We start from the raw sequence: 61,220 nt of genomic DNA, 5'->3' as shown, positions 1-61,220 counted from the left end.
CAAATTTTCAGCATGTGTGACCATTTCTACCAATAATATCCCCATGTAGCTAATAAATTTCAATTCAGAACTGTAACAAATTTTGTTGGTGAGTAACTACTCACCTTGCTTGTAATTTCACATAGAACGAATAACTTCAAGAAGCATTTTAATGATGCAAATAAGTTCAAATTATAATAACCACATAACCAATTATTTGTACGTAAATAACTTTTCACTAGATTCAATGAGCATTTTAATGATGCAATTGAAATCAGCTATTTCAAATAAAATGTGCTTAGAATTTGACTCCGTTTATGGGCACGAGATACGAGGGCCTAATGTCCCCAGCATGCTATTACGAAGCTCATGTGGTCGGATCATCCATACCCTAAATCCAGAGACGCACACTAATAGATTTGTTTTGGCTACCTCAAAAGTGCAGCACATAGCCATTGATTAAGATATACGCAAGCAAAGTCTGGAAATGATGTACTTCTTAATAATTCAGGAACTTATTTCCCGACCAGGGTACAGAGCAGCATTTTACAGATAAAAACGAATGGCGGCGCTCGGAGAATCATTGGGCATAGCATGAACCAGGGCCATTTGGCTGACTCCGTGCTAACCAGATTGTGACGGAATCAGCTTGGACTCCCAGGAGGCATCTGAAGTAATGTAGGCGCGGTAATGCTGTGTTATTTACATTTCCAGTGGATGTGGCATCTCTCTTACTCCACAGTCGCTCTGCAAAATAGAAACAATCGAATAAATAGGGATCTATGTAAAAGATTACAATTACACTATAATTATCGATTTTCTAGTATGCATAAAGAAGGAATATGCAGCTTTTAGTACACCTGGGCTCATTTTGTTGGTTCAATTTCTTATTAGCGTCAAGCAGTCTGTCTATAACATTGCATATTAAATCTGTAACTAGTACTAAGCATTCAAGCGCTCCTGGCCACGGCAAGAAGAGAAAGCTAAGACAAGAAAATAATACCATTGCGGGGCTACTATGAATTTTGGGGAGGATTTGCACGTGTGATCCATCAATGGAAAAGGAGGATGATGGTTTTAATTGGTGATGGGCTTAAGGCCCGTCCGCCCATGCTGGGCCCAAAAGGCCCGGCCCACGGGAATATGGCCCGTGGATGGGGGAAGGTATAAAAGGGAGGAGAGAGAGAGAGATGACACCGGTTGGAAAAACGTACGTCTTCTTCTCTCCCGCGCGCTCTCTCTCTCCAAAAAAAAGAAAAAGAAGAAACAGTAAGGCATATGGCATTTTCTTCTTCCCTTCAAGGCTTCATCGGATCAAACAGGGCCATATTTTCTTCCTCTATCGGCGTCGGTGTCTAATCTGTGGCTAATAAGGTACGCTCGAATCCGTGGTGTGCTTTACGATCGGTGATACATGTTTTTCCCGGGCTTCGTCTTCCGCATTAATTTAGGGTTCGATTTAGTGTCGAATCCGGTTTTCGGGGATCCGTTATTCCCAATATTGGTATAAGAGCCCTAGTTCGCGTTTTCCCGACCCTTTTCATGTTTTTTTTTTGAATTTTCGCGAAGAAAATCGGCCGGCACGGATCGGGGCAAGAAATCCCGACACCCGAGCACTGTTCATCGATTTTTTCGAGTTTCCGTAAGTCAAAATCGAATTATAATGGCATAGGAAGAAAGGCGATGTCAAGGCGAGTTCGGCGACATGTCGTGTGTCGCCGGGAGACGCCACACGCGCCCGAAGCGCCGGCATCGGCAGTGCGTGCGTCCCACGCGCCGGTTGCCGAACCGGCACGTGCGCGACGCCCGGCGGCGACCGCACGCGCCGGCCGGGCAGACCGGCGCGTGCTGAACGTCGCATGACGTCATCCAACGGTCGGTAACCGTTGGGATGACGTCATCGCCGACGCCGCGACGACGTTGGTCGGGCGGTCACCGGCCGGGACCCGACCGCGACCCGACCCGACCCGAACCGCGACGCCCGGCATGCGCGCGGCACGCCAGCTGACGCCGCGTGACGCCAGCCAGCGCACGCGCGCAGACGTGCCGTCGATTCGCCCGAACCGGCCAACTGGTCCGACGACCCGACCATTAACCCGTTGACCGACGACCGTTGACCGTTGACTTTGAACGTTGACCCGAAAAAAGAAGAAGAAGAAGAAGAAGAAGAAGAAGAAGAAGAAGAGGAATTTGTTTCTTTTTCAGTTATGTCTGTGTGGGTTAGAGGTAATCCATTTATTATTCTGCATTTGTTGCATGAATCATGGAAAATTATGTATTTTCCATTTTGTTTATTGTGGATTAAAAGTGATCCATTTTAGTTCGTATTTGTTGCGGGAACTATGATGCGTTATGCACGGATACTCCTGCAATCCCGAGAACGGACGAAGGAAGAGCTAGACTGAAAAGGCTGATGAAAGAGTTAGGCGATTATTATCGGTGGCTTGATGGTGATTTAGTATCACACATGGTCAAGGTCAATCGATGATACAGAAATCATCCGGAATGGTTATCTTATGCCGGGACTTTGAGAACGTGCCGGCTTTGATGAACACTCTTCCACCCGAATGGCAAGCGGTGTTAGATCGGCTATGGGAGGTCAACGTGGTCCCGGATTATAGGAGGCTAGTGGAAGCTTTTGTAAGAGAGTACTATAGGATTGAGTTGGCCAAAACTTCAACCCTTAGATTGAGCGCCACATGGCGTAGAGTAAATGCGCCTTGGTGGCGACATGAGAGCTCTCCAAAAGTTTTTCCATAGTTGGCAAATGTGCCTTCAGTTTTCTCAGATGTTTTGACTGATAGATTAGAATGGACATTCCCTATTTATTTCTTAGATTAGTTTGAGATGTTATTGAGTGTGAATATCTTTTTCTATGTTGATATTTTCTTCTGTGTATATTACTTAGTGTAATGGATTGTTGTATTATGTGAAAGCATAGTTATTCTATTGGATATTAAATTATCTGTTGCTTTATGTTATTGCTGGTTGCTCAGGGTAATTAGTCAGGGTAGTTTAGAAGTTTTTGTAGCTTCATAGAATTGATTTTGCATATGACAATCATATTAATAATAATTTTGAGTTAGGATTTTGGAGGATGATTGGAAACATAGTGACCTTTTGATTCTAAAACCTTACTTGAAATTGTTCATTAATATGATGGGTCTGGCAAAGTGGATGCATAAATGATAGGCATTAATTATTCGTGCATATATGTCCGATGTGTTCGGATTGATGGATTCAGCAACTAAGAACGTAATTGCTGATGTGAACGGCAACAATTGTGAAATATTGAATATGAAGATTCAATATGTGCTGGAAAAGCAAGAAGCACTAGAAGCTCTTGACCATGTTATGGAAGATCTTGAGGATGTTGTGCGCCACCTTGAGCTAGTAGAGGACCGCTTAACGGCATGTGAGCTGAAAATAGAAATTTGCAATGCTGGTTCTAGCTCAGAAAGGGCTTTGAGCTCTAAGCGCAAGCGTATTGATTCGTTCAATATGTGGGAATGCAAAGGATCAAGTCCTTATTGCAAGAGATCAAGAGTTAACCAACACAAGAGAGGAAAACGTCCTCAAGTGAAAAAAAATGTCAAGGGTGATGTGTTACAATTGTGACAAGAAAGGTCACTATGCTCGCGACTGTCGTGAGCCAAAGAAGGTAAACACCTCTTGTACATTTGAGAACTTTGCTTATGTGTCAAGTTCTGTATTATTGGCTGAATCCAATCCTTTGTGGACTGTAGATTAAGGGGTAACAGATCATGTAGCGAAGGATAGAGAATCCTTCGTGGAATTCCGACGATATCGACTGGAACTAAGTGGATCTATGTAGGATATAACTCCAGAAATGAAGTTAAAGGGATTGGCACCTGCCAATTGAACATGCGTGGTGGACGCATCTTGTTCCTACATGACGTTCCATATGCTCTAGAGATTCGTCGAAATTTAACATCTGTTTTAGTGTTGGTTAAACTTGTTTTTTATATGAACTTCCATAATAGAGGTGTAGATTTGTATTTGGATACAAACTACTATGGTTGTGGTCACTTTCTGGATGGTTTCATTGTACTATATGTTGACTGTGGTGATGTCAATATTTGTTATTCCCTTGTTTCATGTCTGCTAATTCATATGATAATGATGTGATTATGTGGCATGCTAGACTTGGTCATATTGGCCAACAACGTATGAATAGACTAGCAAAAAATGGCTTGTTGGGCAACATTGAAAAAGTCGATTTGCCCAAATGTGAGCATTGCCTAGTAGGGAAAACGACAAGGAAACCATTTGGAAAAGATAAAGAGCTGAATTTCCTCTGCATTTAATCCATTATGATGTCTGTGGTTTAATAAATGTGAGAAGAAGGCATGTGGCTGTTTATTTCATCACTTTTATAGATGATTATACTCGATTCGGATATGTCTATTTGATTTCTCATAAATCTGAAGCATTATATTGTTTCAAAAGGTTTATGAACTTGGTTGAAAATCAATTAGACAAGAAAATAAAAGCATTGAGATCTGATTGAGGTCGAGAATATTTATCTGATGAGTTTAGAAATTTATGTGATGAAAAGGGAATAGAAAGACAGTTGTCTATTCCATATACTCCTCAACAAAATGGTGTTGCGGAGAGAAGAAACAGAACTCTACTGGAAATGGTTAGGTCCATGATGGCGCATGCTAACTTACATATCACTTTTTGGAGTGATGCGTTGTTTACTGCTGCCTATATACTTAACTGGGTGCCTTCCAAATCAGTTAGTTCCACTCCATATGAGTTATGGACAGGTAGAAAACCGAACTTAAGTTTTCTTAAGCCATGGGGTTGTACTGTCTATACTCATGAGTCCTCTCACAAGTTTGGGAAATTGAGTCCTAAAGGAAAGAAGAGTATTTTAATGAGATACTTCGAACACTCGAAATGGTATGTGTTCGTAGGTGAGCAGGAAAGTGGGAGTATAACTGAATTTGAATCACGGATGTCACATTCTTAGTGGATGAATTTCCTAAGAAGGGCGAAATAGGGGAAGATTACCCCTATTTGAAACCTTGGATCAAGATAATGATATTAATGGAGTTCATCCAAGTGGGAGTAATACGAGAAGTGATGAATTGAATTCAACTCATTCTCAATTACAACCACATGATGAGATGATATCGTCATTATCTAATCCGAGTGGGAGCATAATGGGGAATGATGTGCTAAGTGTACAATCTCCCATATAGCGAACAAATCGCCAAAGTATTCCCCCGTCGACGTTTTGACATTGAAGGGAAACTTTTATAATTGCTCCACGAGATAAGGATGAGCCAAGAAATATTAATGAGGCTCTAAAATGCCCTAGTAAGGAAAAATGGATTTATGCAATGAAAGAGGAGATGGAGTCAATGAAGTCAAACCAAGTCTGGGAACTGGTTGATCTTCCAAAAGGACACAAAGCTATTGGGAACAAGTGGGTTCTCAAAATAAAGCGAAAGGCTGATGGCTTGATAGAAAGGCATAAGGCTCGCCTTGTGGCGGATGGGTATAATCAATAGGAAGATATTGATTATGAAGATATATTTTCTCCTGTAGTGAGATTTAACTTGATTCGCATAATTCTGGCAATAGTGTTTAGTATGGATCTTGAGTTACATCAAATGGATGTAAAGACTGCTCCCCTCAATGGAGAATTAAAGGAATGAACATATATGGAACAACCTGCTGGTTTCATAGTGAAAGGCCAAGAAGAAAAGGTATGTCGACTTTTGAGGTCGATATATGGCCTTAAGCAGTCGTCAAGACAATGGTATATATGATTTCATAATGCCATAATGTCATATGATTTTACAATGATAGATGAGGATCATTGTATATATATCAAAAGATCCAAAGGTCTATTTGTGATCATATCATTATATGTTGATGATATACTAATTGCCGGAAGCAATATGGAGCTTGTTAATACTGTCAAAAGTTGGTTGTCTTCCAAAATTTTGAATTGAAGGATATGGGATTTTAAACCCATAGACACTCCTATTGCAAAAGGTGAAAGATTGAGCCATAGACCGTGTCCAAGGACTCCACAAGAGAAGGAACAAACGAAATATGTTCCTCATGCTAGTGCTGTTGGGAGCTTGATGTATGCTATGATGTGTACAAGACCCGACATATGTTATGCAGTTGGAATGGTGAGCGATACCAATCCAATCCAGTCAAGCACGTTGGAAAGCCGTTAAAATAATACTAAGGTATCTAAAGGGGACTGCTGATTATACGTTGAGTTATTAAGGAAAGGATCTCACTCTAAGGCTATTCTGATGTTGATTGGGGAGGAGATTTAAATGAAAGAAAATCTACCTGGATTTGTTTTCTTACCGAATAATGGCACCATATGTTGGAGCAAGTAAGAAACAAAAGTGTATAGCCTTGTCCACGATGAAAACTGAGTTCGTGGCATTATCAAAAGCAATAAAAGAAGATGTTTGGCTTAAGAGATTATTGGATCATTTAGGTGTTATTTGAAGTGTTGCAGATTCATTGTTAGTTAACTGTAATAATCAAGCAGCAAAAGTGTACACCAAAGATCCAAAATATCATGGCAAGACCAAACATATAGATACCAAGTATAATTTTGTCAAAAATATGATTGCATGAAAAGATGTGAACTTACAGTACATGTTACGCATATAATGGTAGCAGATCCTATGACAAAGCCAAAACCTAGAAATGTGTTTTGTGGCCATGTAAAATCTCTAGGATTGCGTAGAGTCTAATGTACTGGATTGTAATTTCCCTGAAACGTTCACATTTGATTAATTTATATTTTTCATCATTAATGCCTATGAATCTTTGTTTGATCTTTATGCATCTTAATGCTCAGTGCATTACTTTAAGTTGAGAAAGTATGTCGGACAGATATAAGATTAGCCCACTCACACGGGTAATCGCCTCTATTTACTGTGTGATAAATAGAGATGAGATTGTTTTTAAGCTTATTATCTAGGTGATAATCGAGAGCTCAAGCTTAAAATACGTATGTCACCTTAACTGGGTGTTAAGATGAGGACATAATACTTACTATGTCCGAAAGTAAAATACCCCACATATTTTACTTTAATCTGTCTATGATGCCAGATGTGAGTTCTGATAAATTTTGTAAATGAGTAGATACGTGAACTCAAGTTAGACATTGGGTATGTCTGAACTATCATCTGTACGGTATTGAAAGGTGTAGACATACGCTCCATGGGAAATGAGTTATTACCGTAATACGTATTTCATACTACGTATGCATGAGACGACCAATAAGAGTGGCAAAAGTTTGATCTCAACTTTTGATGTCGTGTGAGACTCTTGAGGAAAAGAGTTCCTCAATTCATTTGTCCCCTCATGACTCTTACTTATTCTCAAGATTTCTATTTAGTGTTTGCTATCTTAGGGTGTTGCCAATGGTCATGAGTTGATTCGATCTAATGGGACATTTCTAAAAAGCAAGCTGAACTGAAATTGAGAGTTTGAAGGAAAGAGGAAGATCGATTTTGGAGAATCACATTGTAGTTTTGTATTCACGGTTAACCAATTATGACTGTCTTTAGGATAATCATAATTGTGAATACAATATATATATATATATATATATATATATATATATCATTGTTTAAAAGAGATCAAGAGAGATATAAATGTGATCGATCGATCTAGGTACTGCATACTAAATCTACTCGGAGTGTGATGCCCATTATGAGCCGCTATATATTCCTAACGAGATGTATGGCAACGAGCTCTCAAAGTATGCTGGTCGCACGAATTATTCACCAGTATGAATGTTGAAGAGAGGTTAAGAGAATCTTGTTCGGCCCACCATGTGCGAGTGGGAGATGATGGTTTTAATTGGTGATGGGCTTAAGGCTCGTCCGCCCATGCTGGGCCCAAAGGCCCGGCCCACGGAATAGGGCCCGTGGATGGGGAAGGTATAAAGGGAGGAGAGAGAGAGAGATGACACCGGTTGGAAAACGTGACGTCTTCTTCTCTCCCGCGCGCTCTCTCTCTCCAAAAAAAAGAAAAAGAAGAAACAGTAAGGCATACGGCATTTTCTTCTTCCCTTCAAAGCTTCATCGGATCGAACAGGGCCATATTTTCTTCCTCTATCGGCGTCGGTGTCTAATCTGTGGCTAATAAGATACGCTCGAATTTGTGGTGTGCTTTACGATCGGTGATACGTGTTTTTCCCGGGCTTTGTCTTTCGCATTGATTTAGGGGTTCGATTTAGTGTCGAATCCGGTTTTCGGGGATCCGTTATTCCCAATAGAGGAGATAAGGCATGACCTGGCAAATTAAGGTTTGGGGAGTTGGGGAAAAACAATCAAAGCCCATGAGCAGTTCCTTACCCTAGAAAGCCATCTCCCATGCCAAAAGTTGTTTTTATGTTCCATCTCCATTTCGATCACTTAAAAGACTGATTTCCAACAATATAGTTCGTTCACCGAAAAAGAAAGGACTATACGCCATTCATTACCTCAGCACAAAAAATAGTATCAAAAAGGCTTTAAGGATAAATGGCAAAACCCCAGCTACCCCGTATGTCTTCAAAATCCATGCAACCCCACCCTCACCATTAGGTGATATCCAACTTGGCCCCTTTTGTGATTTTTTTTTTTTTTTTAAATAGTGGAGAAACTGCTTTACAGATTATAAGACGATGATAATAAGTAATTGGCCATGACCCCAAAAAAAAGAGATCACCAGCGGGACCAGTCATGCGTTAAAGGATGTAGATATAACTTCACTGTCACAAAAAAATTCCTTGCGATTAAAAAAAAAAAAAGAATCTCTAAATGGATAAAGAAGGATGAGAGCCGAGAAGAAAAAGACTCAATGCCCCAGCACAGAACGATGCCCAAAGACTCGCTGACCTGCAGCAGCAGCAGCTCTAGGCCATATCGTTTGCTGGACATTAGAGGTATCGGCTGTCTCCCCCCACATGCAAATTTCACCACCAATCACAAGTTTTTGTTTGGAAGCATCACTTATTCCTTCGAGGGGCTCTGCAGTGTAGACTTGATCCCATGGCACATCTAAATGCTCTAGATACCAAACACCTTGATTGCTGAAAATGCATTTAAAGGCCTTTGCGAAAGCCTTTGGACATACACCTGGTCCCAGCCTACATTGATAAAAATTAATTAGCTTGCAATCGACATATCTTGAATACTGATCAAAACTAATCAGTTATGTACTATTGTCCTTGGATTAGGCTATAGGGAAATGCATTAAATGTTTCCTCCCTGAAGCAATTGAAAATCAACGTCACACTCTACATACAAATGTTATGAAAAAAAGAAGATGGAACAACAATTAGGATGGCTGAATACTGATTGCAACAAACATCAGTGCTATTAGCACACGGTTTCATTTTCTGACTACCAAGGAATCTTTCATACGTGCTATTTTCTGCCGTTATATTCTAAAAACCTCCTCTACCTCTAGAACCATCTGAGATAACCACTTAAAATCTAGAAAATTAAAGCAGGTAGAAGTTAGTCAAGTGAGTCTCCAGGCCACAACCCATTTATAACTTTAATCCAGTTCAAACGTCATTTTAGCAGTGAATCTACCTAAAATCTTTCAAAATGATGGGCCCAAATATAAGGACATGATAACAAAGTGCTCTCTTATAAGCAAAAACAATGATATTAATGACATAATTACTAGTTTGAGTATTATCTTCATTTTTCTATAGACATGCTACAGAAGGCACTCTTGCATGCAAAAGTGATATTCATTCAACAATATATCATCTCACAAAGACGACAATTCCATTTAAATATCCTTCTCAAAATGATGCAGAAACCAGTGCTGAGATGTGCTTCTTCAACAAATGTTCTGTCATATTGGTGCGGAGACTTGATATAAACTAAGAAAATTGGCAAACAGAAGGAGAATAACATATTCAATTATTGCTCAATCAAAAACAATCCGCAGAACCAACGGTCTCCAGCAGGTGTTAGTAACATGTACATACCAAATTGACAGTGGTCCAATTTTTTGAAATGGCAATTTCTTGAGCTTTGAGTACAAAATACTTGGATGTGTCTTTACCAGTCATGTTATGATTTTGGAGCCTGCATTTAAAATAATTCTCATGTTCAGCATCTGACATGAGTTGCCAGATGCAAGTATTGGAGACTGCATTAAGAGAAGGGGGGGCATACAGGGAAAGGTATTGCCACAGAGAAACAAGCTGGTGCTAAATCCATACGATTTCAAACAAAAACAATTATAGAAAAATTGCATTTTTGAGAATAGATAGTTTGATTGAATACCAAACGGAAAGAACAATGAAAATTGCTTCCAGACTGTAGAAGTGATCTCAAGAGATCTAATTAAAAATGTCAGGTTACAGCGCCACCATCCTCCTCTATTCTTGAGGATCGTAATAATCAAAAGACTTATTAACTCCATCCAAATTTTCTAGAATCTAATTTCTAAAGTACATTTATTGCTTTGATAAAGTTTTCTAGGTTAACAACGAAAGATATTTTGGTCATGGTAGTACCCAGTCTCAAAGTACAATGTTTCAAGATGGAATGGGTTGCATGCTCATTCACACCAATAAAAAACCGAAAGGCATTCCTGTAATTGTAACTTAATAAAATAAACAAGTCTGCTGCAACAGCTTTGGTATAAGATCTAAGACCATACAACAATAATGAGTTAATGAAGAGACGGCTTAGTTTATGATAAAATAGAAAATAATTGCAATTTCCCAGGCAAGTAGAATAAATCTCAAGTAAAGTAGTCGATTAATATACCAACAATCTGCAAAAGAAATATCAGATAACAATAACCACTTATATAGTTTGTAATCATAAAACTTAAATCCAGAGAAACGTCTCAAATTCCATAATGCTGTCATTTCACAAGTAGATGTACTAGCCCATTGGATATCATTTGACATTACAAGTGTTCACTTGCTGCTCGTGATCTCACTACAAAATTAGGTGGTATTTTGCAATATTATTAATAAATTCTTTATGTTAGGTAATCCCATGCCCATCATATATATGCAACTCCAATAATGTCTACATGATCCTTTAACAGCATACAGAGGATGACCAGTTGGTGAAATTCATTATGGGATCAAGCATATTTTGAGTAGCAGATATTTTCGGTTTTAAAGCCTTCCATTTTGTTCATTTTGTTCCTCTTGCGCCAACACCAATGACATAGGATGGATATGAGGATATTTCCCACGGCATCAACAGAATCAGTTGGCACTCTAAAGAAACTGAAGGAAAACCCATATGCACGGAGAAGAGACAGTTACAGAAACAAGAGCCCCTGTTACAATCCTAAGTGAAATTTTGCAAAGTACTTCTAAAGTTGTGAGGTAGAAAAGGTCTACCAATCATTTAGTAGCTAAACAACAAATGACTGCCAAAGAAAAAGAAAATGCCAAGGTCACCTGCACTAACCTGTGTTAACCTCATCACCCCCAAAGTGAAATAGCTCAAAGGGAAAAAAATTTCCCATATCTGCAATGATAGGATTTGCATTAGATCTAACCCGAAATGATTGAGAAGAATGAAGTTTCGCAGATACCCTAACTAATCAGGCGTTTACTAAGTGACAACACCACCTTTCAAGTAGGGCCTAGCCCATGCAGAGAATTTTTAAGAGCAAAGCTTTATACTACAAAAGTTTCACACATGTTATTACTCAACATGGCTTTCTTCCTTCAGGATCTCATGAAACACGAATATCTATGTCACAGTAGATGTATAGATAATTCATACATAGGCAAAATGGAAGATTTAGCACGATAGATAAAGATACTGGATGCCTAACCTGATACTAGGCCAGAAATGAAGTCAAATCAAGTGGCAGGATTTAGAAGGCCATAATTCAGGATACCCTTTTCCCCTGCATTAAAGAAGACCAAAAATTTATGGTGACTTATTTAAGATATACAACCTAAAAACGCCACGATGTCTCATCAAAAGCTGCAAGATCTCCAAAAAGAAGTGGCTTACCATGATTCTGCATGACCAGGGATATCTACTTCGGGCATCACATGGATTCCTAAAATCAGTTAAGAAAGATGCTCAGCAAATACTACAATTGTACTAGCAGTGATAATAATAGTAACTCGGTCATAATTATAAAATACACTCATATAGTAAAGCAGCAGTTCTAAGGCCTACTAGATTTATACAAGTTCTTTGTAGCAGTTGACACAAGCAAGCAAGTTCAATAGACTTATATTGAAATTATAAAACTACAATTGCAATGAAATATGTGAGAATGCACTTATCAAAACCTCAACAAAGAAATGAATGTGAGAACATACCTCTACTTTTGGCAAAGCTTCATATGGTGAAAGCCAGCATGAACAACAGGACAGAGTTAGTACATCGCCGGGTGCTCGATCCAGGAAGTCAAAATATGTGACGACATGAACCATAATATTAATTAAGTGGTAGCATGGAGGGGAAAACACGTTATTTGTTGATCTGTTAGGCAGTCTAGAATTGCATATGCCCTCCTTGTCAGATTAGCTCTAGCAATTAATTCACTTTACATAGATTCTGACTAGTAGAAGCACTGCTATAGTTTGACTATATACAAAGAATTCTCCATCCGTAAGACTTTCTAAACCACTCTCTCAGTCAATTTCAGGAATGCCTTATCTAGAGAACAAAAAAAGGGCCCTGAAGAGAAAGTTACCATACTGAAAGGAAAATGAATAGTTATAGAAGAAAATCAACTTATGACATCCAGGAGATGATTTCACGTATTCATGTTAATATCTCATATTGACCAATATAAACCCAACGAAGACATCCAGAGCATTCTCAAGTAGAGAATACAAACAATTATACAATTAAATGGCAAAAAGGAGAAGAATTTGCTTATCATGGAACAAGCAATGGATATCTTACTTCACTATTTCATATGCATCCTCAACTGTATATCGCTGGTAGGCACTTCCAGAGGAAATGATTGTTTGTCTATTATGTGCCAATGAAGGACATTCTACTGAATGTAATTCCCATGGGAGGAACACATTCATGAGGATTAAACAAGCAAAACATAGAATAGTGATCAGTAGAGTGTTACGGGAAAAGTGCACTCAGAATAAGAGCAAGAAGGAATTGCAAGTTGTCATATCTTACTAGTTTAGCATATGACATGGAATCCAGTATATGCTTAATCATGTTGACGGGATAGTAGTGCCTCGATGTATCTGTTATTGAAGATGCCATGCCACCAATGAAAAAACATCACATAATGGTAATAGATGTTCGCCATTCAATGTGTTCAATTAAAAGGCTTATTGCTTTTATCAAGTAGTAGTCCACGATATGCAAACCTTGGTTCATCTCGGATATACCATGGAGCCTTGTGTACAAGTACCAACTTTGTCCTATAATCAAAGGTACATAATTGGCTGAATGTCTGAAACAATGTAAAAGAATGTTTGAGAAAAAAGCCTCACATTTCCAAGAAACTGCAGACCAAGGATCAACCTAATACTGAGATTACACCTTGGAAATATGACCAAAATACTACTGGACGATAAATACAAAGAAGTTATCTTCTTAAATTGCCTCTGACACAGAAATGGTTGATAGTGGATGAGAACTGTGAGTTTGCAGCATAGAATGTGATACCCGACACAAGCTTACAGTTGGCTTGATGAGTACCTTCTGTTTTTTTCTAAACCATAAACTTCTGCCAAACACAAGATTCCCATGTTCAATAGATGAGGCATTAGGATGCCGCCCATCACAAAATCAATGCTTATAACTGTTTGACAATTCTAGGATCACGTGCACAAATAATTTTCTTGGTATTACAACCGCCATCACAATGCACAAATCTAGCTTGAGAAAGCAAAGGGGGAAAATGCCTGCAGCAAAGGAAAACACCCCTATTACCACATGTATATCTCATGCTCTCGTGCAAATGCAGGTCAGTTTACCTCAATTGTCGCCTCTTCAATGATCGACTTCCTATCACTCTTCGTCACGAGTAAAGTGTAGCTCTCATGCACCCTGAGTTGAAGCTGCAAAGAGAAACACGCACGCAAACCAACGACCCAAATTTGCGCGCGCGCCAATTTCCGTCGACGAAATCCTACCTAAGCAAAGCTAAAAAACCTGGAGAATCCGCACGTGAAAACAAGCACCGTAAGCCTCGACCACAATAAACCAACCACAGTTCAATCGATTAAACAGACGAGAGCCCACCAATCCACGAAGTGAAAAGGCGTGCAGCCAAATCTACAAACAAGCATCCGTCAAAAAGCACGCACAATGATTCGATTCGCGAGAAAACGAGCGAACATAGATGAAGGGCGATAAAGACAGACCTCCAAGGCTGCGCATGACAAAATTTCTGAAACAGAAATTGATTTCTAGCCAGAAATCAATTTCTTAATTTCTATTCCCCAGACAAGTTTATGAGCAAAGAAACCCGTTTGATAACGATTCAAAATTTTTATTTCTGAAACAGAAATCCGTTTGATAACATAACAAAATTTCTATGTCTAGAAATAGAAATTAATTAGATAATAACATAAGAAATCATCAAATACAAAATAATAGTCGAAATAATACTTATACATTACAAAAGTTGAAAATACAATTTCATGGAATTTCCGGCATATTATTATCCCTTGCCATTTTATTAGCAATTATTTTCCTAAGCGTATTTATTTGGTTTACATCCTCGGTCAATGCATCATTTGCAAGCTCATCTTACGTAGGTTCAGACAAGTATTGCGGAAGCATGAATATGGGTGCCATCAATGGCGCCTATACAGCCTTGTCATTTTATAAAAAACTAATATTATACAAGATTATCAACAGAATAAAATTAATGGTGTAAAGGAATATATAAGAATTCTACCTTAAAGTAACGTTTATGGTTAGGAACCAATTGGGGGAAGGTCGGTTTATTTTGATTCTCGAATTGAATCAGTCCAGTTGCTCATCTTTAATTTCTTTATTGTTGCTCAATGAACCTTTAATGACCCTTGCATAGTAAAGAGAGAAATTCTCTTGAATCTATTGCCTTCGAATTAAAGTTCAAGATTGTGTAACAATCTAATTATTTTGATTTTGCAAGAATTGTGAATCCGTAAAAAATAAGGTTAAATTTTTAGGCATGTTTCTTATTCATTTATTATGCAAGAACTTTTTCTTCAACTGGCCATGCCCGTGCCTTTTCTAGGAGGAAAGAGCCCCATTGTTTTTAAGTAAGCATTTAAGAACTTTGGTCATTTTTAAAAATTGGGGACCCATTCGATTGCCTTTCATCCTAAAGAGGAAATTATAAAAAAAAAAAATTGAAATAAATAATGCAAAAAAAAAAAAAACACAAGCAAAATAAGAAAAAGAAAATTAGCAATAATTTGTGAAGTTGTGGTTATGAGTGAATTAAGTTAGCAAGAAAGCGCAATGTTCTTTTATATAGTTTGATTCAGTTTCGATTTCCATTTCAGAAACCGAGAAGTTAAAATTTCAGCTTCGATTTCTTTAATTTCTCTATTTCTGGAATAGAAATCTATTTCAGAAATAGAGAAATCAAATTGCGTTACCAAACGGTTGTTCCAAACTGTTCGGGAACAAAGAAACAGAGAAATCGAGAAACAGAAATTTTGTCATGCGCGCCCCAAGTGAGTTCCGCTCCCGACACCACCGCGGCTTCCAAAAACCGTCCTCGGGTTTCTCCTTGGAGGAGATAAAAATCTTCCTTTACATGGGGGCTATTGACACCTATTTTTTTTTTAAAAAAATCAATCAATCAAAAAGTCAAAAAAAAAAGGGGGAAACAACAACAGCCCACCCTTTTTTTTTTCTCTCCATGCATTGGGCCCAGCCCAACCCCCCTTTTTTCCCTTTCAGCCCGCGAGCGAGGGTCTTCCTCCCTCGTGTCGGTCTTCGAAGACCTGCAAAAAGAAAGAAATAGAACAGAGGGAGCGGCGGAGACGGAGCGGAAGAAGGGGAAGCGATGACACACGGCTGTAGCGTGGCGATGCCTACGGTTGTCAAAACCCAAAAGAGCTTGCTGCCATCTTAGCCGAAAATACCATTAACTCGCCCCCAAAAACCGAAATAGCTGCAGGCACGTACACGTGCAGGAGAGGAGGTTGATTAACGACAGTCTTGAGATGGAGATGGAAGGAAAAGGCAGCTGGCTTCGTTGGCCATCCAAAACCGCTCGGAGGGATGCCAAAAGGGGGCAACCTACGGCATATTTATAGAGAGAAGAGGGGCTTGGTAAGAAAAAAAGGTGGGGGGAGATGAAAGGAGAGAACGAAGACAGAGAGGAAATTGGCCGAGAGAGATTTGAGATGGCCTTTGGCGAGAGAGCTTGAAGGAAGGAGAAGGGTAGAAACGGAGAGTGACCAGGAAGAAGGAGGCTCGAACCCACCTCAGCCGAACATCGCTCGCCCACCCGACACGAGCTTGTGCCTCCTAGCCGGAACCACCAAGCCGCGGCTTCCTCTTCCTTGAATTCGAGGTTTTGCGATGAGTTTCCTGGTTTTTGGTCCAACTCGTGTCAATTTCCCAAGGATTCCGGCTCGGGGGTGTGCGAGGCGACCGGACATTGTCCGATCTATCGATCTCGCCCACCGTTCGCTACCCTCGAGCCGGGTAGGGACGTCTGCGGTCAAGCACTTCTCTCTGGGAATTCCATTGCTCGTTTTCATTTAAAATGGAACTGAAACGATGGATGGGTCTCGTTTTTCTTGGTCTACGAGCATGCTTTGTTTGAATGAGCCATTCCTTTTGTCGAGTTTGAGCGTTGCTTGGTCCTCTTTTGCATCTAGACGCAAGTTAGAGTCTAGGATGGGCTTACGACCTCTCTTTACCCTGTGCTCATCGCATATATAATGCCTCAGCGTTAGTGTTGTTCTGAAAGTGAGCCCAAGGTTTTGTTTGTTTCCGTGAGCGCACCGTAGATCTGTTCGACAAATTTTCATCGACTTGAGATGTTGTAGGACGAGCCAGATACCAATGCGGTGGTTCATCGGTATGCTATGTTAGTTTAGTCGAACGCCTAAGACTTGCTTGATGAAATGTTTCTGAGAGAATTGTTTAAGGAATGGCCCCTATTTTTGATCGAATGCGAAGGTACTATTTAATGCGATTTGTGCGTTTATTAGTTGTTAAGCTCGATTTCCACCAGCAATGAAGTCACTGCATCTTTGCATTTCGTTTGAGATACGCTGTGCATATTTCATTGAACATGATCAGTGGTGGTGGCTGGTGTGATGGTAGACGTTGGAGGCGAATTTGGTTTTGCGGTGATGAGCCAAGATGGCTTGGTGACGGCCGGCAGCTTTGGGTGTTGTTGTCGATTCGTTTAAATTTTTGCTGTGGGTCCGTAGGGCGAAATTCCGGGGTGGAGTTCATCGGTGAGAGGCTTCGGCAAAAGATGTTGCTGGAGAGAAAGGCGTGAAAACGCACGGAGGAAGAAGGTCAAAAGGGCGGAGGGAAAGAAATAAATAAAAAAGAAGAAGAAAAACCAGTGAGGAAAAGAAAAAGAAATATAAGAAAAATGAAATAAATAAATAATAAAAGGAAACAACGAAATGGCAGAGGAAGCCTTGGGTGTTTAATGGAAGTTTCGGGTGGAGAAGGAAGCACGCAGAGAAGACGACCTGAAAAAGGGGCTTAAAAGAAAAAACAAGAAATAAAAGAAATAAAAGGGTAGTGGAAAGAAAATAATAAAAAAAAGAACAGAAAGGTGGAAAAGATGTGGGGGCAGACCTTCGTGAAGGCGGCGAGGATGAGAAGACTGCAAGGAAAAGACAAGACATAGAGCAGGCTAAAAAAGAAAAGAAAAATTAATTTTCTCTTTCAATCCGATAGAGTCGAATCCGGTTTTGGGTCGGGTCAATGGCCGGATCGGATCTATCCAAAAACCCGTTTTCCCGATTATAATAATATTAAATATTAAAAATATATAAAAATTCAAAAATATTTAAAATTTAAAGTTTAAAAAAATTCAAAAAAATGATAAAAATTCAAAAACTCATCCGAAAATTCAAAAATTCAGAAAACATAAAAAAAAATTCGTTTTTTCAGAAAAAAATCCAAAAAATTGTAAAATCTAGTTTTATTTGGGGAAATTCGAAATTCATTTTTTATATATAAAAAAATCTTTAAAAAAATCTATAAAAGGGTTCAAATCAATCTCTTGGGTCACGCTCTCTTAAAAAATGGAAGTATTCCAATTGAGAACTATGCTTAAATTTGGTTAAACCTTTAGGGTTTTACCTTAAGATCTCAATTGTCATTGGGAATAAATGTCTTTGAATGCATGACATTGATATGTTGATTTTGGCCTCTCTTTAGTTTAGTTAGGATTAGTATTTATCTTTTCTTTGGTGTTGAATGTTTGCTCTTTCATGCAATTTATTTAATCACTTTTCTTAATTGCTAATTGCTACTTTATTGATTGCGCACCTGCATGCTCACCTCACATGTTAGTGGATAAATATAAAATTAGTCCAAATTGCCTGTCAAAAATCATTTTGTTAAAACGAACAAGATTAGGTACCGAAAGGGCACTAATTGGTTAATTAGTGTAATCAAGTCCCCAAACCTAACTTCTCTGGTTGCGTAGGAAGTGAGGCACGCTCCCATGCCTCACTTAGTTTCTAGCCGACCCCAATAGGCTAGTGGCGACTCCTTTTATGCAAAATTTCTTAAGAATATCCCAACGTCACGGGGGGTATGGGCTTGGGAGAGCCCGCGTCTAATCAGGGGCCTTAGGCCTGTCCTTTGGGCAATACCCCTAAACCTGTTCCCTCCCCCCGAGGGTAGGTCGCGACAGCTTGGCGACTCCGCTGGGGAATTGGTTTTAAACCTTAGAGGACTTAGGCCAAAATTAATCTTGTTCAAAAATATTTTTGTTTGGCAGCGAAGATATTATGTGCATCCATAACATGTCGAATGTTGATTGTTTATGGGAGTTATAAGGGGTGGTGTTTTTTTTAACCTTTGTTTTGTAGGGAGGTGTAGGGATGTATGGTTTATTTATGTTTGAAGTGCTGATTGTTTTTAAATTGTCGTGCATGAGTCCCCTGCATTGCACTACACTATATCACACACTACTGCCGCCGCCGGACCTCGCCGCATAGGATCATTTAGGATGGTGTTGAGGTGGATACCACTCCGACTACAAGCACGTAGTACGAGTCGCCCACCTTAACCCCGAAATTTCTTTCTTGATGTCGAGGTCCCCCTGTCTGCGAGCATACGACACGGGTCGGTCCTTTGACAAAGCCGGAGTCATGGGTAACACGACCTAGCCACGAGCTTGTTGGTTCAGTCCTGTGATCCAATGGCTTCATTTTGGGCCATCTAGAGTAGAAATCGAACCACTGTCCATGCGCATGTCTATGACCTTTACATCAATGCTCAACGAGTAGGGTAAGTTTTTCTTGATTTCTTTTCTTCGCAATTTACTTATTCGCTTTCTTTTTGGTTGGTCCATGACAAATTAGGTTGATCATACGATGGGGGTACCCGACCTTCGCATCATCTCCGTCCCGAAAGTTGAGCTTTGTGTGTGGTGGGATAAACTAGACCCAACTGGCCATGATTGGGTGCGATCCTATGTCGGACGTTTGCTTCCCCTATTAGAGATAGAAACTCATTCTGGTGTAGTACAAGCGTTAGCGCATGTTTGGTGCCCCGAAACTTGCATGTTCGTACTCGGTGATCACGAACTTACTCCAACCCTGGAAGAATACAGTGTTGCCATGGGAAAGCCTTTGGTCTCGGAGTTAATTGGCCCACCTGTAGGGACCGAGCATGCATCGACCTTATCTGATTTCCTTAGAGTTAAGGAGGATGACGTGAGGAAAGTTTTGAAAGCTAATCGCAAGACTTGCCCATTTTCATTCTTAAATGAGCTTTTTCAAAATGCCCCATTTTTTCAAAAGAATAGGATCTTCCTGTTAGCTTTCTTCGGGTTCGTGTTATTCCCACATTGTAGGAACGCTATCAACCCTTCCGTGGCATGGGTAGTTCGTGAGGTATGTATGGGAAAGGGCTTTGTTAACGCCGTTCTGACCGAAACTTTTCTTTCCCTTACTCGTTTCAAAGAAAACAAAAACAAAACTTTTCATGCTCCTCCTGAACTCTTGCAAATTTGGTTCTTCTCTCACATTAAAGGGTTTGGTAGTTTAATGATCAGTGAACAACATCTCGACTCTAGCCACCCTATCCTGAAGTTTAAAGATAGGAAGATGTTCGCCCCCGATTATCATTATTCCGAGTGGTTAGCTTTCATGACCAACCCTGGACCTGAAGATTTCCAATGGCATGCCAAATGGCTCCGAGTTCGAGAAGCGCGGTTCGTGTGTGGGCTTACTGGACCTGTTCCTTTGTTGGGAATTACCGGAGTCACTGAGTATTACCCCACTAAGGTGGCCCGCTAGTTCCAAGAGGTTCAACAACTTCCACCGATGATTCAAGAAGACCCACTCAGGATAGACTTCCCTGATGGATGCCAAGATCACGAAGACTTCGTTGCGTTAGTCAAGTCGATGTGGGATATGTGCCATCCCCGGAAGCTGATATGGCCTGAAGAGAAGTTGGAAGGGCAAAAGAAGACCTATTATGCCTCGATGGAATACATCCTTAAGCATAAAATCCCAGAGAGCCTACGCCCGAAGATTCCTGACGTGCCATTAAAGACCACCCATCGAGCCGAGATCAAGCGCCTCAAAAGGAAGCTCGAAGAAGCCGAAGATCGTGCCTCGAAGTTGACCCGAGCTAGTGGGGCGGTCACAAGCGGGAGCTGTCCTCGCTAGTTAGATCGAGTCAAGCGCGATATGTAATGGGCCCATGCCCACGAATGTTACAATGTTAAAGAATTTGTCTCGAGTCGCGTTATCGAGAGATAAGAGTCATGGTTAGCCTCGTTGTTTAGGGGTTCTCCCTCATGTCTTTTCCTGCGTTATATAGCAACCTTGCTTTCAATGAAACGAGCAAATTTGGGCGATTAGATCTTTGTCATGGACCGACCGCCTAATCATTACTCCATGCTTATACATGCTTATCTATCCTTGTTCAGGTACTAGCCGATCGATTGTCTTTTACCGATTGTCGACACGGCCAAGCGGAGATCCCCAATTCGCACGCGCGCGAAAGTCAGAATGGAGAACGAGGACACCAACATACGCATGGCCAAGATGGAGGACCAGCTGGCCCAACTCACCACAATGATGCTTGAAATAAGCCAGAAGCTCAAGGAGCCCCCTGCTCTAGCTGTCACGGGAACATCCACTCCAGTGTCAACAGAAGGCACGCACGTTGCCGATCCCCAGGAAAGAAATTGCTGGGAGGCTCATCGTCACGCCACTTATCGTCAATCTGGATCCTCCTCCAAAAGAAAACCCAACACCTCGTCTAAGCGAAGAGAGTGAAAACGCTTGGCAAAGATGGAGGAGCGACTGTGCCTTGCAAGGTTACGAGCTGAAAGGAGCTGATAGGTTGTCTCCATACACCAAGACTAACTTCCCGAGAACTTCCAAGAGCCCGAGTTCACAAGAAAATATGACGGAACGGGATGTCCCAAGACCCACCTCGGATATTACATGAGGAAAATGGCTCGTTACGGCGACAACGTGCCATTTCTCATACACACATTTCAAGATAGCTTGGAAGGCATTGCCCTGACGTGGTTCATTGCGCTGGACATTGAAGAATTCACTAGTTGGGAAGATTTGACCAACGAGTTCTTGCAGCAATACCGGTTTAATACCGAGCTCGCCCCTACGAGAGAAGAATTGACCCGCGTTGAGAAGAAAGAAATGAGTCATTTAAAGCCTTTGCGCAAAGGTGGAGAACCATGGCCTCATAGGTGAAGCCAGCTTTGAATGAGAGGGAGATGAAGCAACTATTCCTCAAGACATTACCCCTCGAATACTTCCAAGGATTAGTATTTTCGGGATGCCAAACCTTTTCACAACTGGTAGATGTAGGTGAAGGAGTTGAGTGGGCACTCATCGAAGGGAAGATATCCACCGGAGGCACGAAGAAGTTCCGGGCGAGAAAAGATAAGGAAGTCAGGTTGAGGTAGCACTCGTGCAAGAGTCATTTTACCCTAAGTCGCCCACGGCACTCAACGCACAAGCCTATGGTCGTTCAAGGGAGCTCATCACGAGCATATGACAAGGGCAAGAGACCCTTTCGAAAGGAATTTTCCCCACTGCCACGACCATTGTCAAAGCTGTTGCCTATGCTTCTCGAAAAGAGGATGGTTGCGAAGGAAGTACCTAGGGACAACCCCACGAGGTTCGCCGGGTTTGATGTGACCAAGACCTGCGAGTACCACATGGGAGAAAGGGGGCATGATGTAGATAGTTGCAATGTGCTAAGGTACAAAGTCCAACAGTTATTGGACAAAAACATTTTGACGTTCAAGGAAGCTCAACCTAATGTGCAACAGAACCCCTTACCAGACCATGCGGAGGGAGTGAACTCAATCTTTGAGGAGACACGAGCAAGTCAACAGCCTCTAGTTGCGAATGCTTCCAAGTTGTATGAGTCCTTAGTGTTGGCAGGATACTATGGGGGTCATCAGGATGTCACCCCAGAAGAGAAAATGAACCGCGTCCGCAGGATGGTAGCCATGGGGGTAATTCGATGTGGAGAAGAGGAAGAGAATGTCGTATCCATGATAATCCCGTCATCATTCCACTCATCTTTTTGCAACATTGCTCGTATATCTCGAGCGAAGAAGATTATGCCTGGAATTTCGAAGACCCCGGCTTTGTACGAGGAAGGGATGATAGCTATGATAACTCCGATGGTGATTGAACTATCGGATGAGGAGACTGCCGGCGATATCGAGATGGAAATCGCTGAACCCACAGTGATTGACCTTATGGTTGAGGAAATGTCGGCAATTGAAGTCACGGGAGGGAACGTAACGCCGGTCACAATTGAATTGCCACCGCGGGAGGAAGATGGAGTAATAGTGTTGGAGAGTCCTCCTAAATTCGATCCCAAAGCTGTACCTTGGGATTATCAAACAAATGAGGTAGATGCTATCACACGATCGAGCCGCTGTTATGCACCCGATAAAGGAATAGAAAAGAAGGTCGTGACTGAGGAGGAAGCGAAGCAATTCTTGGCCATAGTAAAATCTAGCGAGTTCAATGTGGTAGATCAACTGCGGAAGTTGCCAGCCCAAATCTTCCTCCTAGAGTTGTTGAAATTCTCCGAGAAGCACAGGGACATCTTGCTGAAGGTCCTCAATGAGGTACACGTACCCGAAACAATTGATGAAGTCCAATTGGAAGAGTTTGTCGGAGCAGTTCTACTGAAAGACTAGATTTCCTTTACGGGTGAGGATCTCCCTCCCGATGGTCCTAATCATACCAAAGCACTACACATCTCGGTGAAGCATGAGAGCACTCTTGTTTGTAGAGTGTTGATCGATAATGGTTCGGCACTTAATATATGCCCGTTGGCTACCCTCCATCGTCTGGGCATTGATCTTGGGAGAATCCGTACTGGCAAGTTAACTGTGCGGGCCTTTGACGGGATGAAGAAGGAAGTGATAGGGGAAATTGAGCTTGAGTTGTTGATTGGCCCCGTACTCTTCCAAATCGTGTTCCAAGTGTTAGATATACCAAGCGCTTTTAATTTTCTGCTAGGGAGGCCATGGATCCACACAGCAGGTGCTGTTGCCTCTAGCCTCCATTAGAAGGTACGATTTGTGGTGGATAATAGGCTTATCACGGTCCATGGAGAATCTGACTTCAAGATCTACCACGAGACAACCATCCCATATGTGGAGCCTGAGTGTACCGAGGAATCCAGCTTTCAAACCTTTGAGCTGGTATCCATGGTCCACGTGCCTGCAGGGTCTTTCACAAAGGTTCCTGAATTGTCTAAGCCGGCCATAGCTGCGGGAAAGATTATGCTAGCAAGCGGGTATAATCCTGGAGAGGGCCTTGGATCACACGGTCAAGGTGTGCGAAAACCCATCGAAGCTCGTAAAAACTTCAAAAGAAGAGGCTTGGGATATGTCGAGAAGTGGGGAGGCCATAACAACCAAGGAGGTCGTGGAAGGAATGGAGGCCGAGGTGCCCGAGGAGGCCGAGACAGGTATAGAGACCAAAGTGAACGTGTTGCCCATATTGAAGAGGACGAGCGCTATCAAAGCCTGTTTTCCCCGTTGCTGGAGGAGACGTTTCCAGGACCCCCAAGGATGTTGTTCGAGGAAGAGGAGGATATCTATGGTGTGACCGAGCTATTTAAGGAGGACGTCATATGCACCATCCTGGCGTGCGAGGAAGCCGAGTCCTCTGAAGTCATGGCTGTCCCTCCAAAGTAGGGCGGTTCTCGCTTAGCCTAGTCTTTCGTTTTATGTCTTCTCCCCGCGCGGGATCTCGTAGTTTTCTTTATTTATTTCCTGTTTTCGTCATTTGTAACGTGAACTATAATCAACCTCGATCTTGAGCCGTTGGTCGAGGGTGGTGTGTGTTAAAATACGGCCTTATCTTTCCTCATTCAATAAAATAGACACATGTTTTATTAAGGACATGTGGAAGCACATCAAACTAGCCCTATGATGGTCACTGAGGCCTAGGCCTCCACATGCTCCCTTATTTGACTGTTCCGCAAGAACGAGGAAATCCGAGGATATGAGGACGAGTTCTTGAAATTTTTACAAAAATACTTTGAAAGCTTTTGAAAATGACATGCATTGTTTTTGTTGTCAACATTACTCTAACTCACATCATCGCATCTCAGGCATTACATTATGCATAATCATGATAAGGACACATGTGACTCGGATGTGCATGAAGAAAGTCCCTCAGGTTCCGATGACATCGACGACGACGATCGGAAGGGGGTCGAGCGCGAATGGAATCGACACGAAGAATCGAAGCCGTTGACTAAAGAGCAAACAATCACCATAAATTTGGGCGATGCGAGAAATGTCGATAAGTAAAAATCGGGGCATGTCTCTCAGAGTCAGAAGCGGAAAGGATGACTAACCTTCTGAAAGAGTATCAAGATGTGTTTGCCTGGACATATGCCGACATGCCGGGATTGGATCCTGAAATTGTGGAACATGCTTTACCGACGGATCCCAATGTGCCGCCCAAGAAGTAAAGACTTAGGAGAACTAAACCAGAGTTGTCCAAAAAGATTGAAGAAGAAGTGATGAAACTATTGAAGGTAGACTTTATCGAAGTAACTCGTTATCCTGATTGGGTAGCAAATATCGTGCCCGTAATGAAGAAAGATGGGCGAATCAGGGTGTGTGTTGACTATCGCGACTTGAATCGAGCAAGTCCTAAAGACGACTTTCCGCTCCCACATATCAATGTCTTGGTTGACAGTACGGCGGGGTTTGAGTTATTCTCCTTTATGGACGGTTTTTCTGGATATAACCAAATCCGTATGAAGGAGGAAGACAGGAGCAAAACATCATTCATAACTCCTTGGGGAACTTTCTGCTACAAAGTGATGCCTTTCGGTCTAAAGAATCTTTGGGGCAACATATCGAGAGCCATGGTCACATTATTCCATGACATGATGCACAAGAAAATCGAAGTATACGTCGACGACATGATTGCAAAATCGAGACGTGGTGAAGATCACGTTAAAGTCTTGCGAAGGTTATTCGAATGTCTTCAGAAGTTCAAGTTGCGCCTCAACCCCGCAAAATGCATTTTTGGAGCGAAATCTGGGAAACTATTAGGATTCATGGTTAGTAGTAGGGGCATAGAGATTGATCCATCGAAGGTTAAAGCCATTTGCAATTTACGACCCCCAAATACCGTCAAAGAAGTCCGCAGCCTGATGGGACGACTTAATTATGTGGCTAGGTTCATTTGTCAGTTGTCTGAAACGGCAAAACCATTCTTCAAACTCATGAAAAAGAATGCAAAGATTGAGTGGAATGCCGAGTGCCAGGGTGCCTTTGAGAAGATAAAACATTATCTCACTCATTCACCCCCTTAGTGCCCCCTCTCCCTAAAATTCCCTTGATTTTGTACTTAACCATACATGATGAGTCATTGGGAGCTATGCTAGCCCAGAAAAGACCAAACGACGGGAGAGAATGCGCAATATACTACTTGAGCAAGAAATTCACTATTTCGAGATGAACTATACGGAAGTGGAGAGAACTTGTGTGGCTTTAATTTGGGCTTTGCACAGTGCGGCAAGACACTTCATCACCGAATCTTGTTGGTGACCGAAAATGATCCTATCAGGTATCTCCTAGAGAAGCCGGCGCTGGTTGGCGAGTTGGCCAAGTGGCAAATCTTAATTTCTGAGTTTGACGTTCAGAGCCTGGGACAGAAGTCCGTTAAAGGTCAAGCCATAGCAGATATGTTGGCAGAAAATTTCGAGAGGTCCAAAGCATCTGATGGGGATAGTGATGCAGAAGAGCGAATTTTACTTGTATCAACCGACAAATGGACGATGTACTTTGATGGTGCGGTTAACTTAGCCGGGTCGGGTACTGGGGCAATTCTTATCTCCCCGGATGGACAACATTACCCCGTCGCTGCTAAATTGACGTTCCCTTGTACGAATAACATCGCTGAATACGAAGCATGCATTCTCGGCCTCCAAGCCGACATTGATATGAAAATTCGGAAGCTACAAGTTTATGGTGATTCAACCCTTATCATCTTACAGACTGAAGGCAAATGGCGAACACATGATTCTAAATTGATCCCGTATCATGAGTTCCTTGGAGAGTTGACGAAAGAATTCCAAGAAATATCATTCGAATACTTACCAAGATCTCAAAATCAGTTCGCCGATGCCCTAGCTACCTTGTCTTCGATGTTGCAAGTAGCTGGAGGCTTGGACATTGAACCGTTGAGAATTGAAATCGTCAGGCGCCCGGCTTATTGCATGACGGTTGAAGAGGAACTGGACGGACAACCTTGGTATCATGACATCTTGAAGTATCTGCAGAAGGGTGAATTCTTCAAAGGAAGTGAAGCGGCAGACAGAAAACATTTGATAAAACTGGCATCAAGATTCTTCGCTAGTGGAGACGTCCTTTATAAAAGGTCCTTTGACTCAATATTGCTAAGGTGTGTTGATGCTAAAGAAGCCAACCGTTTGATGAAAGAGATACATGAAGGGGAGTGCGGCCCCCATATGAACGGACACTTCTTGGCGAGAAAGATCATGCGGCTTGGTTACTATTGGTTGACCATGGAGTCCGACTGCATTCAGCACGTACGACGGTGTCACCAGTGTCAGATTTATGGAGATAGGATAAATGCCCCTCCAAATGAACTTCACCAAATGTCTCAACCCTGGCCCTTTTCAATGTGGGGAATTGACGTGATCGGGCCCATTAATCCCAAGGCTTCAAATGGGCATCGATTTATTTTGGTGGCGATAGACTATTTTACCAAATGGATCGAGGCTAACTCCTATGTTAATGTTACTGCCAAGAATGTGGCAAAGTTCATTCGTCGTGACATTATCGCTCGTTACGGGGTGCCGGAGGCGATCATTACCGACAACGGCACTAATTTGAATAACAAAGTCGTAGATGGTTTATTCAGTGAGTTTCGAATTAAGCATTTGAACTCGTCACCGTACCGTCCTCGATGAATGGAGCAAAGGGAGGCGGCGAACAAGAATATAAAGAAAATCTTATCAAAGACCGCCGAAAATTATCGTGATTGGCACGATAGGCTCCCTTATGCGCTAATGGCATACCGAACTTCTATCCGCACCTCCCACGAGGGCAACTCCTTTCTCACTCGTATACGGGATGGAAGCAAGTCTTGCCCGTTGAAGTTGAAGTCCCTTCCTTAAGGGTCCTTTCTCAATCTACGCTTGATGAGACTGAGTGGATGCAACAGAGGCATGAGCAGTTAAACATGATCGATGAGAAGAGATTGCAAGCTATGTGTCATGGTCAGTGCTATCAGAGACGAGTCGCAAAAGCCTTCAACCGAAAGGTGCGTCCTAGACACTTCGAAGTCAACGACCTGGTGTTGAGGAAGGTGCTTCCGATCATACCAGATCCTCGTGGCAAATTCACCCCGAACTACGAAGGACCGTATGTCATTAAGAAGATTCTTCCTGGTGGTGCCATGATTTTAGTTGAAATGGATGGCGTGAATTGCCTAGACACAAACGCTGATGCGCCAAGAAGTATTTTCCATGAATGAAATCAAGGCCGAGGGCCACTTCATGCACAATTCAAGTCGCATAGTATCATGCATAGCATTGTAGACATCATGCATATGTTGCATACACGCATATCTATTTGTGTTTCAGGCATCCTACCGTCTAACGAGGAAATGGCAGGGGAAAGAACCAACTCAAGAATCCATCAAGTCTTCGCACAACAAAGTTGAATGTCTCTTTTGGGAGGTAAGTTGAGACGATTAAAAGGGGGCAAAACAAATAAACAAAAGAATAAGGACAAAAACAAAAATGCATGACATGATTCGCATGACCTATTCTTTGGTGTCACTATGCACGCTTCACGTCTGCGGCCCTCAAGAAAATGGCTCGTAAAAATGACCTTATTTGGGCAAAAGAGTGAAAGGTTAACCATGCCAAACAAGAAGTGCTTAGGATAAAGAAAGACAAGCTCATTTCCAAACACGTCATTCAAACACTTTTGAGAGTTGAGCATTATTCAAACACTTTTGAGAGTTGAGTGAAAAGAGACCTTCTCTCAGGATGAATGATTCATTCGCATTGAGCACAAAGATCGAAATGATAAGGCATTTCCTTCATCAATCCCAAGCATTGCACTGATCCCTTGTTACCCATTTGGGCTAAAAAAAAAAAGGTGATCCTTCAAAGTACCCCTATCGAGAACGACCTTACATTGGGGCAATATAGGAGGTTACGGTCGTGTTGTAAAACGAAAGGTTAAGAAAGATTCTATTACTTTCACTTATATCAATCTTCTTGTGGTAGCTTCAGAGGAATTCTCATCGGAGCTTGACTCATCCCAAGGTGAAGAAGAGCATTTCCTTCCTTACCCAAACACTAACATCCATTGCTTTAACCAATTTGGGCCTGATTATTCTTTTCCAAACCTCGAGCGGTGGTCATCTTCCTTCACTGGGGCAAGGCATAAGAATTGACCAAATACAATTGACAATCATGGGAAAATGTGAAAAGCATTTCAAAAGTCATAAGCTACCAAAGTTCAAAGAGCAAAAAGCTCGACAAACTAGGGGGCATGAAAAAGCAAGCAGTGTGCGGTAAAAGTAAGGCCAATGCCCAGTCAAGAAAAAGAGCCAAAAGGCCGCATCTTATGTGAAAGAAAATTATCAAAATCCAAATGCCTGCAAAAAAAAATCATCGCAAAGGACAAAGGAAATTAGAGAAAAGAGCAAAGCTCTCATGCAGAAATGATCAGTGAATGAACTCTCAAGATGTGCTGTGTTTCAAGAGCCAAATGCTTTCGAAAGGTCAAGTGACCCGGTCACGATGCCATGATGATCACTGACTCTTAAAGACCCTCTTGAAAATTTTAAGCCTTTCAAGCCTTTCCCGAGCCAACATAATAACCCTTTTTCCGAAGCCTCTTCTGATTGGGATGATTTGAGTGAAAATGAGAATACCACAAAGAAGCTACTGCTTGAAGGAGTGGAAATAATTCTATCTTGTCTAATCTTTAAAGTTCTCGACTTGTAAACCCGATGAACATAACGACGATGTTCCTTTTGTGGCCTCAAAGCCATAATTCCTTCATGTAAGCCCTAAATGAGCCTGTATTGCGGCTTCTTCAAAAGACCTTTTGACCGATCATACCGTGCTCATCGCGAATGTTTCAAAAGCCTTTGATCTGGATTATGTGAGATACCCTCAAAGAACCAGCTTATCTCCCACATGAACGGATGGGATCAAGCAGCCATTTTATCGAAAGTGCGTGAGAAGCCCTTTCTGACTAAGAAGCTCTAGTTTGGCATGCTTAATGAGCCTTGTTCACAAGTCGTGATCATCTTGATAAGAACTTGACTCCTAGAGAATTTGATGATTAATGATATATCCACAAGCAATATGACAATTTTGCGCCACATGATGCCGATTGAAATCAAATGTTTTTTTCAAAACAGTCAGACTTAGCTTGATTAGCTTGTTCAATTAATGCTACAATATTGCTAATATGTCTCTTGATGACGTCCCTAATGACATTTGCTCAAGTTGAGTTTGACAGGATTCTTCAGTGAAGCCATGTAGTTTCAAGGAGTTACCGGGTGCATCCCTGAAACCCAAAGGTATGGTTAACCTTAAACCAAGTCATCTCTAAAGGTTCATGGGTTTTCCTCAAACCATGTATTTTCAACCTGGTCGAAACCCGTTGTTACACGGTGAGACTTCAGTCCTTCTCCTCCTTCTTATGACACGGTGTGCTCTGTAGCCCGGTGAGCTTCTATAGCCCGGAGAGCTTTGTAGCCCGGAGTCCTTCTTCTTATGACACGGTGAGCTTTGTAGCCCGGAGAGCTTTTGTAGCCCGGAGAGCTTTGTAGCCCGGAGTCTTTCTTCCTATGACACGGTGAGCTTTCTAGCCCGGAGAGCTTTTGTAGCCCGGAGAACTTTGTAGCCCGAAGTCCTTCTTCTTATGACACGGTGTGCTTTGTAGCCCGGTGAGCTTTTGTAGCCTGGAGAGCTTTGTAGCCCGGAGTCCTTCTTCTTATGACACGGTGAGCTTTGTAGCCTGAAGTCCTTCTTCTTATGACACGGTGTGCTTTGTAGCCCGGTGAGCTTTTGTAGCCCGGAGAGCTTTGTAGCCTGGAGTCATTCTTCTTTTTACGACACAGTGAGCTTTGTAGCCCAGAGTTTTTCTTCCTATGACTCGGAGAGTTTTACATTCCTGAGTCTTCCTCTCTTCTTATGACCCTGAGAGCTTCTGTATCCCGGAGTCTTCCTCTTATCGACAAGACACACATCCATAATTATGAGTCCTTTTTGTCGACCAGATACGTGCCTGTGCACTCAGGGTCTCTCTACCATTGAAATAAATTAGGTGTCTCTTGTCTTTGAATGCAACATCTTCGAGGCTACATTCAAAGAGGGGCAAAAGTTGACACCTATTTAAAAAAAAAAAAAAAAAAAATCAATCAATCAAAAGTCAAAAAAAAAAAGGGGAAACAACAACAGCCCACCTTTTTTTTTTTTCTCCATGCATTGGGCCCAGCCCAACCCCTTTTTCCTTTCAGCCCGCGAGCGAGGGTCTTCCTCCCTCTCGTGTCGATCTTCGAAGACCTGCAAAAAAAGAAAGAAATAGAACAGAGGGAGCGGCAGGGAGACAGAGCAAAAGAAGGGGGAAGCGATGACACACGGCTGCAGCGTGGCGATGCCTGCGGTTGTCAAAACCCAAAAGAGCTTGCTGCCATCTTAGCCGAAAATACCATTAACTCGCCCCCAAAAACCGAAATAGCTGCGAGGCACGTACACGCGGGAGAGGAGGTTGATTAACGACGCCTTGAGATGGAGATGGAAGGAAAAGGCAGCTGGCTTCGTTGGCCATCCAAAACCGCTCTGGAGGGATGCCAAAGGGGCAACCTACGGCAGATTTATAGAGAGAAGAGGGGGCTTGGTAAGAAAAAAGGTGGGGCGGGGGGGAGAGGAAAGGAGAGAACGAAGACGAGAGGAAATTGGCCGAGAGAGATTTGAGATGGCCTTTGGCGAGAGAGCTTGAAGGAAGGAGAAGGGTAGAAACGGAGTGACCAGAAGAAGGAGGCTCGGAACCCACCTCGCCCGAACATCGCTCGCCACCCCGACACGAGCTTGTGCCTCCTAGCCGGAACCACCAAGCCGCGGCTTCCTCTTCCTTGAATTTGAGGTTTTGCGATGAGTTTCCTGGTTTTTTGGTCCAACTCGTGTCAATTTCCCAAGGATTCCGGCTCGGGGTGTGCGAGGCGACCGGACATTGTCCGATCTATCGATCTCGCCCACCGTTCGCTACCCTCGAGCCGGGTAGGGACGTCTCGGGTCAAGCACTTCTCTCGGGAATTCCATTGCTCGTTTTCATTTAAAATGGAACTGAAACGATGGATGGGTCTCGTTTTTCTTGGTCTACGAGCATGCTTTGTTTGAATGAGCCGTTCCTTTTGTCGAGTTTGAGCGTCGCTTGGTCCTCTTTTGCATCTAGACGCAAGTTAGAGTCTAGGATGGGCTTACGACCTCTCTTTACCCTGTGCTCATCGCATATATAATGCCTCAGCGTTAGTGTTGTTCTGAAAGTGAGCCCAAGGTTTTGTTTGTTTCCGTGAGCGCACCGTAGATCTGTTCGACAAATTTTCATCGACTTGAGATGTTGTAGGACTAGCCGCATACCAATGCAGTGGTTCATCGGTATGCTATGTTAGTTTAGTCGAACGCCTAAGACTTGCTTGATGAAATGTTTCGAGAGAATTGTTTAAGGAATGGCCCCTATTTTTTTGATCGAATGCGAAGGTACCATTTAATGCGATTTGTGCGTTTATTAGTTGTTAAGCTCGATTTCCACCAGCAATGAAGTCACTGCATCTTTGCATTTCGTTTGAGATACGCTGTGCATATTTCATTGAACATGATCAGTGGTGGTGGCTGGTGTGATGGTAGATGTTGGAGGCGAATTTGGTTTTGCGGTGATGAGCCAAGATGGCTTGGTGACGGCCGGCAGCTTTGGGTGTTGTTGTCGATTCATTTAAATTTTTGCTGTGGGTCCGTAGGGCGAAATTCCGGTGGAGTTCATCGGTGAGAGGCTTCGGCAAAAGATGTTGCTGGAGAGAAAGGCGTGAAAACGCACGGAGGAAGAAGGTCAAAAGGGAGGAGGGAAAGAAATAAATAAAAAAGAAGAAGAAAAACCAGTGAGGAAAAGAAAAGAAATATAAGAAAAATGAAATAAATAAATAATAAAAGGAAACAACGAAATGGCAGAGGAAGCCTTGGGTGTTTAATGGAAGTTTCGGGTGGAGAAGGAAGCACGCAGAGAAGACGACCTGAAAAAGGGGCTTAAAAGAAAAAACAAGAAATAAAAGAAATAAAAGGGTAGTGGAAAGAAAATAAAAAAAAAAGAACAGAAAGGTGGAAAAGATGTGGGGGCAGACCTTCGTGAAGGCGGCGAGGATGAGAAGACTGCAAGGAAAAGACAAGACATAGAGCAGGCTAAAAAAGAAAAGAAAAATTAATTTTCTCTTTCAATCCGATAGAGTCGAATCCGGTTTGGGTCGGGTCAATGGCCGGATCGGATCTATCCAGTTCGACCCGTTTTCCCGATTATAATAATATTAAATATTAAAAATATAAAAAAATTCAAAAAAGATTTAAAATTTAAAGTTAAAAAAATTCAAAAAATGATAAAATTCAAAACTCATCCGAAAATTCAAAAATTCAGAAAACATAAAAAATAATTTCGTTTTTTCAGAAAAAAAAATCCAAAAAATTGTAAAATCTAGTTTTATTTGGGGGAAATTCGAAATTCATTTTTATATATATAAAAATCTTTAAAAAAATCTATAAAAGGGTTCAAATCAATCTCTTGGGTCATGCTCTCTTAAAAAATGGAAGTATTCCAATTGAGAACTATGCTTAAATTTGGTTAAACCTTTAGGGTTTTACCTTAAGATCTCAATTGTCCTTGGGAATAAATGTCTTTGAATGCATGACATTGATATGTTGATTTTGGCCTCTCTTTAGTTTAGTTAGGATTAGTATTTATCTTTTCTTTGGTGTTGAATGTTTGCTCTTTCATGCAATTTATTTAATCACTTTTCTTAATTGCTAATTGCTACTTTATTGATTGCGCACCTGCATGCTCACCTCACATGTTAGTGGATAAATATAAAATCAGTCCAAATTGCCTGTCAAAAATCATTTTGTTAAAACGAACAAGATTAGGTACCGAAAGGGCACTAATTGGTTAATTAGTGTAATCAAGTCCCCAAACCTAACTTCTCTGGTTGCGTAGGAAGTGAGGCACGCTCCCATGCCTCACTTGGTTTCTAGCCGACCTCAATAGGCTAGTGGCGACTCCTTTTATGCAAAATTTCTTAAGAATATCCCAACGTCACGCGGGGTATGGGCTTGGGAGAGCCCGCGTCTAATCAGGGGCCTTAGGCCCGTCCTTTGGGCAATACCCCTAAACCTGTTCCCTCCCCCCGAGGGTAGGTCGCGACAGGGGCAGATTGACAATTTCGACCTCGTAGCTGGGCTTCAAATGGGCTGCCGTCTCCAAGCACTTAAGCCCAAGTTGTCCACCGGTCACGATTCGTGTCGGCCCAAGATGTGAAGGAGGACGTTCTTGGATTATCGATGTGTGTTTAGGTCTCCTTGCTAAGTTTCCAGCACTAATAATGCTCGATCCATTTGCAAAATTACCACAAAAAAAAAGAGCGAGAGAGAAAGTAATCTCATAAAATAGGAGTGAGTCTCCGATAGATGAGTAAGTCCTGACGGTATGTCAAAACTATGTATCTTTTAACATATAAGTAATAGACATGATCAATTAGAAATTCTGGCCTAGCACCAATCTAAAAGTTCTTGTGTGGCCGCCTTTGATTAAAATGTCATTAAATTCTCTATATAAATTTGACCAAGCCTGAGCAAGTGGATGTAGGCATTATGGGTTTCAGAAGAGAATTGCTTGTCCAAGCGTGCCCATTTTAGCCTTTAGGTTAGATAAGTCTAATTAGGCATAGCAGACCACCAGACACATGATTACCAAATTAATTTCCATGTCATTGAAAATTTCATGCCGGTACACGCGGGCTATATTTACCTTAAATTAATTTACGCATCATAAAAATCTCAAACTAGTACATACGTGTTCCATCTATCAAAATCTCGGAGCAAAATTGAAGAACACTAAGGATTTTAATAGTTTTTAAAACGTGAGGGAGTTATTAGGACATAACTAGTAGATTTTGACATATTTTCGAATCTGCTTTCATTTTTTTTTATTTATAAATATGGTATCCCCAAAACGACGTCGTGCTGGAAATCTATTTATGTTAAATTTCACCGCCACGTGCCACTAGTCCGACTTGCTTGCCACTTGGAAACGAATGGATGGTAGACTTATTATGGGTGTATCGGTTTTGGTTTGTTTCTACGTGAAAATTACTTCTCTGCAAATGTAGCATGGGTGTACCCGTTTGATATTTTTTACGACTTGAAAATTAGTTTGAGATAAATGGGCTGCAAATATATCAATTTAGATTTTTGATGTTATTAACCATAAATATTTCGCATGTTAAAAGTTTTGCAATTATTTTCCCCAAAAAAATAAAAATGGAGGCCCTATATTGGGATTCATCCAACCCTCTATTCTCCTAAAGATTAATCCACGCGATGGTCACAAGATGTCGGTCCGGTAAAGGGATCTTGCCTGAGGACGCGCCGCTGCAACAGTGATATGAAAATTACGGGTTCGGTTTAAGACTCTCGGAAGCAAAAGTTCGAACATGCTCAAGAAATAAAGTCAAGACCCACATCGTAGTTTTTTAATCAGGATGTTGATTAATATACACCTTGCAAAGTGCGTCTCTAGAAGAAAGACTTAGGTCTGGATGAGACCCGGATAAGACTATTCACGAGTTTGCTTTTACGAGTTTTCTTGGGTTGAAGAGATGTAGATGTTAAAAGTCATAAGCTGGAGCAATACAGATAGCAATTTGCTTGTTGCCCTGACAATTAGCAAGATCACATGCTATATTACACTAGGTTGCACAAAAAATGTTGTTTGCATCAATTTAAAGCCCGGAAAAGGTTTGTAGAAGATTAAAAAGGTCCGTTGTGCGCCTCATGGCTATGTCATAATAGATCCGAACACTTGCCCCGGATCGACTTCCAGGTCATAATTGCTCTAGTGAATAACTAAATAAAATAGATGGGAGATAGAAGAAAGAAAAAGAAACTAATTCGAAACATCTCCCATAGATAGCTTCCTGCATCTCAAGCCACATAAACTGTGGAAAATACGTTTTGAATTCAAGCCTCTACAGAACATCTTTTTCTAATTTGAGTAGCTTTCCATTGGGAGCGCAGTTTGAGTGATTTCCAAATCTTCTTTATATAAGAAATGGGTATTATCCATGAAGAGGATCCGGGAAGAGCTTTCTTGTGCTCAAACCAATAAATCTTGAAGTAAGAGTAGCGAATTTTGGTGAGATTTAGATATTGCTTTGCACGAAATCGTGAGAATTAATTACTGTAAGAGATATTAAGTATAATTGAAGTTGGAAAATGTCGAGAGTGCTTGATAGCAAAGTATGGAAAGGATGCTTCCTAATTCACCAGTTATCCTTCAAGCCTTTTGGACTCTATGTTTCATGCTGAGGGCTTCTTCCCACCTCCACCGAAAGTGAGTTCACTGCCTTAGAGACTGCGTGGAGGAAATGTGTGCTCTCCTTCGTGTGGATTCTCTCTCTCTCTCTCTCAGAGAAAATGTGTGGTCCTTTCTTTTTTGGTGAACAGAGATATAATGTCAGATTCTTAGAACTCCACTATACGTTTCAATCCGTGAATTGTTGCTTTGTACTTCGGCCCGGGATTTAGAAGTGCATCCTTTCCATACTTTGATCGTGTTGCTGCACTTTTGAGGTAGTCAAAACAAAATTACAAGCATGCGTCTCTATATATAAAGTACGGATAATCTAATCACATGAGCTTTGTAAATGTGTGTAAGGGGATACAAGGCTCTCGCATCTCATGCCCATAAACGCATTCTAATTCTTAGCCCAGTTTTTACTTAGAAATAGCCGATTTTAATTGGATCATCGGGATGCTTATTAAATCAGGTGAAAAGTTATTTACACACAAATAACTAGTCCTATCAAAAGTCACTTTGGCATATATAAAAGTTACTTAAAGTTATCGGTTGTGTATAAATTACTAGCAAGATGAATGAATTACTCTCACCACAACAGATTTATTGTTCTAAATTAAGGAATATTAATTATAGGGGATATTACTAGTAGAAATGGTTACACATACCATTATGTTGAAAATTGCTATAACCTGAGAACTTACTAACGATAGATATGTGAAAAAAGGTAATTCTCCTAATTCGAAGTTATTATTACTCACAAAAATAATTGGTTATTCATAAGCACTTGCTTATATATATATAAAAGACAAATTAATCGTAGGTAGGTAAAGCATTCTCTCTCTCTCTCTTTCTGAGTCAGCCAGCTACCGCAATATTTTCGTGTGCTATGAAAAAATACAGAGATTTTTCTCATTATGAATAACGGGTGACAAGTACTAAAAATCCTCAATTATATGATTTCATAGTAATACCTTTCAAGCAACCTAACACTCATAGGAGCTATTTTGATCGATTTAGCAATAATACTATTCATATAAAGATTGGTTTATAAAATTGGTGTGTTAACGATGCTAAAAGTGTAAGTGAGCCATTAAATTAGTGGACCATATTCAAAATTAATTAGAATCTGCCATATCACTTAATAACTTAATTTCAGAAATCAGTCTTAACTTTATATTTTTAGTATTTCCCCACTTGATCAAACTAGGAACAGAACATTAGAAACGATTTATTTAGAGAATACGCGTTTGTTGACGCAGTCAGATACTTACCTTAAAAAACGCGTAGCAAGGGAATGCTTACAGGACGGTAGTACTAGAACTAACCACAAAGCCACAGAGACCTCAATCCTGAACCCGACACACAAACACACGCCTTTTGACGATCGGATTATTAAATTGACTAGATGTGGACGAGACGAGAGGGTCTACTAGTGACACAGAGGAAGTTATGCTTGGAAAGGATTCCGAAAGATAGCGTTTATTTTGAATAATGACGTGTAGATTACAATATCTTAGGCGCCTATTTATAGGGAGGTCGCCATCAGAAAAATAACCAGATAACTAAAATCGAACAACAAAATTAAGGAAAAGATTTTTTTTTTTTGGGACCGGAGGAACCGCCTCACAACGAGCGCTCAGCATAAACCCCCAGATAGCACTGGCACGGGGACCCACCTCCCACGATGCTCCACTTAAGTCGTGCTTAATGCGCACGCGGTGACTCAAACCTCCCCCCATTAAGGAAAAGATATTGATAAAATGAAAAGTTATCAAAAACACAACTAGAAAATCAGCAAAACGCGTCTGAAATCCACGACATCTAGAAATCAAGGAAAACGCGTAAATCAAATATTGTACCCCATTTGTAATCTCGAAGATCACGCAATCCTCTATGATTTGTGGGACCCCCTGCTCTTATGACGCTCCGATGTTTCTATAAAGGCATTTGCATGTTGTTCTACATCAACTAGGATCAAGTGCCTACTCCAGAAATCCAAGCGAACTGTTGTTGCTCATGCCAAACGGTACTTGGATGCAGCCGTTCCGTGCTACTCGCTTTCCTACGCCGTCAAAGAACAAGGCGCAAGAGGAAAGGCAGGCACGATAAGCCACAATATAGCCAACCCGCCCACACGAGGCCGGCGGGAAGAAAAGATCTCACCAGCCCGAAGTAGGCGACCAAGATGGTCCCTACTCCGATATACTCCAACGCGCTTGCAACCCCAGGGTGGATATCGTGCAGCAGCATGCCATTCCACAAGGTGACGAACCCGATGGAAAGCGCGAGCACAATCGCGCTGGCTTGCAGGTGGGTCAACCCTTGGTGCTGGCTTATGAGGAGCCCCATGATCATGGAAACGGCGAACTCCAGTACCACCTTCCCCAGCTCCTGTCCTCGGAACATTTTCGTTACCTGGCGAACTAGGCCAAACTGGGACGAATCGAAAGTTCTCGTCTGAGAGCTTTCGGCAGTCGTTGTGCTTCTGGTTCCATGCGCATTCGACTCGTGTACGCCTCCATTCTCAATGTCTATGGCGGAGTCGGAATCGTCCACCACTGGGCAGCATGTTGGGCTAGCACCACTGTGCGAAGCGGAAGCTGTGGTGCGGTTTAGGTTCTGGTCGTTGCATGATGATGCGAGCCATGGAATATGGGAAGCGAGATTGAGGAAGAACGACTTGAGGCTCGACGAGGGTCCGAAGTCTAGTGGGAGGCCATTTCTTGTTCCAACAAGTACCCTGCACGATGATGACCACGGAATAATTATCACAAGAGAGATGTAATTGGTAAGTACAATTAGACTTCTTCGAATATCAACTGCTCATGAGAAATCATTCGATTCAAATAGTTATTGAATTGAAAAAAAAACCTACTTGGATATCACTATTTGAATAGAGTTTTCTTAAAGATTGCATTTATCATATTTTACGTATAGATACTTTTTATACTCTTTCTATAAATTTTCCTCGGCTATAAAGTAAAGGAATATAGTTCCTCTTTTACTAATCTGAAGTCAAATTAGTAAAAGAGAAACTATATAAACCTACCTGGATATCACTATTTGAATAAAGCTTTCCTAAAAAGATTGCATTTATCACATTTTACGTATAGATACTTTTTATACTCTTTCTAGAAATTTTCCTCAGCTATAAAATAAAGGAATATGGTTCCTCTTTTACTAATCTAGGAAAACTTTATTAAAATTTTCCTCAGCTATAAATTTTCCTCAGTTTATATAGTTCCTCTTGTGGTAATTATTCAGTGGCCATCATCGTGTAGGGTACTTGTCCGAATGAGAAATGGCCACCCACTATCCGAACGAGAAATGGCCACCCACTGGACTTCGGACCCTCGTTCGAGCCTCAAGTCGTTCTTCCCAATCTCGCTTCCCGTATTCCATGGGTTGCATCATCATGCAACGACCAGAACCCAAACCGCACCACAGCTTCCGCTTCGCACAGTGGTGCTAGCCCAACATGCTGCCCAGTCTAGCCTAGTTCACCAGATAGCGAAAATGTTCCAAGGACAGGAGCTGGGGAAGGTGGTGTTGGAGTTCGTCGTTTCCATGATCATGGGGCTCCTCATATGCCAGCACCAAGGGTTGACCCACCTGCAAGCTAGCGCGATTGTGCTCACGCTTTCGATCGGGTTCGTCACCTTATGGAACGGCATGCTACTGCACGATATCCACCCTAGGGTTGCAAACGCGTTGGAGTATATCGGAGTGGGGACCATCTTGGTCGCCTACTTCGGGCTGGTGAGATCTTTTCTTCTCACCGGCCTCGTGTGGGCGGGTTGGCTATATTGTGGCTTATCATAACTGCCTTTCCTCCCGCGCCTTGTTCTTGGATGGCGTAGGAAAGCGAGCAGCACAGAATGGCTGCATCCAGGTACCATTTAGCATGAACAGCAACGGTTCACTTGGATTTCTGGAGCAGGCACTCGATCTAAGGCATGAATGATCTAACCACTTGAGCTTTGTTAATGCATGCGGAGGATACTAGGCTCTCTCACATCTCGTGACCATTGACAGATTTGAATTCTTAGTCCAGTTTATTTGAAATAGCCACTTTTGGTTGGATCATTTCAATGCTTACTAAATCCGGTGAGAAGTTATTTACATACAAATAACCGATTATATGGATATTTTATATATACACATATAAGCTTCCTGAAGTTACCCATTCTATATGTAATTACAAACAAGATGAATAGGTTACTCACCACAAAAAAATTTGTTACAGTTCTAAATTGAAATTTATTAATTACATGGCTATATTATCAATAGAAATGGTCAGACATGCTATTCTTATTTAGAAAATTGCCATTAATTGATAATTTGCTAATTGTAAATAAATAAAATACACTTCTCTTAATCAAAGTCATTATTATGAACGAAAATAACAAGTTATTGATAATTGTCACGACCTCTCTTTTTCCGTTCGGGGAAAAAGAAGAAAGGTTTAGGGGTATTTGCCTAAAGAGGCAGACCAATGGCCCTAGATTAGGCGCAGGCTCTCCCAAGCCCATACCTCACACGACGTTGGATTTTTTTTTTAGTTCTTAACAACTTATGCAATTCTAGGAGTCACCACTAGCCTATTGGGGTCGGCTAAAAACCAATCAAGACACGGGAGTGTTGTCTCGATTCTTACGCAACCAGAGATTTCTAGGAACGGGGACTTGTTTATGCCAATGTTTTTATTAGCGCCCTTGCGGTACCACTAACTTGGAAGGTTGCTTATCTAAATGGCCACACAATCTTGATTACCAATTATAATCTTTATGAAACCACTAAGTGTCCATGCAAATGTTTTTGTAGTTTTTTTTTTTTTTACTGTCTAGACTAATCCTAACATAATTTAGAAGAGAAATTTACACTCAAATTAATGAAAAGCAACGCGTAAGTAAACATCCAAGAAATTGAAATAACTTGAAAATAAACACGGAAAAGGTAAACCCGATTCAAGTCGGGCAAATAATATTACATGGCCTTGTTATCACGCCCCGGGACAGGACCCCCATGAGCAAAATGAGAATTCAAATATGCATGAAATTACTCTATATGCATGAAATTACTTTAAATAAATTTAATCTACGCAAAATTGATTATTTACAAAATTGTTATAAAATACCAAAATAGCATTAAATTAGGAAAATGACCTTTTAAAATTAGGAAAATTTCATATATGTCATTTCTATCTTAATTTGATGCTATCTAGCATTTTTTTTTTATATTTTTGAAATTTTCATATTTTTCTTTTTTTTTAATTATTTATTTTTTAAAAAATTTAATAATAATTCCTTAAACCGATCTTACACAGCACATGAATATCACAATAATCAAGCTCAAATCGACCGTTTCAAGATTGAAACTTAGTTTGGGCATTTTGTCGAACACTTGGTGTGCATTAAACTAGCCCCAATAGCCTCCTCGGGCCATGTTTGCAGTCTTCAATCTCCACTCATAAGTAATCTCATGTGGAACTAAAATATCAAGGTTATACTACCACATGCAAAGAACAATATTAGATAGAGATCGTAGCTTAAAACACACTAGAACCAAGCTAACATCGTCATCAAATATGCGGGTTTGAGCTGATTTTGCAAATCTGGGTTTGAACCCAAGTCAAACAAACAGGTTGCATGTCCATATTCAAACCCCGACACTCATCACATGCAAGATCTACAGGACACATTACTTGATCCAAGTGAAAGTACGTAGCATGGGCTTTCAAATGTAACAAATATCATAGAGAATGATCAACTAAACATATCAAAACGACCTCTCTAAGAAGCATACATGCAAAACTCTTGAAGAGATTTCTTGTTCCGACAAGTACCCCTGCGCGTTGATGGCCACGGAATAATTATCACAAGAGAGATGTAATTGGTAAGTCGGGGCTTACTATTGGACTTCTTCGAATATTAAATACTCATAAGAAATCATTCAATTCAAATAGTTATTGAATTGAAAAAAAAAACCTACCCGGATATCACTATTTAAATAAAGTTTTCCTAAAGATTGTATTTATCATATTTTACGTATAGATACTTTTTATACTCTTTCTAGAAATTTTCCTCAGCTATAAAATAAAGGAATATAGTTCCTCTTTTACTAATCTAGGAAAACTTTATTCAAATTTTCCTCAGCTATAAATTTTCCTCGGTTTGTATAGTTCCTCTCGTGATAATTATTGAGTGGCCATCATCGTGCAAGGTACTTGTTCGAACGAGAAATAGCCTCCCACTGGACTTCGGACCCTTGTTCGAGCCTCAAGTCGTTCTTCCCAATCTCGCTTCCCGTATTCCATGGCTTGCATCATCATGCAACGACCAGAACCCAAACCGCACCACAGCTTCCGCTTCGCACAGTGGTGCTAGCCCAACATGCTGCCTAGTGGTGGACGATTCCGACTCTGCCATAGACATTGAGAATGGAGGCATACACGCGTCGAATGCGCATGGAATCGGAAGCACAACGACTGCCGAAAGCTCTCAGACTAGAACTTTCAATTCGTCCCAGTCTGGCCCAATTCGCCAGATAGCGGAAATGTTCTGAGGACAGGAGTTGGGGAAGGTGGTGCTGGAGTTCGCCGTTTCCGTGATCGTGGGGCTCCTCATAAACCAGCACCAAGGGTTGACCCACCTGCAAGCCAGCACGATTGTGCTCACGCTTCCATCGGGTTCATCACCTTGTGGTACAACATGCTGCTGCACGATATCCACCTCGGGGTTGCAAGTGCGTTGGAGTATGTCAGAGTAGGGACCATCTTGGTTGCCTACTTCGGGCTAGTGAGCTCTTTTCTTCCCGCCGGCCTCGTGTGGCCGGGTTGGTTGTATTGTGGCTTACCGTGTCTGCCTTTCCTCTTGCGCCTTGTTCTTCGACGGCGTAGGAAAGCAAGCAGCACGGAAGGGCTGCATCCAGGTATCGTTTAGCATGAACAACAACAGTTCACTTGGATTTCTTGAGCAGGCACTCGATCGAAGGCATGAATGGTCGCAATCTTGCAACCATAGAGGTTAAGACTACTGCGAATGGCTGCCCACCCTCAGATGACCTCAAATCTATGGTCATCTCAAGTTGGCGACATCACGGATGGAGAGAGAGAGAGAGAGAGAGAGAGAGAGAGAGAGAGAGAGAGAGAGAGGCGGGGGAGGCCTTGGGGTGGAGTGGCGTTGCAAAGTGACCATGGGGCTACGGTGAAGCAACTCAATTTTTTCCTTATCTCCAGTTTCATGGAAAAAGCATGTGATTATCAATAACTTGTTATTTTCGTGCATAATAATAACTTTGATTAAGAGGAGTGTATTTTATTTATTTACAATTAGTAAATTATCAATTAATGGCAATTTTCTAAATAAGAATAGCATGTCTGACCATTTCTATTGATAATATAGCCATGTAATTAATAAATTTCAATTTAGAACTGTAACAATTTTTTTTGTGGCGAGTAACCTATTCATCTTGTTTGTAAATTACACACAGAATGGGTAACTTCAGGAAGCTTATATGTGTGTATATATAACATCCATATAATCGATCATTTGTATGTAAATAACTTTTCACCGGATTTAGTAAGCATTGAAATGATCCAACCAAAATTGGCTATTTCAAATCAACTGGACTAAGAATTCAAATCTGTTAATGGTCACGAGATGTGAGAGCCTAGTATCCTCTGCATGCATTGACAAAGCTCAAGTGGTTAGATCATTCATGCCCTATACCTAGAGGTACAGATGTTTTGGTTACCTCAAAAGTGCGGCACAGACCCTAATTAATATGTGCGCAAGCAAAGCCCGGAAAGGAGGCGAAGTACACCACAAGTGCCATAACTCAAGACGCCACACTTAAGTGCCATAACTTCAAAACGGTGCACTTAAGTGCCACTTTTTTTCTCGAATGGGACACTTAAGTGCCACCTCCGGCGACCCTTGCCTGAAATCCTACGTGAATATTTTATTATTATTTTTTTTTTTTACGTGGCTCACGGAGCTCCAAATCAGCATAAAATTAAAAAAATTTAAAAATTTAAAAGTTTTAATTTTAAAAATTTCAATTTCAAAAATTAAAAAAAAATTTAAAAAATAAGAAAATTTTAAAAATTTTAAAAATTAAAAAAAAAAAAAGAAATTTTAAAAATTTTAATTTTAAAAAATTTAAAAATTTAAAAAAAATTTAAAAAATTTTAATTTAAAAAAAATTTTAAAAAATTTAAAAATAAAAAATTTTAAAAAATAAGAAAATTTTAAAATTTTTAATTTAAAAAAATTTAAAAATTAAAAAAAAATTAAAAAAATTTTAATTTTAAAAAATTTTAAAATAAAAAAAAAATTTTAAAAATTTAATTTAAAAAAAATTTAAAAAAAAAAAATAAAAAATAAGAAAATTTTAAAAATTTTAATTTTAAAAATTAAAAAAATTAAAAAAATAAGAAAATTTTAAAAATTTTAATTTTAAAAGATTTTAAAAATTTTAAAAAAATTAAAAAAATTTTAAAAATTAAAAAATTTAGAAAAAGGGGGGGAGGTGGTGGCGGTGAGGAGCCGCCGGCGGCCGGCAAGGGAGCCGCCCCATTCGGCCTCCCACCCCCCCCTTTTTATAACTTTTTTATAATTTTAATTTTTTTAATTTTTCTTAACTTTTAAAAAATGTAAAATTTTCTTAATTTAAAAAAATTTAAAATTTTCTTAATTTTTTAAAATTTTTTAAATTTTCTTTTTTTTTAAATTTTTTAAATTTTCTAATTTTTAAAAATTTTTAAAATTTTTAAAATTTTTAAATTTTTCTTAATTTTAAATTTTTCTTAATTTTTAAAATTTTTAAAATTTTTAAATTTTTCTTAATTTTTAAAATTTTTAAAATTTTTAAAATTTTCTTAATTTTTAAAATTTTTAAAATTTTCTTAATTTTTAAAATTTTTCTTATTTTTTTTAAAATTTTTGAATATTTTAAATCTAATTTAATTAATTTATATACTATTATTTACACGTAGACGCGAAACGGCGTCGTTTTTGCATTTTCTCCGCCACGTCAGCATGCAAAACGACGCCGTTTTGGACCGAGCTCGCCGGAAAGTCGCCACGTCAGCCATTTGGCCGGATTTTCGCCGGAGTGGCACTTAAGTGTCCCATTTTACTCCGATGATGGCACTTAAGTGTACCATTTTAAAGTTATGGCACTTAAGTGTCCCGACGTGCCAAGTTATGGCACTCCAGGTGTCCTCACCTCCCGGAAAGGATATACTTTAAAATATCTTTGGAACTTATTTCCCGGTCAAAGTACATGGTAGCAGTTTATTTATCGAGACGAATGGCAGCATTCGAAGAATATTTGGGCATGGTAAGAACCATGACCGTTTGGCTGACTCTGTGCATATTGGTTCATGGCAAGAGCGGCTTGGACACCCTGCCCATTCAGGAGGCATCTGAAGTAATATAGTCATGGTAGTATTGTTTTGTTTACATTTCTAGTGGATATGGCATCTCTCCTACTCTGCAGTAGTTCTGCAAAATAGAAACAAGGGAATAAATACAGATCTATGTAAAAGATTACGACTACACTATAATTATCGATTTTCTAATCTGCATAAAGAAGGAATACGCATCTTTTAGTACATGTGGGCTCATTGCATCGGTTCAATTTTTTCTTAGTGTCAAGCAGTCCGTCTATAACATTGCATTTTACATCTGTAACTAGTACTAAGCTCTCTTGGCCACGCGAAGAAGAACCTAATACAAGAAAAAAGTACCTAATCGTCTCTACCATGAGTTTTCAGGAGGATTTGCACATACGTGACTCATCAATGGAAAAGGAGAAGATGAAGCATGAACTGACAAATAGAAGTTTGGGGAGTTGGGGAAACACAATCAAAAGCCATGAGGAGTTCCTTGTTGGAATTTTGTTTGTTAAAACAAAATGAGTGCTTTTTACTTTGTCCCACATAGAAAAGGTGGGAGCAGGAGTTAGTTTATTAATGTGGGATTTCCTTTTGTAGTTAAAGGAGTGATTAGGTGGGGCTAGACCCCACCATACCCGCGTGTGGGTGCGGTGCGCGATTAGCACTTTGCACGATTTTGCCCGCAATTAGCATTAATCCCTTGCTTTTTATTTATTTTATTTATTTATTTTTATTTTATTTTATATTTTAGTTCAAAGGTTGCCTTTTAATTTGAGAATTTCGAAATGAAATATAAATGAAAATTCGAAATTCTATTTAAAAAAAAAAAAAAATTATTCCGAATTTTATTTGTGTCTTTTCAAGACAACCTTTGGAAAATTACTTATTCGGTTTTAATTTATCCGAAGGATTGCAATTGTTCGTTTTTCGACTTCTTCCGAAGAGTCGCATTTGTTTATCCGAACAATTTTCTAAAGACGTGTTTGTTCATTCTTTGGCAATTTTCACGAAGAGTTGCAATACTGTTTCATATATATACTTGTCATTTCGGAAAGAAAAAGAGTTGTCATTTTCGAGTCCTCTTTCTGGAAAAACAGCAGCCAAAATTTTCGATTGTTTCTTAGAGAGACCCTGGAGAAATACTAGAATTGCTATTTAGTATTCTCATCCGAGACTTTGTTGTATCCTGGAGGATTTTTGCCGGTGACCATTAGCAACGTTGTGGGGCAAATAAATCCTTAAAGAAAGTGATATCACGCCTCAAAGTCCGAGTTGTTTTACTCGATCCGATTTCATTGTTCAACCCATTTCGAAGACATATTTTACCAACAATTTTAAGGATTTAATTTTGCTACAATGGAGTCGGAGACAATCAAAGTTATGAATCAAGATAAGGTCAAACTAGACCGGTTCGATGGGAACAATTTTGCTCGCTGGAGGGACAAGATGATGTTCTTACTCACTGCTCTGAAGATCTCCTACATTCTGGATCCTAACTTGGCGCCTATAGAAGATCCTAAGCCTACTTTCGATGGAGGACAGCCAAGTGCGGAAGCCATTGAGAGGGTTAATAAGGAAAAGAAGAAACGTGCGGAGGATGAATTACTTTGTCGAGGACACATTCTGAACACACTCTCCGATCGTCTTGTACGACTTATTCACTGAAATGAAGTCGGCCAGAGAAATTTGGAATGCACTTGGAATTCAAGTACAAAGCGGAGGAGCAAGGTACCAACAAATATCTAATTGCAAAGTATTTTGATTTCAAGTTTATTGATACTAAGCCCTTGCTGGAACAAGTCCATGAATTGCAAGTGATTGTGAATAAGATTCGTGCTCTCAAGATTGATATTCCAGAAGCTTTTCAAGTTGGAGCAATTATTGCGAAATTGCCTCCAAGTTGGAAAGACTATGGAAAAAGGCTGATTCACAAGTCGGAGGACTTTACTTTGGAGCAAATACAAAACATCTTCGCATTGAGGAAGAGTCACGTTTACGTGATAATTCTGTTTTGTACAATTCCAAGGTGAATTTTGTGGATAAAAAACGGAAACTCGGCCAGAACTTCAAAGTAAAAAGCGGGGGGCATAAATTCAAGAGAACACAAAAGAAGCAAAAGGGTTGTTGTTTTGTATGTGGCAAACAGGGACACTACGCCAAGGATTGCATTCACCGTAAGAACATTTCAAAGGACAAGAACATTCCGGTGGTGAAAGCAGATGCAAATCTGGTTGAAGAAAATTATGTAGCCATGATTTCGAACATGTTTTCGAATATGGAAATTTCTGAAATAAATGATGCGATGGCTATGGTTTCTGAAATTAATTCTACCACTGTCCAATCCGGTTGGTGGATAGATTCTGGAGCAACTGTTCATGTGTGCAAGGACAAATACATGTTCAAGCAATTTGAAGAGATTGTTGACTCAAATGTTCAAGAGGTCCCGATGGCGAATAATGCTCTTGCAAAGGTTGTTAGAAAAGGCACGGTGGAGATAGACTTCACTTCTGGAAAGAAGATAACTCTTCTTAATGTGTTATTTATACCCGAAATTAGGAAGAACCTAGTTTCTATTGATTTACTTTGTAAGAGGGGTTTCGGGTTTTGTTTGAATCCGACAAGGTTATCCTGTCGAAAAATGGGCTGTTTGTTGGGAAGGGTTATGCCAATGATGGCATGTATCAACTGAGTATCAATAATAATATTTCTAGTTCTGCTTATATTGTCGAGTCTTCAATTTTATGGCATAGTAGGTTGGCACATATAAATATTCGTTATTTGAAGAACATGAAAAATTAGACTTGATAAATTTTAATGGCGAATTTGATAAATGTGAAATATGTGCTAAGTCAAAACTTACTAAGAAGCCATTTCCTAGTGTTAAAAGAAATTCGAATTTATTGGATTTGGTTCATAGTGATATATGTGAATTTAATGGTATGCTAACACGTGGAGGTAAAAGGTATTTTATTACCTTTGTGGATGATTGTAGTAGGTTCTTATATGTTTATCTCATGAGATCGAAGGATGAAGCATTTACCATGTTTAAGAAATATAAAGCTGAAGTAGAGAATCAATTAGAAAAGAAAATCAAAGTTCTACGATCAGATAGAGGTGGAGAATATTTCTTAAATGAATTCTCTTCATTTTGTGAAGAACATGGTATTATTCATCAAGTTTCAGCACCATATACTCCACAACAAAATGGTTTAGCTAAAAGGAAAAATCGATCTCTTGGAGAAATGGTTAATTGTATGCTTTCAAATTCAAAGCTACCAATTAATCTTTGGGGAGAAACATTACTTACTGCATGTTATTCATAATAGAATGACTTCCAAGAAAAATGACATAACCCCTTATGAAATATGGAAAGGTAGAAAGCCAAATTTGTCATATCTTAAAGTGTGGGGGTGCTTGGCATTCTACCGAGCTTCAGATCCTAAGAGAACAAAGCTCGGTCCTAGAGCTATCAAAAGTGTTTTCATAGGGTATGCTGAAAATAGTAAAGCTTATAGGCTTCTTGATTTAGAGTCTAATGTCATAGTAGAATCGAGAGACGTCGAATTCTTTGAGAATAAATGTTTTACAAGTTCTGAAATGATTGAAAATAATTCAAGATCTATGGAAACTCAAAGTGATTTTCAAGAGAAAGAAACGAATTCTAAAGACATGATTGAATTAAGGAGAAGTACTAGAGCTAGGAAAATAAAAGACTTAGGTCCTGATTTTATTACTCATGTTTTTCTTGTTGAAGGAGATTGAGATAATAATGTGGTAAATAAATACCCTTTAGTATTAAATTTAGAAAATGATCCTAGAAGCTTTGATGATGTTATGTCTTCTAGAGATGCTTCCTTTTGGAAAGAAGCTGTGAATGATAAAATGGACTCAATTATGTCCAATAATACTTGGGTATTAGTAGATTTACCAAAAGGATCAAAACCTATTGGAAGCAAATGGGTTTTTAGAAGAAAATATCATTCGATGGTTCTATTCAAGCTTTTAAAGCTAGGCTTGTAGTTAAAGGATATAGACAAAAAGAAGGAATAGATTATTTTGATACATATGCTCCTGTTGCACGTATAACTTCCATTCGAGTTCTTTTTTGCTCTAGCTTCCATTTATGATCTTTGTGTTCATCAAATGGATGTTAAAACTGCTTTCTTAAATGGAGACTTAAATGAGGAGATTTACATGGAACAACCGGAGGGTTTTGTTCTTCCTGGAAATGAAAGAAAAGTATGTAAATTGATTAAGTCTCTTTATGGACTTAAGCAAGCTCCTAAGCAGTGGCATGAAAAGTTTAATTCGGTCATATTGTCAAATGGTTTCATCAATAATAGTGCCGATAGGTGTATATACTCTAAATTCACTAAAGACTATGGTATCTTAGTGTGCTTGTATGTTGATGATATGCTTATCTTTGGAACAAATATGACTGGAGTTAATGAAACTAAGAAGTATCTAACTTCCATGTTTAAAATGAAGGATTTGGGTGAAGTAGATACTATCTTAGGTATTAAAGTTAAGAAAAATAGTGGGGGTTATTTTTTAAGCCAATGTAGTTATGTTGAAAAATTATTAAATAAATTTCAACATCTTGGTTTTAAAGAAATAAGTACTCCATTTGATTCTAGTATTAAATTAAATTATAATACTGGTAGAGCGGTGGCACAACTAGAATATGCAAGTGCTATAGGGTCTTTAATGTATGCGATGCATTGTACTAGACCCGATATTGCTTATTCTGTATGCAAGTTGAGTAGGTATACAAGTAATCCAAGTACAGAACATTGGAGAGCTATTACTAGAATTTTTGGTTATCTTAAGAGAACTAAAATTTAGGATTGTTCTACAATAATTATCCGGCTGTATTAGAAGGATACACCGATGCTAGTTGGATTACAAGTGTGGGAGATGAGTGTTCCACTTCTGGATGGATCTTCACACTAGCTGGAGGTACTGTATCTTGGGTGAGCAAGAAACAAACATGTATAACTCACTCAACAATGGAATATGAATTTATTGCTTTGGCGGCAGCTGGGAAAGAGGCTGAATGGATTAGAAATTTGTTGTTGGATATCAAATTATGGCCTAGTCCTATGCCTCATATCTCTATTCACTGTGATAGTCAAGCCATTTTGGCAAGAGCCTATAGTAGCACCTATAATGGTAAGTCTAGACACATTAGTCTAAGACATGAATATGTGAGACAATTGATTAAAGATGGTACCATAACAATTGTCTATGTGAGGTCAAGTAAAAATCTTGCCGATCCTTTGACGAAGGCTTTACCAAGACATATGGTAATAACGACCTCACAAGAAATGGGGCTGAAACCCTTTAATTGAAATCACCAATAATGGTAACCCAACCTTTTTCTAGAACATCACTAGTTACAAGGTTTAATGGGTAAGAACAAGTTATTGAATGTGATTGTTTGATACTGACATAGCCCTGATATGAGAAGTCAGTATTGTCTGTTACGTTTTTGTAGGCTGAATTGAATTCTTAATGAAGTATGATACAAGTTTGTAGTGTGTTGATAGTAACAGAAACACATGGTAGATACTTCACCTATATGAGCTTAGAAGTGGTGCCGCTTCTTACGAAAGTAAGGGTTGCTTTCTAGAGAGCTCATGAAACAGGATCAAGCACAAGGCCATAATAGTGCGGAGTAATATAGAAATTCTCGCTGAAACAAGAGGTTAGTGTATGTGTGGTATGTCCGGTTCTATTACATAAAAGTACAAGTTTAAAGCCGAGCTACTTGTTACTTTGATAGAGCTTTGATATACTTGCACTAAGTAAAGTTTAACTCGAAAGAGACCTTTATGTATGTATATTAATCTTACTGAAACTTTGGCTGTATGGTTTTTAAAATTTTATTTTGAAATTTTGTTTTACAAACAAAGTGGGGGATTGTTGGAATTTTGTTTGTTAAAACAAAATGAATGCATTTTACTTTGTCCCACATAGAAAAGGTGGGAGCAGGAGGATTAGTTTAAAATGAGGAATTTCCTTTTGTAGTTAAAGGAGTGATTAGGTGGGGCTAGACCCACCATACCCGCGTGCGGCGCGGATAATGCGCGATTAGCACTTTGCACGCTTGCGCGATTCCTATTTCACTCTCGGCTCTCGAGACTTTTGCACTTTGCACGTGGGAGTCGAAACCCACTCTTGACTCACGCATTCCCACCCCATCCCCCTGAGAAGGTGGGGATTTGAACCCTTCCCCATTCCGCATTTAATTAGCATTAATCCCTTGCTTTTTATTTATTTTATTTATTTATTTATTTATTTATTTTATATTTTAGTTCAAAGGTTGCCTTTTAATTTGAGAATTTCGGAAATGAAATATAAATGAAAATTCGAAATTCTATTTAAAAAAAAAAAAAAAATTATTCCGAATTTTATTTGTGTCTTTTCAAGACAACCTTTGGAAAAATTACTTATTCGGTTTTAATTTTCCGAAGGATTGCAATTGTTCGTTTTTCGACTTCTTCCGAAGAGTCACATTTGTTTATCCGAACAATTTTCTAAAGACGTGTTTGTTCGCAATTTTCACGAAGAGTTGCAAGACTGTTTCCTATATATACTTGTCATTTTTCGGAAAGAAAAAGAGTGGTCATTTTCGAGTCTCTTTCTGAAAAACAGCAGCCAAAATTTTTCATTGTTTCTTAGAGAGACCCCGGAGAAATACTAGAATTGCTATTTAGTATTCTCATCCGAGACTTTGTTGTATCCTGGAGAATTTTTGCCGGTGACCATTAGCAACGTTGTGGGGCAAATAAATCCTTAAAAAAAGTGATATCACGCCTCAAAGTCCGAGTTGTTTTTACTCGATCCGATTTCATTGTTCAACCCATTTCGAAGACATATTTTACCAACATTCCTTACCCTAGACAGCCATTTCACAAGCCAAAAGTTGTTTTTATGAGCCATCTCCGTTTCGATCACTTATAAGACTGATTTCCAACAATATACATTACGTTCATCGGAAAAGAAAGGACCATGCGCCATTCATTGCCTGAGCACGAAACATAGTATTGAAAAGGCTTTAAGCGTATATGGTAAAACCCCCAGCTACTTTGTATGTCTTCAAAATCCATACAACCCCGATACTCATACGAACTTGTTGGGTGATATCCAACTTGGCCCTTTTTGTGAAATAAAATTTCATATAATAGAGAAACTGCACTACAGATTTTAAGACAAATGATAATAGGTAACGGGCCGGGACCCCGAAAAAAAGAGATTACCATCGAGACCGGTCATGTGCAAAGGAATGTAGATATAACTTCATCGTCACTTAAAGGTTTCCCTTGCAATTTTTTTATTTAAAAAAGAAACTCTAAATGGACAAAGGACAAGAAACGAGAAGAAAAAGACTCAATGCCCAAAGACGGCTTCCCTGCAGCGGCGGTGGCTCTAGGCTATATCGTTTGCTCTTCATCACCGGGAAAAGTGCCAAAAAAGTCCTAAACCTTTTGTCTTTGTACCGATTTAGTCCTAAACCTTTTTTTGGTGCCGATTTAGTCCTAAACCTTTGTACGTTGTGCCAATTCAGTCCTTTCCGGTCAATTTTGGCCGGATTTTGCTGACTGGACACCGACCGGTTGACGTGGCCTGATCGGCGCTGATGTGGACACATTTTAATAATATTTTAATATTTTTGAATTTTTTTCTTTTATTTATTTATTTTTTTCGTTTTCTGTTTTTCTTTTTCTTTTTCTTTTTCTTTTTCTTTTTTCTTCTCCTCTTCTTCTTTCTGGCCGGTCGCCGGACCTCGGCGACCGGCCGGAGGCGACTGCCCGCCGGCCACCTTGCGGGCGAGGGTCGAGCCTCGCGCTGGGCGGCAGGCAGGACGGCGCACCCAACGTCGGGGAGGAACAACAGCAGCTTGCGTCGGGCTCCGGGCGTAAGAACGGCGGCAGATCTGCATCGGGGTAACGGCAGCAGCGAGCTCAGCACGGCAGGGCTCGCGGCTGGTCGACGGGGAGGCAACAGGTGAGGCCGCGGCAGCAACAGGAGGCGTCGGGCGGCGGAGGCCTCACGCGGCTGGGGTCTCCCTCTCTCTTCGGATCTGCCCTCCCCCAGGGCTTTTTTTCTCTCTCTCAGTTCAGATCTCGCTCTCGGGCCTCCCACCTCGCCCATGGCCGGCGAGGGCGAGCCTCGCCCATGGCCGGCGAGGCTGGAGGCTCGACCTCTCGCCTCGCCGCCCGGCGCGAGCTCGACCCGCCGCCCGGCGCGAGGCTCGACCCTCGCCCGCGAGGTGGCCGGCGAGGGCGGGCTCGCCCTTGCCCGCGAGGTGGGCTGGCGAGGGCGGCCTTGCCCTTGCCGGCGATCGCCTCTGGCCGGTCGCGTCAGGGGACCGGCTGGAGGAAGAAGAAGAGAAGAAAAAAGAAAAAGAAAAAGAAAAACAGTAAACGAAAAAATAAATAAATAAAAGAAAAAGAAAAAAATTCAAAAATATTAAAATATTATTAAAATGTGTCCACGTCAGCGCCGATCAGGCCACGTCAGTCGATCGGCGTCCAGTCAGCAAAATCCAACCAAAATTAGCCGGAAATGACTGAATTGGCACAACGTACAAAGGTTTAGGACTAAATCGGCACTAAAAAGGTTTAGGACTAAATCGGCACAAAGACAAAGGTTTAGGACTTTTTGGCACTTTTTCCCTTCATCACCAATCACAAGTTTTTGTTTGGAAGCATCGCTTATTCCTTCGAGGGGCTCTGCAATGTAGACTTGATACCATGGCACATCTAAACGATCTAGACACCAAAAACCTTGATTGCTGAAAATGCATTTGAAGCCCTTTGCGACATCTAACCGACATCCACTAGGTCCCAGCCCCCAGTAACACACACCTTGATTGCTGAAAATGCATTTCGGTGTGTAATAGAATGGGATCGCTTTGTTGCTCCAAATTTATGGCTGAGCGCTCAGATTTATTCATCTTTTTGGGTTTTGATCGTTGTTTCGCGTGAAGGTGAGGATTCAATTGGGTCAGGGATCGGCTGTTCAGGTGACAATGAACATATGCTTAAGGAAGAGGGCATTGCTGCTTTTTACAAGGTATCTGGCTCTACTGGTTTTGTTTGAGTGTATATAATTTTCCTTCCTGATTGCCTCCTGCCTAGCGTAGGAATCACTTCATATATTATTATGATTTAAGCATGATTGGTTCGTAAGTTAATAATAGTGAGAGATTCTTACCTTCATATTGTTAATATCGATTCCAATTCCTAAGACCATGTCATTTTACGATTTCAAACTTAATCATTATACAAATGGATCTCATACTAAAATCGGTTGTTGGCTAATAAAATTACTTGCCAAGGTCATAAAATCGGTATAAGATTCATGGTGAAATTATTAAAGTTTGAGAGTTACTTTCTGCTTTTCAATCGAAAAGGAATAAATAAAAAAGTGTGAAAGGAAGATGTAAAGCGCATAATATTTGGCATAACCCTCCCATCAACCACATCCCGGTTTTAAAGCAAGAGTGATATTGAAAATGACATACGACAATTGATAGCCATTAAAAGTTTCAAAATGTTTGAATATCACAACTTGACTTGGACGATAGAAAAATAAAATGACTAATTTCACCTTTTCGTAAATCAACGTGGATCATTTTTTTTTCTCTTTTGTAATATTTGTTGAGTTATCCACATCTCATCGTCATTTTCTTTCATGGATAAGCGTTTTATTTTTTTTCAGGATTTATTTTTTTTTTGTAAGTTCAACTAGAACAATATTCAGAGAAATTGATGAGAAATAATTACCTTTAAGGCTATATTTCTTTACGAGATTTCAAGATCTGATGACAAAGATCTACCATCAATATCACACGAAAGGACGATTTTTGCTTACCTTATCGCGGCCTTAAATTTCTTTACGAGATTTCAAGATCTGATGACAAAGATCTACCATCAATATCACACGAAAGGACGATTTTGCTTACCTTATCGCGGGATTAGTGCACTCGAATCCCTTTGCCGGAGCAGGAACATGTAAACGCCACGTGTGGAAAAGTAGAGAGAGATAGAAAAGGCAGGGTAATGACTTCTGGGAGACTCTGGAGCAAATGGAGGTGGAAGGCTTCAGTTCTGGGCAATTTCCTCGCGGCTCGTCCGCTTTGTCCTCCTCACAATTTTCTTAAAAGGTCCATTATGAGAAGGAAACTTCCTGGAAATATGCACCATTAATGTCCAGAGACATGATTACGCTAGATTAATGTATCACCATTTCGATATCTTTCTATTTTAATTTCAAAAATATTTTGCAGGCAATATTGATTAATTTTAACCTAAGTTACTAACACGTAAAGGGTGGTCATGCGGGTGCACGATTAATAAAATAACATTCAATAAACCGAAGTGATAGATTGTAATAATTTATGTACTACAACCAGGTCTACTCTCTAAAAAAGATTACAAAAATGCTAATAAAAATGCATGTCATAAACATGATTTCTAAATGACATGGCACTTAATTTTTTTTAAATATTAATTATATGCAATCTTAATTTAAATTTAATATGCATGATTTTTAATCTAATGACATGTGAGGTACAATTCAAATAACATAACTTGAACCATCACAAGATATGTGCATCTGATTTACGTGATCGTAAATATGCATGTGCTACATGATATGGAATAGATGACATGGTAATTCTATATGCATTTTTTTTTTATGATTTTACTCTTTTTTTTTTATAACTTTTCTATTAGAATCATATTTAGTATATTATCATCTAAACTGAGGAATAACTAAATCTATCTTAACCACGAAATTTCCTATGTTCATATATTATGCTTAAAAAAAAGGTTCTAACATGGAATGCAATCTAACCTATTATGTAATGCTATTTTTATAAAAATATTTATAAGAAAATTTACTAAAATTTAACACGAGAAATGTAATTAGCCACATAAAAGATAATTCACCCCAACTCAAGACGAAAAATCACAATAATCAAAAATCTAATCCGACGACTCTGGGCTCAGTATTTCTTATCATTGTGATCCTCGATACGACAATCTTCTTAATAAGATAATGTCTAACAAAATCACAAATCACAATTAGAAATAAATAATTGTAAACTAAATAACAAAATATCAAAAGGACCAAATTAAATTCGGTTAAAAGGATTACCTAGCTCGGAAAAGTTATCTCCAAGAATGGGACCGGCAAGGAATGATGTAAGGACGAGGACAAGTTCACAGATCCATGGTCAACTCGACACAACTCAGCAATAGCAGCAGGCAACAAACAATATCGATCGTTGCGGGAACTCGGCAATTCCAATTCGATCCTACAAGGCCAGAAATTCCATGCACGCATGCAAGGGTAAAGAGGATTGTCGGTGCTTGCTGAGTAGTGTCACCGGGTCAGTGGAGCGTTGGGCGTACTCCTCAAAATAAATCGCTAAGATCGCTTGTAAGGTGGCCGAGGATGATGACGAGATGCACTGATGATGTGATGAAGTGCTGCGTATTTTTTATGGCGTGGCCTCATGTGGGACTCCTTTTTGTGATGACTCCTCGAAAATTTGGACTAGATATAATGGATTATGCTCTCTGCTTGAACGAAAGCTCGCCAGCGCTTCGCCGACTTCTCCCTTATGTTATGCGAACAGGATTCTCTCTCTCTCTGCAATCTGGTCTTTGACAAAACCGTCGAGCCTTTCTCCGCTCCCTCCCGGTATATCTCTCTCTCCAAGATTTTCCAAGATAATTGCATATATTCATTCAACCGCCGACGATCATCTTTCGAAAAGGGGAATATGCTCAACAAGAAAATGGCTCCAAAATCTAAAATCTTTGTGAAGATTTTCTAGGATAATTTACCCAATTGCTAACAATCATCCTCTAAAACGAGGGATATGCTCAACAAGAAAAATACTTCATTATCTAAAATCTAAAATCTTTCAAATTCTCCCTCCACAGCCAAATGTTTTATTTTATAAATTATTTCTTAACCTCTCTCTTTTTTTTTCTTTATATTTTTTTAGAACAATTTTTTTTAAAGATAAGTTAAATATTATTGTTACTTGAATGTAAATGTTATGAAATGCTTTATATGATGAACAAGTAAATAAAATAGTTAAAATTTAGGTGTCAACAGTATTGGGAAAATCGGCTGGTTATGGTGAGGGAAGATGCGGATATGTATGAAAACAGCGTATGGTGGGGGTATAAGGTTTTGGTGAGGGATGGGTTAGGGTTTTTAAGGGATTCAGAAACCATCGCTACCCTTTACCCAAGGGTAGAGAGAAACTACCATCCGGTAGAGAAGGGAGAGGCTAGGTCCAAGACTATTTGGCTGATGTGCATATTTGTTCGCGACAGGAGCAGCTTGGACCCCCTGCCCATTCAGGGGGCACTTGAAGTAATGTAGACGTGGTAATGCCGTTTTATTTACAGTTCCAGTGGATATGGCATCTCTCCTACTCCATAGTCCCTCTGCAAAATAGAAGCAAATGAATCAATATGGATCTATGTAAAAAATCATGACTTCACTATACTTATCGATTTTCTAATCTGCATAAAGGACTACACAGCTTTTAGTACACCTGGGCTCATTGAGTTGGCTCAATTTTGTATTAGCATCGAGCAGCCTGTCTATAATAACATTGCATTTTACATCTGTAACTAGTACTAGGCACTCAAGCTCTCTAGGCCATGCCAAGAGGAGAAAGCTAAGACAAGAAAAAAACTAGAGTCCCGGGGCTACTGAGTTTTCAGGAGGGTTTGCTCATACGTGATACATCAATGGAAGAGGAGAAGATAAGGCATGAACTGGCAAATTGAGGTTTGGGGAGTCAGGGAAACACAATCAAAGGCCATGAGGAGTTCCTTAACCTAGAAAGCCATTTCACAATGCCAAAAGTTATTTATTATGTTACATCTCTCTTTCGATCACTTAAAAGACTGATATCGAACGGTTTGTTTTTAACTTTTGCAATTAATGATATCGAACCGCATGTTGTGTATGGGTAAGTTGTGTTAAAATATTTGATAAACATAATTTTAAATGACGACGCCTATGCATACATATCATTTTTGCACCGAATATTTCAATACCTTATTATTTTGCACACAGAATATATATATATATATATACCGAAACTATCCTCCCATATTTCTTTCTCTTCTTCGATATCGCGTTTTGAACATCAAAACTTTGCAATTGCTACCGAATTTTTCGGGAGAGTGGCAGTCCGGTAATTTCCATTCTGTACGAAGGGCATCTGGGAAACCCTGGCCATGCAGACAATGGAACACGAAAGTGAATTTCGATTTCCAACGGCTGCTTCCTCTTTCGACCTTCGCTGCCTATTTTGGAACGGAGAACAGAACAGGAAAGCGAATTTCGATTCTCAACGGAATCCCAGAGCGCCCTGCTCTGTTTCCTCTTACGAGCTGCCTATTTCGGAACGTTTCCTGTTTCCTCCCTCCTCTCCCCATTTATATATCCTCTGCTTCGGCGGCCAGCTGCACTCTCTCTCTCACAACTCCATCTTCAAAGTGCAACCGCGTTTTCTCCACTGCACGCGCCTCTCACACACCTTCAAAGCTTGTTCTGTTTTCTCTGTTTACACTGATCCATGGAATTACTGCGAAGATCGGGTCACATTCCGCGGTCTGGAATGTTGGGGAGGGCAGGGGATGAGGACGAGGACGACATCTTCTTGGAAGAAGACCTGCCAGAGGAGTTCAAGAAAACCCAGGTCGGTGCCATGGCTCTGTTACAGTTGGTGAGTTTGGTCTTGATCGTTGGTGCTTTAGTTTATACTCTTGCGATTCCTGCATTGAAGCATAAGGATTTGTGGAAGCTCAAACTGTGGAAGTGGGAGGTCATGGTCCTGGTCTTGATTTGTGGGAGGTTGGTCTCTGGGTGGATGATTCGATTAGTTGTGTTCTTCATCGAGAGGAACTTTCTGCTGCGAAAACGGGTTCTTTATTTCGTCTACGGCCTTCGAAAGGCAGTGCAGAACTGCCTGTGGTTGGGATTGGTCTTGATTGCTTGGCATGCTCTATTCGACAAGAAGGTCGAGAGGGAGACGAACAGTGACAGGTTGAGGTACGTCACCAAGGTGCTGGTGTGCTTTTGGTGGGGACTCTACTGTGGTTGATCAAGACACTGATCATCAAGGTGCTGGCATGGTCGTTCCATGTGAGCACCTACTTTGAACGGATCCAGAAGTCTCTGTTCAATCAGTACGTGATCGAGACGTTGTCGGGTCCCCCTGTGATTGAAATTTGGAGGAGACAGGAAGAGGAGGAGGAGATTGCATGTGATCTCCAGACTTTACAGAAAGCAGAAGTGACTGTGCGGCCAGATCTAAGGGCGGCGGCTTTTCCAACTGAAAGTGGGATGGTAGTTGGGAGCGGAGGAGGGCTTCAGAGAAGTCCCCGAGAGAAGAACACCAAGCTCTCTCAGGGCTGTCGGGAAACAGCGAGGGAGGGATCACAATGGAGCACTTGCAAAAGATGAATCCCAAAAATGTGTCTGCCTGGAATATGAAAAGATTGATTAATGTCGTGCGGCATGGATTTCACTCGACGTTGGATGAGCAGATACAGGATTCTTCTCAAGAGGATGAGTCGGCAACAATGATCACGAGTGAAAACGAAGCCAAAGCTGCAGCTAGGAAGATCTTTCGAAATGTGGCTAAGCCTAATTCAAAGTAAGATCATAGTTCTTCACCTCCTGTTTTGAGCTTTTGACATAATCCTTGAATGAGGCAATTGCTTCCCTGATTGGATCTCTTTCCAATTAACTGGCGCACTATGTGCAGTTGATATTATCTGGTTTTATGATGGAAAGTGTCCGAGTCAGTTATTTAATTTATTGATGTTGCTAGGTTTATCTACTTGGAAGATCTGAAGCGGTTCATGAAGGACCATGAAGCCTTGAATACGATGAGTCTCTTGAAGGAGTTGATGAATGCAAGAATATAATCAGCAAGTCGTGCCTGGAGAACTGGCTGGTGAGTGGAATTCTGTTAAATTAGGTCCTTAGACATGCTTGTTCATACTTTTTGGTCTTCAATGCTAATCGAATTAACCAAATCGTTTTAGGTCAATGCTTTCAGGGGGAGGAGAGCACTTGCCTTGACCTTAAATGACACCAGGACTGCAGTCGACAAGCTGCATCACGTGGTCAACGTCATAGTCGGTATCATCATATTGATCATCTGGCTTCTCATCCTGGGAATAGCAACAAGCAAGTTCCTGTTCTTTCTCTATTCGCTGCTCGTCCTTGTCGCATTTATTTTCAGGAACACCAGCAAGACCATATTTGAGGCCATCGTCTTCTTGTTCGTGATGCGTCCGTATGATGTGGGCGACAGGTGCGAGATCGATGGAGTCAGGTAAATACTGGTATCACGTGTCGACTGTATATTCACTGCTCTATTTGCTTTGGCTTGTACATGGTCTCTTCTGTTATTCATCGCCCATTCATATGCTGTATCCTTTTAGATGGTTGTGGAAGAGATAAACATCCTGACGAC

The 61,220-nt window shown here is 40.3% G+C and overlaps 3 protein-coding genes and 1 pseudogene across 3 annotated transcripts in view; 3 read left to right on the top strand and 1 right to left on the bottom strand.

Annotated features, from left to right (window-relative positions):
• Positions 1-559: 559 nt before the first annotated feature.
• On the bottom strand, positions 560-13,628 carry LOC104454263 (annotated as a pseudogene).
• An 8,506-nt stretch (positions 13,629-22,134) lies between these two features.
• LOC104455859 lies at positions 22,135-24,342 on the top strand. The gene is made up of 3 exons (XM_039317947.1): positions 22,135-23,262; positions 23,407-23,598; positions 23,713-24,342. The coding sequence occupies exons 1-3, from the start codon at positions 22,135-22,137 to the stop codon at positions 24,340-24,342; spliced, it is 1,950 nt and encodes a 649-aa protein (XP_039173881.1).
• A 1,187-nt stretch (positions 24,343-25,529) lies between these two features.
• On the top strand, positions 25,530-28,171 carry LOC104455858. The gene is made up of 3 exons (XM_039317946.1): positions 25,530-25,763; positions 26,181-27,221; positions 27,860-28,171. Exons 1-3 carry the CDS (start codon positions 25,530-25,532, stop codon positions 28,169-28,171), a joined length of 1,587 nt encoding a protein of 528 aa, XP_039173880.1.
• A 31,138-nt stretch (positions 28,172-59,309) lies between these two features.
• The window catches only part of LOC104455857 (mechanosensitive ion channel protein 5), a 2,334-nt gene continuing 423 nt past the window's right edge, over positions 59,310-61,220 (top strand). Inside the window, 7 exon segments of the mRNA XM_039317945.1 lie at positions 59,310-59,811; positions 59,814-60,143; positions 60,146-60,392; positions 60,570-60,634; positions 60,637-60,695; positions 60,787-61,089; positions 61,189-61,220. The exon segment at positions 61,189-61,220 is cut by the window's right edge and continues 423 nt beyond it. Of these exon segments, the coding sequence (XP_039173879.1) occupies positions 59,310-59,811; positions 59,814-60,143; positions 60,146-60,392; positions 60,570-60,634; positions 60,637-60,695; positions 60,787-61,089; positions 61,189-61,220 (1,538 nt within the window).

The sequence above is a fragment of the Eucalyptus grandis genome, chromosome 7 (assembly GCF_016545825.1).
Source record: "Eucalyptus grandis isolate ANBG69807.140 chromosome 7, ASM1654582v1, whole genome shotgun sequence".
In the NCBI taxonomy this organism is placed as follows: domain Eukaryota; kingdom Viridiplantae; phylum Streptophyta; class Magnoliopsida; order Myrtales; family Myrtaceae; genus Eucalyptus; species Eucalyptus grandis.
This window is presented reverse-complemented; position numbering and strand designations above follow the sequence as displayed.

Coding starts and splice junctions, on each gene's coding strand:
- LOC104455859 (XM_039317947.1), top strand. CDS start 22,135: ATGGTCGTTCAAGGGAGCTCATCACGAGCATATGACAAGGGCAAGAGA. Junction 23,263..23,406: donor TGCTGAAGGTCCTCAATGAG/GTACACGTACCC, acceptor ATCTCGGTGAAG/CATGAGAGCACTCTTGTTTG. Junction 23,599..23,712: donor TTGAGTTGTTGATTGGCCCC/GTACTCTTCCAA, acceptor CTCCATTAGAAG/GTACGATTTGTGGTGGATAA.
- LOC104455858 (XM_039317946.1), top strand. CDS start 25,530: ATGGTCACATTATTCCATGACATGATGCACAAGAAAATCGAAGTATAC. Junction 25,764..26,180: donor TAGAGATTGATCCATCGAAG/GTTAAAGCCATT, acceptor GGCTTTGCACAG/TGCGGCAAGACACTTCATCA. Junction 27,222..27,859: donor AGTCCGACTGCATTCAGCAC/GTACGACGGTGT, acceptor TGGATGCAACAG/AGGCATGAGCAGTTAAACAT.